The sequence below is a fragment of the Polyergus mexicanus genome, unplaced genomic scaffold, assembly GCF_030449975.1.
Source record: "Polyergus mexicanus isolate NDT 795.1 unplaced genomic scaffold, iyPolMexi1.0 SCAF_1, whole genome shotgun sequence".
NCBI lineage: Eukaryota > Metazoa > Arthropoda > Insecta > Hymenoptera > Formicidae > Polyergus > Polyergus mexicanus.
In genome coordinates, this window is record NW_027223321.1 from 9,569,218 (window position 1) to 9,639,026 (window position 69,809).

A 69,809-nucleotide genomic window follows, 5' to 3' on the forward strand; every position below is an offset into this window, starting at 1 on the left:
TAGATCAATCCATTTTACGAAACAAATTCAAAGGTGAAAGTCGATTAAATATTGGGAATGTACTCTGTGTATATGGGGTAGGACCTAACGTCGTGAATTAAATATTATATTAAAATCGACACAAGATTCTTCCGTTATGTATCTTTCGCTGCTAGAAAGATATACATATATTATTCTTCATACAGAATGATACTTTCGTAGTAATTCATCGTTTCTTACACCAAATGTATTTAAATCACTTCAACTATATTCGTGCCAGAGAATCAATAACACACAATCGATATAATAACTTAATCATCGAAAACTTGAAAGATTTTAAATGTTCGTGAATTCTTCGAATGTATTTTTCTGTTACTAGTTGACGGACGAAGAAAATTATACATATGTCGTGGCAAAGACTACAACACAGTTTTCGTCGATTTTAAAATCTTCTATACGACGTTATACCGAGAAATGGAAAAGGAAATCGGGAAGCCTGAGGTTGTGGGGTTTGCTGCGTATGTATCGACGTGTACGGCGATTGCTGGAGGAGCGGGGAGTTCTGTTGATTTTGCAATGACGACAGAGACTGCCCAGGGGAGTGAGAGTGTAAATTTTGTTGATGATGCGGATACGACAGCGTGTGATGACAGGGAGAGGATTGCGAATTGGTTGGCGGTGGGACGTTTAGATTATTTGTGACGCTGATGCTACCAGGGATGTTGAGACTGTTAGGATTGTTAGGAATTGTCAGGTTCTTCGGGATACCGAGCGCGTTAGGGAGATTTATATTTGTTTGCAAGCTAGGCGGTAGAGAGAGAGTAGCTGACGTAAGATAATGTACGTTGAAAGATGGACGGGGGGGCTAGTAAAGCCTCATACCTTCTTCAAATTTGACGATGAGAGGATCAACGGCGGGACTACCGATAAAACTACCAGCCTCGCTGTTTCCTCTACCTTGGTCCGACTCAGTAGTACTGCTACCGTCATACTTGGGGTCATCTTTATAAAATAAAAAAACGTAAAAGTATTTGTCCATATACAACGATAGTTATTATCATAAATGCATAATAATAATCTGATTATCTCATCCTATACATTTTCATATATATATTTTTATCTTATCCCATCTATATACGATAAGATAAATAGAATATAGAAATGATTCTAAAATTAACTCGAAATAAGCAATATTTTATTTTTTTCTGTTTAGTTCGCAAATAATATTGAATAAGTAAACTAAAATAATATTGATATAAATAAATTTAAAAAATTGTTTTGGTTCTCTTTGATTCTTTTCTTTTTAAATAGAAACAATCCAAGTTTTAAATAAAATTTTCCAAGTCAAAGTTGCAACTAAATGGATGAATTTTACTAATTATCATCAATTTAAAAATTTTTTTTTATGACAATATAAAAATATCTACCTTGACGATTGAGCCATTCTTGATTAGGAGATTTTGTTGCTACTTCTGTGGTCTTCACAGGATTGATAGGATCATTGGTAATATTGCGTGGAGTCGCATGCATAAATGGACAATGTGGTTTCCTACATCCTCCAGGTTGTGTCTCCCAATAACAAGGAATTGACTTGCGATTTTTCTAAAGAAAAAGATTTAATGTTCTTATCTTTAAAAATTCTAATATCTAAAATAGTTTGACTGAATGATTAAATATCATTATGATATGCAAACTATTTTATCTTAAATCAAACATTGTTTATTTATTTCGATAATTATTTAAAAGAAATAATATAATAAAACTGCGCTACATTAATTTATATATATTAAACTCCACAAATTTATATTTTAGAGAAGGAGAAAATAATATAGTATATAATAAATGCAATATATATATATATATATATATATATATATATATATATATATATATATATAAGTATTTAAAAAATCTTATCAAGACTTAATGGCACCTTTTGTGATACTTAACTCATAATGGCCACGTATGGGTCATTTTGACTCTATCGATATTTTAACAATAGAATATCCTAAAGACCTTAATCAATTAAAAAAATGTTTAAAATATATTTTTTAACTTTTGTTCATTTCTTACAGATGTTAAGATTACAAATTATCATAAATCGAATTATTTATTTAACAAATGGTCAAAAAAATGGTGAACTTATCTGGTAAAGATAATTACCTTTAATTCCATGTGTCTGAAGTTACAGTGCTCATTAAGGCAATTTCCTTGCTGCCAATATGTGCACGTAGTTTCACAACCTAGAGCAGATGGTTCATGTCTATATGGGCAAAAGTCGCCCTGTAAGAATAAAAAAAAAATGATCAAATATAAAAATTATTCAATAATAGTTCAGTTAAAATAACCTAACAAGAATAACTACGAACACTTGCAGTGCCAAATCATGTCATCAATACTGCAAGTGAAATTACCAAATATCTAAGGCATCGTAAATATATAATCATTCATTTATTATTTATTTATAATCATTTATTCATGACTTAGAAATGTATGTAGATATTATAAGATATTTTAAATTATGATTCAATCATTAACTAAATTAGATATTAAAATAAAATAAGAGAATGATAAAATAATCATGCACACACAATGCGATCAATAGTATGTTTTTCAAAAATCATGTATCTATGATCGACAAAATATTTACGCAATAAATAAAATTTTAATACGATAAAAAACGATAAAAAGTCTCTATACATCATGTGTAAATAAATAAATAAATGGAAAAATCAGCGTCCCTTTAGAATTTAAGTTTTAATAATAAGTTTTAATAATAAGTAATTAAATTTTATACGATTTATTTATTTTTTTTTTTTTTTTTTTTTTTTTTTAATTTTTACGATATCGTGTGAGAAAAAATCTTATCAACATGGCATCAAAATGGCCGACCTAACCTCGGCGAGCCCGAGAAGATCCGCAAGCAATATGGAACGATACGAAAAAATTTTTCCGAATTAACGTTAAACCGGGATGCATCGAAGGGAATGCAGTTGAAATCGAGAAAAAGATTATCTCGAGGGAGATTCGCTCACCTTTTTGCACGTAGAATAGTAGAAGAAGTAGCAGTCCAGATTCTTATGGTTGTGCTCCATTTGTAAGAACTTGTAAAAGGACGAGTGATCGTGCTCCTTGCTGAAAACAAAGATTAATCTTTCTAAGATACGTACGTCAATTGTGGAGCGAAACGCGGACGTAAATGTCAAATGCATTTTTCAACAATTGATGGATTAATAGACAATTGTGAGGCCAAATGAGGAGGAAAGAAACGTTACCATTTTGTGCGGAACATGATTGCGCGATTGTGAATTAGGATAGATCTCGTAGTCGACAACAGTTAAGCACATACGCGAACCAGTCTACGGATAAACTGACGAAGGTCCTCGTTCGCGATCGACGGGCAACAACAATATTTGAGATTCGTCTCGCATGACCCGCGCTCTCGTTTTTTTCCCCACGCGCTTTCGTGTATATCGTCGTATTGTGTGTATACGTACCCTCGACGCCGCAAGTCCCACGGTGACACCTTTTTTTCCGCACAACACAAAATCCACTCAAACACAGATCCTCGCTCAGTCGATCTCGACCGTCAGTGTATGTCAATTATCCTCAACGTGCCGTCCGTGCTGTCGCTCGCACGATTCCCGTTTCCCGTTCGTGGACGCTATTGCCAACTGTCGTTGCACGATGCGCTCCACTTAACGTTACGAATGCTCTCGATCGTTCGATCGACCAATCAAAATCAGGAAATTTTTCGTTCTGATTGGTCAATCCAATGCTTCGTACATTTGTAACGCTAGATAGATTGCATCCGTAGTCTGCTGCACTATCGTCAAATGCTATGTTGCTGGTCCTGTTATGGAGGTTTATTCAAAAGTGCGACGATCGATGACACATTGCTGCTCCAATTCATTTCTCATTTACTTTTTTTAGAAATAATTAAAAATGTCAAATAATAGTATAATTATATAAATATAATATATTTCTAGTAAAAGTAAAGAAGAAATGAATTGAAAAAGCAATATACATGTATGTACCATATATTGCTATTAAATGTAGTTAAATAAATATAATTAATTAAGCAGCGTAATCTCTATTAATATGGGAAATACAATATTAATAGAATTAGGAAGGCAGAGATTTAGAGAAATATTTTACTTTTTAGTATAACACTAAAACATCCCGATATCTCTTCTTTGTAATAACTTTATTGAGAAAGTGATATTCATTTTCTTTATACATTAAAAAGATGAAATTACACTTTGGTCATCATCTTCAATTCCATTCAAACAAAATTAAAATATGATTAAATTTTTATTCATACTTGTTTAATTCATCAATGAACTAATAATAATAGCATAGTATCTCTCTATATATATAACAATAAATTGGAAAATGGATATACACGTATATATTGCCAAGTTTTCGTATCATTAACTCATTTGTCCACATTGTGTTGTCACATTGTGATAACATCAATGCTGATTATAATAGAATTTTATTTTAATATTGCTAAAATACATTGGTTTTAAAACGTAATATATTCATAATAAAATACATTACATTCAATCCATGTTTGAAATAATAAGCTATAATAATTCACAGATAAAACATAAAATTGAACAAAATAATCTATTTCCCAAAATTACTTATGTTATTTATATATAAATTATTCATTAATCGTAATAACAAAAGTTTATAACAAAAGCTATGGAGAAATAGTGAACACGGCAAACATTATATATCGATTTCTCTCTATACTCTCCATGAAGAAGTTTGGAAATTGCACAACCCACTCTTGATATTCTTAATATTTTGATATTGAAATGACGACTTTTTTCAAATATATTTACTATACTTCTGCTAATATATAAAATAGGTTTATTTCGTAAATTATGGCTGCATCGTATTATTTCAGACAATGTATCACATGGTTGCTGACATACGATATGAATTTACGAAATGGAACCATTGCACTCATGCATAAGTGGCATGATATTGTTCTCTTTTATATATATATATATATATATATATATATATATATATATATATATATATATATATTTATATATATATGTATTTATATGCAACAATTTTTTGAAATCTTACTAACTAGAATAACTATTATAAAGTTATGTGTTATAGAAATAAGCATGTCTAAAAAAATGTTGTCAATTGACAATGTTAATCTTGAAAATATATCAATCCAAAATACTATATACTTGCGTAATTAAAATGAAGTTAACATATGTGTTAACAACAAAAAATTGTAAAACAGTTAATACAAGAATATTATTTTTATCAAGATAACAATCGCATGTAAAACTTAAATGTATATCTTATAAAGCCTAAATAATTACAAACTATAACACATTATATATTGAATTATATTATCATTTATGTTGCGTTATTAATTAATTATATTCAACTTCCTAAGGTCTGCGTTATTGATCTAGTAAAATACATAAGATATGTGTAAAAAGAAGTCAGGTTCATATTAATAAATTTTACTTGATACAGTTATACATAATGTCTGCTATTGGATAACAAGATTATATATGCAAATCTTCTCATTATTGGCTATACTACATATTTGGTATTTATTATTAAAGCTTTTATATGTGGCTAAGAAGATGGAAGAAAAAAGCAATCCCTTACTTATATTTAAAATATACATCAATATTATATAATATATATATATATATATATAAAAAATATAATATATGAAATATATATACACTCCCATTATATTAGAAATATATTTACTTAAAAAAAAAACTGAATCTAAAGATTAAAGGGAGATAATTTTACTTTCATTCTCTAATACACAAAAGCATTTGGTAGAAATATTACCTTTCCAAGAAAGGAACTATATAAACAAACCTTAGGAAGTTGATTTAAATCAGACTTCAAAAACAAAAGAGACATTGATATAATTAAATTGCAATAAAAATTATGTTCTTGCAAAATATTATCGAACTATATAAATGTGTTATATAAACAAAAACTTCATTATAAGTATGATATGTGCATTATAAAAAGCTTATCTGTATCTGAAATTAACAAAAACTGCAACTCGTTCACTTTTTATCTTCTTCTAAAACTTACTTATGTCACACTATCTTCAAACATTGCGTTTACTAGTCATATATTAGATAATCGATTGTGTTTTATCATTTCAAATAATTGTATTATCATGTAAATGCACCATACCTTGTACGATCGCAATATTTCTATTAGGTTGTATTTATTAGAAAATATTTGTCAAGAAAACGCATTGTTCGAAGCTGCATCTAAATAATGGAAATTCATATCTATATTAAATCAGATATTAGTAAGAGCACAGAAGTCTACATTATGAAACAAATTTCAATTGTATCTGATTCTCGTAATCATCAAAAAATACTTTTCATTTATGTAAGATTGACCAGCAATCCATCATAGAAACTAAATTTATCAAAATCAAACTCTGAAAAAACTATCAATTAAACCAATTGTGAACTAAAAATACGTTAAATATATTTTGTAATTTGTCATATTTCACAATTCCTTCTCATTAAAAATTCATCAAGTTAATTCATCGTTTCTAATGTTTACCATATACAAATTACCTCAAGAACCCTAATGCCACTATTACAGACTATAGACCAACATTTCCAAATTTTATACAGTCTTATTGGAACGCTTCATACATCATCTTTGTCATTATTACTTGTAATTTTCATCATTTGATGAAAATTGTTAAATTAGTCAATACAAAATTATGTATATGATATAATGTGATACCAGGTCACAATTCTCATTTAAAGTCTATTTGTAGGCTCAACTAGTATATATTACTAAATTACAATCATCTGTTTTAAATCATTATGTTTCACGATACATTCTTACACAATTCCCATTTATATTACATCATAAGAATGTCAAAATATAACAGATCGTAAAATTAACCAATGTATACATAATTGCGATATACTGACTAGCGCACTTTGCTTTCTCACTATATGTACATATACATACATATCCTTTTGAAATTCTAACACAAATATGGTGCACAAGTATACTATAAAAGGTAAATTGTACAAATCGGTTTCAATTATTATATTGGAAAACATAAAGAGATGTCTAGCAGATTTTTTTATCAATCTAGTTTTAATCTGGATTTATAAACAAACCATTTTTCTCATTTACTTAGATCTTTGTTACACTTTAAAATTATTACTTTGCTTTCAGAAGGACATGTATATCTCATATATAAGCACACATAAATACATAATAAAATTTATATGTATAATATAATGTATATATGCAGTCATATGCAATTTTCAGCTGTGCTATCCATAAATAGCAGACACGCGGGCGATTTATCAAAAATTCTTACTATACATGAATTATTAATTTAACAGTGAAACAAAAACATATTAATATTACAGTTTATTATCGCCTTGTTTCAATCATGATAAAAAAATTTATATTTTCCATTTAAGTTTGTATATGCGTCACATGCGCATTTATACGATTCTTATCACTGTGTTTTAAAGTTTAAGCAAAGGAGCTAAACGGCAGTTACTAGCGTAATTACGGTAGACAAGAATAAGTATTTCTGAAAACAGTTATAGACAGTCATAACGTTTTCAGAAAAATTAAAATCATTCTAATTCTTGTTAATCTATATGTAAAGTTAAAACCTCATAAATATAAATCTTTTTATTTATAAAGAAATGTAAAATCTTTTGTTTTACATAAGATTATCCTAAGTTCATCAACAAAAATATCTGCACAAATATATTGCAGAATATAAAAAGTGCAAATAATTAAGACTTGGTAGAGCTGCAACATTTGGAGCAATCAAAACAACTGGTATGCTATCTTTTAATAGACCACGAAGCTCTATTACTACTTCCAGAACCCTCCAGTTTTTGATTACGCAGCTCAGTAATAGTTTCGTGTAAGATTTTCTTTTCTTCCAGAAGACTTGCGATATTGTCTTCTGCAATACTCAAACGAGATCTTATTATATCCGATTCCTCTTTCGCGCGCATTAATATCGCGTTTTCTTCCGATAATCTTTCCAGAGCTCCCATACGACGTCTCAATTCCTCGTTATCCGATTTCAGTTGTCTACTAGATTGTCTCAGAACATTCAATTCCCTCTCACACTCTATATTCTTAAGAGTATGACTATTATTACTCGATAACATCATATTTGAACGGTTCTCCTCCATCATAGTTACTAAAATCATAAGAAAATTATTATTTTACCTACTGGATGAAAATTATATTATATAATTTTAAACAAGAACGATACAAATACGACAGTATTTAGCTTCTTTTAGTAGATGTAATAATCAGAAAAGGTGGCCATACTAAAATATATGTCACATCCATGTCATATATATGTGTATATATATATATATAATTTATAATAAATATGAACTAGCTAAAATTTAAATATAATTTGACGAATTATATATGATTAATTTAAACATACTATAAATAGTGTTAACTAAGATAGAATAATTTTAAAAAAGAATGTATAATATAATAATATAATTATAATAAATGTTCTTATATAAAGTTGTATAAAAAAAATTTAACTATATTGCCCTTTATTTTTTATAATTAAAGAATATAATGTCAATATTATGAGACAATCAAGATGCAGTTTGATGAATTAATAAATTTGTAATCATAAAGAAAACAGCAGTTAAAAAATTATTAAAGAAAAAAATTATTAAAGAAATAAAAATTTATTAAAGAAATATTTCCTGCTATTAATTCCCAAATTTTCAGGCATATCTTTATACAAGTCTAATAAATAATGTATAAAATATAGAATAATAAGGTAATAAAGGGTAATAAAGAGTAGAATGAATGAATAAATATAATTAATGTTACTAAACTAACAAATTTTTTCTTTATATGAATAAATAAGATTATAATTCATGCTTACTTAAATCCATATCTAGAATATTTTATCTACACACACACACACACATATATATATATATATACTGCAGGTTTTCCATAAAATAGTCTTTTTACAAAAATCTTTTTTTAAAACGCCGAATCTTTACAAGTCAGCGTTTTATAAAAAGCCTAAACTTTTTGTAAAAAAAACAATTTATAAAGATTCTGTAACATAAAGATTATGCATGTATCAAATAATATACAATAATATCATTTTAAGCTTGTGTGCAATAATAAGCAGCAAGAAACTATAACTACTTGTCTACATGTGTTATATCAATGCTCACATTAGAAAGACCGCCTGGGTGCACAGAACAATTATGCAATATGTAATGTTAATTACTTTCAAATCATAAATCTGCCACTTGCGCAATGTAAAAATCTACATATAATATCAAATTACAGGTATACGTATTTACAGGCGCACAGGAACGACAAAATCAAGATTAAGATCACATGAAGATCGAAAAGAAAAAGTCAACTCAAAAAAGTTAACTGGCAAGTGGCAGAAACAGATGGATACAATACTGGCTTAAACGATAGTGTTACTTACCGATTGGTTCGATGTGAAACACACCGCTCATGTCCCGCGCTATTCTAAGTTTGGAAATATTCAAATCTATCGGAATCGGACCTGGGGAAGTTATGTTATTCGGCGGACGATCTTCATTCAAACGTAACGATATATTTTCCAAGAATATCTGAAATATAATAAAATGCGCGCTTATGAGAATAAATCAAAATTATATATATTTCGAACAAAAGAGATTACATTCGCGACAATATATTGCAAACAATACCTGCATGGGAATCGGTTTAGGTATAATTTCGTCTTCTGCCAAATCCGCTAGACCCGTCACCGAACTCATCGATAACGCCATCGCTATGTTAGCGACTTTCATATCTAATTTGTCCTCGAATAAATTCATAATGCTCTCTTTATCATGTACATCGATGCCAGATGTACGGGATGTGTCTTGTTCGGACAATTTAACGCGATCTTGATGTGCTGGCCTATCGTTGTCGTTAGTAATCTTCTGGGTGGCATTCCAAAGTCTATGAGAATCGTCCTCATGTTTTAAATTATGATCCAAACGTAATTTAATGCGCGATCTGCAGTCTGAATCAGATGGTAATTCTACCCAGCCTCGAGATCGCGAACTGAATTTGGTCTATCAAACAGAATGGCATAAATAATATTAAATTTAGATGGATCTTGAAATTATATAATGTACAGTTAATAAAATATTTCTATGTTTCTATATATTGACTTTACGTTATTATTCTCAAGTTGTAATACTGTATTGCAAAATTAGATTAATTAAAAGTATGATTTGTATTCTAACCGAATACCTTTGTGAATATTAATTGTAAATTGTAGATCACAAAAGTTGTAATTTGACAGTAATAATTAAAAATGTAATTATTAAATTTGTTAGTTATGGAATGGACACATTATAAAAATGTGATAATAAGATATTACATATGCTAAAGCACACTTTGTGAATTAAGATTTAGCATAAAGCAAAAAATATTATTCAGATGCAAAAGCATATACATGCACAAAAGCAATACTACATAATGTTTAATATGTGAAATATTATTTTATATAATTATCTCATTTATAGCAATATATGAAGCAAATGAAATGATGCATGTTTCCAGTATGTTGCCATTTAAATATTGTAAATAATGCAATCTCATCACTAGTTTTCAAAGGTCAAAAACCAATATCACATGCCATATATTGCCACTACAATCTAATTAATTAACAATTTCAAAATCGTATTTATGTCAATCGTACTGTGTCTGGAAATCATAGAAGAATTAAGAGCAAAAATCGCACTGGTTAGTAAGTTCTCTAATATTTAACAATAACAATACATAATCTTTTGACAAAGTAATCTTAAAATTACTTTGTTAAACAAATGTAGAAAAATAAAAGCAGAAATATTTGATGCCTTTGCCCCATTTTAATAAAGCAATGTTGCAAAAAAAAAAAAAGATTACCATGTGACTATCATATACAATCATACATTTAAACATATCATCAATTACTACTTAAATATATATCTGTCTGGTCGGCTTTCTTTGTATAGAAAATTTACGTCTATTAATAATAATATATGGCAAATATGTGTAATAATAATTATTATTATTTTAATGTATTACAATATTTTTAAAGTTTTGCATTAATTCTGTGAGAAATCTATCAATAGTGTAATAATAACAATAAAATATGTATATGTGTATGCGTATATATGATGTGGCTCAATATCGACGCATGCATTTTTTAATAGTGTTTAAGATTAATAAATGTATGAATGTTTTTGCCCAATACCTTTCTTTTGACCTGCCACAAGTGCCACATAAAAACATTCACAAGAGAAGAAGAGACGCAGGAGAGGCATGCAAAAAAGTTAAGAGACAAAAATCGTATAAATATATATTTATAATAATAATATCAACTGGTTGTAATATAAAAACAATTGGCAAATTACTGCAAAACTACTCGAGTATTAGTAACTCTTATGCAAGTCGCTATTTCAAATATATACTCTAAATGGAAAGATTTATATACTATGATTTATAATCACAAAGTTACATATAGTTTCAATGCATTTTTTCATAATTGTAGTAACATAATTATGTGGAAAAGTCATTATACTAGTGTTGAAAAGATTAAGTTGTTCCAAATGTAAGATTTTATGTGAATATGTATATAATTTTTTATTTGAAATATATATTTTAAATTCACATATAGATGTCAAATAAATTTTATTTTCTAGATTTGTAAGATTTGGCATAATAATATTGTCATATTTTATAAAAATAACAAAAATTCCATAGTAAAAGAAAGAAGAGAATAAATTGTTTTTGCAGCGATATAATTGATAATAAACTTTGTTTATTTAAAAAGAACGTAATTGTATAATAACAGCATAACAAATATATATATATATATATATATATATATATATATATATATATATATATATGTATATATATTTTTATATTGTTTCGATTAAGATAAATCTGGCTTACCTGAAACTCATCCCAAGGAATAGACGAACATTCATCATTGTCGATGTTAGAAACTTGAACTTTAATGACAGATGAATAACCGCAAGATTGTTGTAAAAATTCGACTTTTGATAGTTTAAATGTTACCATGGAAACCTATGGATAACAAAGGAAAAAATTTTATATATTTTTACCATCTTTAATAATCATGAAGTGATTTGTGCATGTACGCGACGTTGTTTATGATATACTTACTATATCTTTTCTTTTGCATACACTGTCCATAGATTTTTCACTTTGCGTGTCGGGCGTTTCTTCTATCACTTCAGTTGCTTCTTCTACCGCTGTAATCCTAATCGTACTATCGATGCCGAATACTGCGTCGATCTTTCCTTGATCCTGAAGGTTCACCAAAACATAATTCTCGCTATCCGAGCTAACGTCACTTCTCATGGATATTGTATCGCTACTACCGTCTTCCGGGGAAGCCTTCAAAGCCGAATCAATTGATGTCATTAAGTTGCTGAATCCTTTTTTCATAGACGAGAGATTGACGTTGAAATTATTCGGAATGAAGGGCGTGTTTGAAATCGAATCCGACTTGCTGTGTTTATTATGCGTAACTTCAACCGCATGTTTCTTTTCGTCACTCGTACCGCCAACCGTAAATTGTGATCCGCTACTCTCAGGAATGCACCACATTGCAGGATTAGCCGGATTCTCCTGATCGTCTTTTTTCGTGCCGTTTTGCTTAAAAGTGACGACCGGTTGTGATGTTGCAACAGGATGCGAATCCATTGACAACATCGACGACGCCTCGCTCTGAGGCGTCTCCACATCGTTGCTCGTGTTCATTCTCTTGGCGCTAAAATCGACACGCGCGCTCACATTGCCCGTATGCCAGGCCGTGGACGAACCGATGAGATCGTCCGCTATGCTGGATGAGTCAGGCACAACGGATTCTAAATCACCGCCGGAGTTCTCCTTACCGGGTGTATGCGATGGCATCACAAACGTCACCTCCACTTGTGGTATCAACGCGCCTATAATCAACGATCCACCGCTCTCGATTTTCAAAATTTTATTCGAGTCTACGGCCAGATATGTAGCCATTTCGGAAAGTATCTCTGACAATCTGAGTAAGAACAAGTATTGATAATGATTTATCTGTACGCTAACCAGATTGCTTATGTACGCCAATCCATGAATATCGGCACCCAAGGATTTTTCCGCAGTTGACGATGAGCCTGCGGTAAAATGACACCACAATGTCAAAGGAAATGCGTCTAGAAACGGCACGGGTCGATTTTGGCCGACGGCCCGCGCACCAAAAAAGTCTCCCCACACAGGCTCAAAATTGCAACACCACACATCCTTTGCCTCAGTCCACAAGAGTTCTCTACTCAGCTGACGCAGCAGTTCATTTACGGAATTACTACTGAAATTGGGCGGTATTTGCCTAATATTATCAGTGCCTAAAATATAAAAAAAAGGGATTAATGAAAAAGAAAAAGAGAGAGATCTAGACATTTATTATCGATATGTACGAAATCATAAACACCGTACCTCCACAATGCGCTAAAAATTTATCTGTTACTACGTGGAAGTCTCCTGATTTACTGGGAAATTCTGCACCAAAGAACATTTGCCCCATCTGAAACGCATTTAGGCACTGCGCTAAATCTGTTCTCGAAGATCTTTCCATAGATCGAACATTCGTTATAGATGCTCTAGAAGTTTGAATATGCAAAGACTTTGGTCTGTCCTTTTGGTTTGGATACTCCTGCTGACTTTCAAAAACTATCTAAAAATATATTTTTTTTATATTAATATTACTAAAATAAGAATATGATATAATATTTATAATATATATTGAATACACTAATTATATAAATATATAATATACATATACGTATACATCCTAACTTACTCTTGGAAGTATAGCCTCTATCTTTACATCAAAATATATTAAACGTGAAGAACTCAGCTGTTTGTTTTTTCCCATAAGAGAATGATGAAGATTCAATGCAAAAGAATTAAACCAAAGGCATGAACAGACATCAAAGTTTATTTGAATAGGATTAAGCTGTACATAAAACTTTGGTGGTGGCACTAAAATAAAAAAATTATACATTATTTTATAATTAAGTTATATTAAAAAGAAGAAAAATATATTTTTATAAAAAATCATCTGCTTACATGGAAAAGTAATATCCCCTGGATAATAATAATAAGTAAACTCAGCATGAAGTATTGTTACATCTTCTGGAAGACTGAATCGATCACGATCACCTAAATAGACATTTAATTTAAATAAATGTAGTTAAATAATCAAAGTAAAATTTTTTCAATCTAAAGATTCGCCTGTCTCTCATGCATAATAATCTCTTTTATTGTAATATAATTCAGTCTCGAAGCATTAAAATAGCATTCAACAATATCATTTACAAAAAAAACATATAGCATAATTTCTCTGTAATAAAAAGAAAATCTAATTACAAATATAATATTGATATGTAATATCAATATTTTCTTCATTAATCTCTCACTAATATCATTGTACATTATGTAACAAGTTATAAATTATTTTTAAATCATTTAATATAAAATACACATGATATAAAAGGATGAAAAATTGAGTAAAAACTAAAACTATTTATCAAAATAGATCAAGTTTAGCTAGAAACTTCATACATTACATTTACACAAACTACTAATCTGTTATACCTGGTGTATGCTTCTTCCTCGCTTGAGCTGTACACAATTGTCATAAATAAAACAGTTATTGACAAGCTTGATGTTTGAGAAACGTCATTCTTTTTAATAAAAAGAAAAAAAATTCAAATGGATATTAAATATGAGTAACTATACCTGTGATAAATTCTTTGGGTATTGGATTACGCGATGTTGTTGTCACTTTATACAATGTAAAATCGTCGATCCTGATAATAATGCACGTCGTCATTAGTTTAGCAAGCTGCTCCAAGACATAATTTTTCACTGGATTACCACTAGAATGCTGAGACTTCTTCTGCTCGGATGGTGTTACATTTGGATTTTGCGATTGATTATTTTTCTCCAAATGTTCTCTAGAGCCTTTCATACCACTAGCTGTTGAAAAATGAATTAAATGATACAGTTATCAATATCAATTATATTCCATATATTAACTATTCACTATATGTATGCACAAACCTGTTACATTTCCTTGGCTTCTTGTTAGAGGAGAATGTTGTGTTCTACCAGAATCTATAAGATCCATGAACTGACTTCGAAACGAACTTAACGATTGTTGCAACCATTGACTATGAGGTGTAGCATTCTCTTTATATTTAGCCCAATGCTTTCTATCTGCCATTGCCAGATGATATGGATAATAATCAATTTGAAACTTAACTAATGAAATTTGTAATGCACCACCATCCTTCAGATCAGGATGTAGTGATCTACCTCCTATTTCAATAAAAAGTAAATATTATATAATGTAAAAATCATATTATGTATAATACTTAAAATATAAAACAAGTAATGTTTAATAGATAGCCAAGCACATAAAAACAAGTATAAATATCTTTTAAATTTACCACCAGCATCATCACATAAGTGAAGATCAATACGCTGTGAAAGAAAATGGTATGATGTTTCTACAACATCGTATCTTGTAAATATTTTTGATATCGCTGAATTGTATTGATTCTTTGTTCTGCTTTGTTGAGATATTTGAGCCTGATATTCTGGCAAAACCTTAAATTAAGGATGACACACAAATTAATAAATCATACTGGTTTATATATTAAAATTTTAATAAAGCTATGCAAACCTCTAATTTCCTTGCAGCTTTTGTTTTTCGTTCAAGAATGGTAGCTTTCTCGATAAGACCACCCAAAGAATCGAGAAAATGGAGTGCAGCTTTCAATTGAGAGTCTGTTAACACCCACAAAAGATCATCCAGAATAATTACTAGTCTGGAGCCCATAACAAAACAATCTGTAATAAGATAATTAATTTAGCAATAATGTAGATAATTTATAATATTTATCAAAATAGATATTTGCAAGACTTTAACAGACCTGATATCCTCTTCTTTATTGTTATTCGACATCTTGCTTGATTTGTCAGTAAACGAAGTGGTGTCAAATTTTTATCCTTAGTACTTTGGGCTTCTATTCTAACAGTTTGCCATTCTAACTCTTTAAAGATAAGTAATTGCCCTCGATCAGGATCTTTCACTCTAGTGGTTCTGAGATCACAACGTTGCCATGTTGCTGATTTTGATTCTACCATAATCCGATTCATCTAAATAACACAATAGTTTTAAGTAAACGTCAATTTCAATGTCAAAATCTCTATGTGTTTAACTTACTACTTCACACACATTTACTTATTCATTAAATATTATGTTATACATTGTAATATACATTATATCACACCTGGACTGAAGCAATAAATGCAGGACTTTTAAATGTAACCAGTACAGTATTAACAGCTACTGTTATTCCATCAATTACTTTATGTATAAAAGAATATTTTGTAGGACCTGCATATGATGATATACCCTGAGGGGAAAACATGCTTCTCAAATCCTCGCATGTTTCTACATCTATATGAATCTCATCCAAACTCTATAAATATAATACTTTATTTGTATTACTTGCAGTATGATAAATAGTAAAAATAATACATAAAAATTTTGCATATTTTTTTATATGTATATGAAACCATTGTTTACCAAAAAGATAGGAACGCTTTTTAGTTTGGTCCATTGAATGCGAAATGAAACTTTATTGCACCAAGCATTAGTTAATCTTAACCATGATGGCAGCTCTAGTAAATCTGTGAGGACTGTTTCATCAAGTTCTAAGTTTGTCAGTTCTCCTTCACCCTTAAATGTGCTTAAATTTATCTTATCGGCGGATAAATTCTTGGTGAACCTACAATATTTATAAAATAAATGCTCCACATGCAAAATATAAAAATTTGTTATTAATTGCAAAAATGCAATAAAGCAAACTGCATTAATCTATATATTATTTGGATGATATATATATTAACATAAGAATATATGAATTTTTATATAAAGAATATATTATATAACTGTCATATATTTTGTTTCAACAAATACAAAAAAAAAAGAGGTTTTCATTGACAAGTAAAAGCTAAGAATAAATCTGCAATGGCATATGACAAGAGTGCTTTTAGTCATAAAAAGAAAATACTTTCTTCCCGATTACTTTCAGCTGTTTTGTGAATGTACTCGATATTATAATTGTAGAACGCATAAAGAAAAAAATGTAATGCGAATAATGATAAGACGAATGTTTCAAAGATAAGAAAGTGCTTATGCTACGTGTGACTTATGGAACGACTTATGAAAGTAATTTTCAATGTCACTTAAAAATGCGAAGTCGCACTGTAGATTAATTAATTTGCAATTACACGCAAATAATACCTTGACAAGTGTTTCAGCAACTGATTTTTGATAATCGAGACCATTTTTTGATTATATATCCTAATTCTTACGGCGGTTAAAACGTCTCAGCATGGTTAGTTTGACACCACATATTTATGATGATCTACAGTTGTCGCCAGTTGTCGCCAGTTGTCACGAATAAAATAATCTTACTAAACCCATTTTACTACGGCTGCGTTCCAATATTCACTGCTAGTACTAAAAATCTATAGTGTATGTATGATGTAATCTATAGTGTATGTAACGTAAACTATAGACAGTCCAGTACTGAAAATCTATAGTGTACGTGACGTAAAGTATAGAATTTCTATACATTGGTAGCACTGACATATCAAAACGCAGCTCATTTCATTTGCACTGGTTTGCACTTTTTACACTCGATTAATGCACAAGATCTGTCAAAATCTGTTTGTGTCTGTGTATGTGTGATCGTTTAAATTAATATTTGACAACTAATTATTGGTAAACATTGTCTACTTTTGATAGCTTTTTCATCGTTATACACACTTTTTATGAAATTTTCTGCGAATGGAGGGTTCATGATGTCTCAACACGGAGCTGCTCTGCAAACATATAACCAGGAACTCGTTAAATGTAATTTTTTATCCCGTTTAAAAATTATTATTATCAGTCAAATGAAAAATCTCAAACCATTTTATTTTGCTATAATTTGCTCTAATTTGATTTCCTCAAGAATGGAGTAAATATTTCATTGTTTCAATGATTAATTCCATTAGTTCGTATATATCTATAACAAAATTTTTTGTAGGTTTAGAAGAGATGAAGCTAAGGCGAGCAGAGCTTCAATCTCAAATAGTATCTCAAGAAGAAGAGAAGAATAATTTGCAACGTGAAATCGAGAAAATGTCGTGTAAACTTACGCATTTGAATGATAGTCTGGCAAAAAGAATCGCTGTCAGAAACGAATATGACAGAACAATTGCTGACACTGAGACAGCATATATGAAGGTAAAAATTATACTTTTATTTTTTGCTAAAAATTGATATATATATATATATATATATATATATATATATATATTGCTCTTTTATAGTTATATATTTTGTACTTAAATATATTTTTGCTTTACCACAGATTTTGGAGAGTTCACAATTATTGCTTAATATGATAAAAAAAGAAGCTGTAAGCCTGGATCAGACTTTAGTTAAAGCTAAAATTGAGAAACAATATCAATAATAAAAAAATTAAAATTTGATAAAAAATTTACACGAGACCATACATATAAATCTATATAGACAATGTATTTATTAAATTATCAGTCATCACAAAAGTACAGTTATTAAAAGTACAAAATTGTGTAAATATACACAGGCTCTTAAAAAGGTATAACTTTTTTTAACTTGAGCAAAATTTATTAACCATAATATACATATATTATTTGACAATTTTATATAAGAATAACATTAATCAGTCTATGGTTGAATAAAATTTATAATCGTGCAGTAATTATAGTTGTAAAGAAAACTTGCAACAAATATAATTTATTATAATATAATTACGATTATAGATATTACTACATTTTGGCAGTATTATTTAATTTAAAAAGCATTGCATAAATATGTAATATTATAATTTTAATTTTTTATTACAGGATATATATGTATATAAAGACTGATTATATAGTATAAATTCTATTCTAAAAATAAAATAGAATATTTTGTACAATAAACTGAATATTTTCATACAACTAATATTTTATATATTCTATTTGCTATATATATATATATATATATATATATATATATATGAATAATTACATTAAGATATTTTTACATAAAAAAACTATCATTAAACATAATTTTCCATTTTCAGGTTAAAATCATAATTATATGAAAGAATACACTATATGAAATTTTTTGTTTTGATATCTATAAACTTTTTCAAGCATTTCCAAGAGCTTTCTGCTCATTCCATACTTGTAAAAGTTCATTTGGATCTCCATATCCATGAGATGTTATAACATATTTGTAACTATATTTTGTATAAGCTTTTTTATAAAAGTGAAATTCTTCACAATGAAATGGTAATATATTGGCTTTTTTAGCTATTAAACCTAGAAAGATATCATCAAACCTAAAATGTTTAGTGTAAAAACTGGTGTAATATAAATCTAAAAGAGCTTCCCTAGAGAGAATATATGCACCGGCTGTGACATACGGCGGCCATAAATGGTATGGATATTCTTTCAATGAAACATACCATTTAGAGAATTTATGTCGATGTGGTGCAGATCGCATAAATACAAATCCTGCAAATAACCTAATATCATCTGGTAGTTCGAAATCGAAAAGCTGTCGTTTTGTTCTATTTGACACAGATGTATTTAGCTTAAACGATCGTCTATTTCCTGTTCTAAACTTTTCATTAATTCGTCTATTTTGTTTCTTATATACATTATTTTTCTGACTATTATTTTTTACCGATTCATAAATAGTGAAACTTTTAAAAGGCATTTTATTTATTTTTAAATTAAATGTTGCATTTTCATTACTGAAATTACTGGGAACCTTATAATCTGTTAGATCTGATTGTTTGATTTCTCTTTTGTGTGCACTATATACTTTCCTAGATTCCATTAAGTAAAGTGGATAATTAGTTGGGTTCCTGATAAATGTTGCTACATTTTTCACTGACACATATATATCATCATCGACAAACATGTAGAATTTTGAATTGAGACAATATTTTACTAACCATTTAAAACTCATTATCGTTTTTATAGTATTATTATAGTATGAATCTATGAAATCTGCTTGTACAATATCTTTATAGATTGTCGCTTCTAACTTTAGTTTAGCTTCTATTTCTTTATCATCTGGATGCATACCTACTAGGAAAATCGTCCTCGCTGGAACATCAAAGAATCTTTTTTCTATTCCCCATGAATTACGTATAGCGATTCTTCTATCAAAGTTCTCTATAGCAGATTTTATTATATATACAAGACGGAGTGTATGATCCACATCTTCTTTACATTTTTGTGGCTGTTTTAGCACAAAAGCATATTTGTATTCATTTATAGGCTCAACTTCAGGTTTTTCATTGCGTCGCAATGCATTAACAAACTCATGTATGTTGCCTTCGTATGGATATACAAAGTTTTCATCGTATGTGACTTCAAATAGATGTACAAATGCTCCAAAAAATTCTAACAGTGCTATCATACCAAAAAAAAAGAGGACATATCCTAACTTAATTCTTGATATAACACGACAACACCTTTGTAAATAAAGGCGAAAACAGCATTGAAGCAAGTAATAACACATTTTATCATTGATACTTTTGCATATTATTTTTTATCAATTGCTTCTCTCCAGTTATCAGCTCTGCAATAGAAAATGTTATTGTATAATTCTAATTGTATTCTTTGTCCTTTTTTTAATTTTAAAAAAATTTAAATTCAACAATTCTCAGAAGGAACATTAAAATAGATATAAATACAAAAATTTTTATAATATCTAAATATAATTTAAATCTAATTGTTTTTAATGAAATTAATAAGAGAAACTTATATGCCCAAGAGCACACAACACATGGTTAAATTTATATAAATTGGCAACTCACAAATTATCAATAATCATTTCCTGTTGAAATAATACAAGAGAATGTATAAATATCCTTTATATATTATATATTCCGTTCCAAAATTATAAATATCGGAATGTAACATTTTCTTTATACTTTTTTTTTTCAGTATACATCTAACCAATTTCTGCTAAATGCAAAATGCATACAGTGTATCGTGGCGCCTCTACAGAAAACCTAATCTAACTAAAAGGCCAAACAGCTGATTCAACGCTCACGCTCATGGTGTGATCAACTTGAAAAAATTACTGCAGTTTTATATTTATTTATTAAAACTTTTAGAAGAAGTAAGATTTTCTAATATAATACTCTAATATATTCTCTTTTTTCAAATTATATATTTTTAATATTTTTTTGAAGTTTTAATATAATCTTTATATATTTAATTATTTTATATTAACTTTAATAATATAAAGTACATTTATAATAAGACACGATATCTTGCACTCTTATCGATTGTAATAATTATTGAATTTAATCAATCGATTACTTTTAATAATCAATTTTTAATAAATTATTTTATCTTTTCGTGTCTAAATTTTGCTCGCAATGTCAATCTGTCATGTCCTTGCATTCGATATTTGTCTATCTGCCGCGTTTAAACTCGATGACGCATCGGAAGGACGCGCGGTTTCGGTTTTATTTCGATTCAATTGCTGATTATCAATTGGCGATTTAGTAGTAAAATATTTCTGAGTATTATCTGAAAAAAAAAATCATTCAATATATTAGTGATTTGTTTTTCGTTAAATAATGTTATCATAATATATGTTAATACCTTTATTTATATCGGATAATTGCTTTAAATTCTCGGTGATTTTTTGCACGATCACTTCCGATGACATTTTCGAGTTATTTTCAAATGTCAAAGATGCTGTGTCATTGTTATACATTGTTTCCGTCTGCATTGATTTTTCAATTTCCTGTGAAGACATATTTAAATGAGATGCAATTTTGTTCGATGCAAAAGATGCATTCTGCAAATTTGGTGCTGAATTTTCATACAAATCATTTTTGTTGACACTTATAGAATCATTGAGTGTATTACTAACGTTAAACATTTTTGTGTCTAATGCATAATCTCTTGTCTTAGGATTTTTTAAAGCCTTTTCTTTTTTCTTCATAGACAAGTAGGCCTGAGAGGCGTTTGAGAGAAGCTCAAAACGCGTCGATTTTATCTTTCCAACTACAGTTATATTATTAATTTTCGATAAAAGACTTTTTTTCGCTTCATAAAAGCGTTGAAAATGACTTGAGGAGAATCGATTGAGATTCTGAAATTTTCCGGCTCTCGTAGAGTTACATTCTTCTTTACATGGCTTAAATCTTACGGGCAAAAATTTTGGCAGGAATTTGATTTTTTTCACCGGAAGAGTTGCAATAATCGTGTCTACAGAATTCTTCGTTGCATTTTCATTTGTAAATCCTTTTCTTTTCTCTTCGACCGTCACCTCAGATTGATTATTTTGCAACGACAGCTTTATGTTTTTCTTTTCAGTGATATTATTTTTATATTCTGCTTTCTCACTGGTTTTGTTCAGGATATCTTTTTGCGATACGATAGGCGCAGTCATTCTTTTATTACGCGTCGATGCTTGAAGAGGATCGTCCCTTCTTGGTCTCGAAGTGATCTCCGCTGTATTTTCGATGAGCGGAAATTCCCGGTGATTCCAATTCGTCTCTTCTTGCGATTCTCGAATAGGCTGAGAATTTATTTTGCGAATCACGAATTGCTTATTTTTTCGCGCCTTTTCCGAAAACGACGGGCTTTTTTTTACGATGGTAAATACGTTGATATCGCCGTCGTTCCTCGATGCTTCGGACTTGTTTGTCGGTGTGTTTTTATTGATCGGTTGAGTGGAAATGCGATCGAGCGAGAGAAATGTCTCTGACGGTGTTTTCTGCTCGAAGGAATTAACCGCAGGCGTTGTGGGGACATCCTTCGACATTGATGATGATACCATCGTTTGCTTTTCATAACGGGCGCTTGTCTCGTCGACATTTTCAAATTCTAATAATTTCTCCGTGACACCGCGATTGTTAATATCAAGATTTAACCGCGTGTTATCGATGTTCGCCATCGATGTGAATCGCTCCTTCAAAGCGTCTGATTGACGATTTTGTGGATGTATTCGAAATCTTTCAAAATTCATGGCCTCATTAATTAACTTTCGTACATATGGAGAATATTCTTTATTTTCGTCGATATATATTTCTTGTTTTGGAGCACACGGATTGCTGTCGATGTTGTCTTTTAAAGGCTGCATATATTCCACATTTTCTCCAGCAATGAATGAAAAATGCGCAGTTTTCACAAATCCTGCAGGTGGTGGAATAATCTTTTTTGGAAAATCGTCTATTAAATTTATCGTTGTAACATCTGTCTCAAAATCATTAGGATAAATAGCATCCGCAACAGGTGATCTGACCCGATTATTATTCTTGGCAGCTGTCATTACAGCGATAGAAATAACCATATTCGATATCCTAAATATAATAAGAAAAGACTATGACTAACATTTTCGAATAATGTGTGAATCGATTAAAGAAAGGAAGATAATTACCATATAAATCGAACTATCCAAAGATGCTTCATTGTGTGGCTATTCACGCGCACGATGATAATAGAAAACTTTCAAACTAAAATAGATTAGTTTATTTTTTTGAATTTATATTGTATCCCCACCTTTCAATGTTGATATGGAACATTATATACATACATATATATATATATATATATATATATATATATATATATATATATATGATGTTCCATATCAACATTGAAAGGTGGGGATACAATATAAATTCAAAAAATAAACTAATCTATTCTAGTTTGAAAGTTTTTTATTATCATCGTGCGCGTGAAGAGCCACACAATGAATATATATATATATATATATATATATGTATCTATAATCTACGCTTTTTTAGAAAATAGAGAAAGCAGATATACTCTGTTAGATATATTCAAAACTTTCTTTTTCTGTCCATTTTTATTATCGCCGCGAATTATTCTAATGTATGTGTACATATCTGCTAGATATAAATTTTATTATTAATTATTATTAATTGTAACAGGATTATCTATAACCAGAATAAATTTGTATTATTTTTTTATAAGATTTTATAAGAGCATAAAATTATTATTTATAAAAGCATAAATTATTTTTTTATAAAAGTATAAAAAATAATAATAAAATTATTGAAAGATAGTAATAACTTTTTTAAAATTACCATAAAATTAAAAAAAAAAAGAAATAGCAATAACACATATATTTTATTATTAAGTATTTATTATGTATGTGTATTCACACATTACCTTAATATACATAAACTTTTGATTAATCCCTATTCTAATTTTTCTTTATTGCTTAATACATACAGTATAAAAAATATTTATTCATGATAATAATTAATAATAGATCCTTATTATTTGTTCAAGCAGTTCGACCTGATTTAATAAAAGGTTTAAGTCTGCGTTTAAATAAACCCCATATACAGCTCGACGGAGTTTGCGCAGTGTCTATTTTTCTGAAGACCCATGAGATGAATATGTCGCAGGTAAATCTATTAGAATCTATCATGTCTTTACTGAAAGTAGATTTGCCGTTGGCTAAGGGAAGAGAAACAGGCGATAATGTGCATGTGATAAAAACGTGAAACATCGAAGAAGAAATAAAGTTTTAAATTACTTAATCGATATAATACAAGATTCTCTTTAACGATCACATTAATTCGTATAATTAATAATCATTAAAACTTTACAATGTTAACAGGAGTGATTGACGGGTTTGTATATATTTTATGATGTTAATAAAAAATTCATTCACTCATTAATTTAGCTGATTAATTATTTCGTTTTTTCATTAACATATTATGCATATGTATGCGTCCGTTTGTATGTTGTTATTGCATTTATCTGAATTAATTGGTAAAATTAATTAAATGTGTAAAGGCAATTTTATTATAAAATAAAACAATATGTTTCAAAATGACTACGCGCGACAGTTTATTCTTAATGATAATAATATTGTAGATATCGCTTTCTCTCTCTTTCGTGACTGTTATGTGCAAATCTTAACAAAGTAATTATTTGTCTTTCCAGTACGCAATTGTGTTGCGAGAACAATTCTACTATAATCGGACATGTGGCCGTCGACGACGACGTTATACGAAGCCGTGTAACGTCCTTAGTATGGACTTCTTACGGTATTATAGTTCCAATTATATTAGCCATTGGTATTTTCGGTAATACGGTAATCCTTATCGTGCTGTCCGGTCCGGTGTTTCGCGGAATCGCGTACCTGTATCTCAGCGGACTCGCTCTGGCTCACATCGGTGTTACAATATCTTGGATAACAATCAGTTTGTACAGTTTGATTTTGCAACGCATATTGAGAAAGATACTGCTCGAACGAACAACAATCGGCGATTGCGCACATCCAAATAAAATTCAAATTAATTGAATAAATTAAGCAATTACGACGATCGATATACAATAATTAAGAGATTATTACTTGATTATACTTAATTGTAATTGGCAATGTCTACAATGACGTGCACGTATTAATTCGATGTTCGTTTGGGTAAAAACAATTTTTCTCGGTATAATAATGAATACAGCATTATATATAATACACAATGTTATGATACTTTTTATATTTCAGCACTAAGATTGGGTTACGGTATGAATAATAATTATTTGTCAGCTTTTTACTATGCTCATCTTGAGCTCGTTGTTCTGAATGCTTTTTCGGCTGCCAGTGTTTTCATCATGGTCTGTTTAATCGTGGATCGATACGTTTTTGTATTCTTTCCGGCACGCATTCGCACCGGAAATACCCGCAAGAATGTCAATACCTTCATACTCTCTTCGTTTATCACCGGTTTCATGGTATAAAAAAAGCAAGATTAAGAAAAAAGTTTTATATATATAATAAAATAGATTGCAATATATATATATATATATACATATTATTTCGTTGACAGATAAGCAGTCCGTTATCGGTTATGAGAACTGTTTATGCAGAGCAGGATGGACCTGATATGTTTTTCACATTACGCGAAAACGTGTCCGTCACGCAGAGCAAGATATGGAAAATGTATATTTGGACAATGGAAATTATAGTGCGATTTTGCCCGTCGATTCTATTTATTGTACTGAATAGTTTGGTCATTAAGAGATTTCTGCAATTAAACGCACAAAATCGGCAATTCCACGCTGCCACTGACAAGTTTCGTGCTAATAATGGACCTGACACATCGTTATTATCTCGCAATCGAGGATATAAGTATGTAATAATATGTAAAAATGTTTTTTTTATATTTTAATTTTTAACGTAAAATTGAGAAGATTCATATAAGTCTCTATGTATATCATATTCCCCTAATATCATACATAAAATTATTCTTTTTGTAGAGAGGAGCAACATTTGGCGATATTGACGACAACAATGATTTTATGCTTCTTTGTCACGACAATTCCTCCAGGTCTCATGCCGATGCTATATATCAATCATCACCCGCTCGATCTGGCTTACCAAACTTTTCGAGTGTACTCAGCGATCATCGAACTCAGCAATTATGCTATTTATATCCTTATATATCTCATTTGCAGTACAGAATTTCGAAGAGAATTACTGCGAATTCTACAAGTGAGTTTATACATTTTTCGCACTCAATTTATTAACTGCGGTAATTGTCGTTCTAAGATCAACAAATTAGATTTTTAATAAGCAATAATTATGAAAATAACGTTCTTAAAAAGATTTTCAGGATTGTATTAAATAAATCAATATACATCATAATTTTTTTATAACTAAAGAAATATTGGTAATTGATGGGTTGATTTTCTAGCATTATGTTTTATCATTTTTACATTAAAATTCTCCCCCCCCCCCCCATTAATATATAAGGGTGGTTATAATTTAACTTTTTAATTTTCAAAAAAAAAAAAAAACAGGGAAGATGTAATGAAAATGCGATTCAAGATGTTGATCAACCGATAGGTGAAATCGAAGACTACAGTCGACACGGCACTACTGTTCGATTAACACCAGAACATACCAAATTAAATTCCCCCGAGTCCCCGACTAAAGAAGCTAAAATGGAAGAAGATTTACAATCGTCAGACGCTTTTATGTTAGAGAGTCGCATTATTGCATAATTATATAATTGTGTATTAAGAACAAAAAAGAAAACTATACTTATATTATATATGTTTGTACGTATCACGAATCATCGTATTATATAAATGCATCCGAATGGTAAAATTATATTTATGTATGGTCTTAAATTAAATGTATTGAATAATTAATTTTAATTGTATTACAAATGTGAGATTTATCGAAAATTTCGATTATCAATGAAATTAAATTAAAAAATCGAAATTAACTCTTATTTGTCCTTATATGTATATATTTTAATATTTAATACGATTGCATGTTTCGGCACGCTTCCTGTATCCAAACCTAACCTGACCTAACCTATCCTAAGACAGCTGCTCGCAACTTTTTGCTGATGATAATTTATAATCTACCTGTCAAAGTTCAAAGTGTGTGAATATGATATATATTGATTACGGTGTTTAATTGTAAAGCAATTTACTCTTTAGCGAGATATTCTATGTAGTTTATCTGTGTAAGATTCAGATATTATTATATTATATTATTTGCAAAAAATCATAAAAGAAGACATTAATACTAAAATAAAGATAATGTATTAAAATATCAAAAGAAACAAATCTTGATGATTGTTATTTATTTTTCTAATAAAGGCTCCATAATGTTTGAATTGCCAATGGAATTGACAGCTAAACCTTTAGCTCTGATAGGTTTGACTGGATTAGACATTACAAATCCAGTACACCGCTCTATTTGGGATGCATTTAGCAATAATCGTAGACCGGATTGTGCGGCTGTTCAGTTTAAACTATTAAGTTTATCACATGAATTTCCTACTGTTAAACCAAAGGTATATAATCTGTTTGACAGCAGATTATTGGGATAAGTTCGTGAAAGAATATCTCTTAAATATTGCAAACTATTTGCATGACATTGCTATGTATTATTTTTACTTTTACATGTACTATTTTATATATTTTAGCGTAGTTCATATGAATGGTACATACCTAAAGGAATCTTAAAAAGAAATTGGATGAATAAATATCTCAATGATATTCCTTCAGTAGTTGTTGTATTTTATGATTTGGATTGGAATGATCCTTTATGGAATGAGAAAAAGATGGAGTGTGCCTCTAGAGTACAATCTTTAAGGTAATTATTTATATAACTTACTCAAGATATAATAATGCAATCAATTTAATTATTGTATTATAAATATAGGATTAATTTTTTAATGATTATAATTTTTTTCTTAGAGCTGCCCTTGATGGAAGAAGTACAAAGATAGCTGTAGTATTGATACAGCATGCTCTTCAACCGCTTCCTGGTGCTGAGGATGTGGTTGCAACTGAACGTGCGACAACATTGTGTGGAGCTTGTGATTTAACCGCGAAATTTTTGTATATTTTACCACACGCCGATCATTTATTGGGATATATATCTAGGTTTTTAATAATTCTTTCTATTCTTTTATTGTTTGCTCCTCCATTTTTTCTTTTTAAAAAATACATTACAATATATACACATATATATATATATTTTTTTTTTATTTATGATATAGATTAGAGACAGCGTTCTATGATTTGGCACAAAATTTTTATTATCATGAATATCGGAATGTTAAAAGTCATCGTGATCAACTCACTAAAAATGTTCATCAGTATTTGTTTGTTCGTCATCAATTCAAAATGGCATTCTTGAACGAACTCAAGCAGGAACTGCATCTTGCTCAAAAGTAAGATTAAAGATATAAAGAACTTTTATATATATATTGGAAGATATGTATACACATTTATGTTTTCCAGGCATTATATGCAAGCTTATCACAATTTACTAGAAACAAGAATGACGGATGCAAATGCGCTAGAAATAAAAACCATTGCTGGATTTATAAATTATAAGTTATGCAAAATAATGTTTAGCTTGAATCTTCCGAAAGATGCCATTTCTCAGTTTAGACTTCATACAGAAAGGTATTAATATTTATTGTGTTAATTTACAAAAATTCTCGGTAATGATTAACCATTATTTATTATCAGATTTAAGCTAAAAACTGGTCCAAAAGAGCTTATGTTTGAACATCATGCTTGGATGAGTAGTCAGTTCTCTACATTTGCGGAATTATTTGACGAAGCCATTCGTCAAGGGTTACCTGCTGTTCAAACGCAACATCCAGGATATTATTTCCAATTAGCTGCCAATCATGCAAGTCTACGACAATCTGCATGTAAAGAACTCTGCCAAGTATGAATTTTTTAAATAAATACATTGTAATTTTTCTGTTTATATGTTATATTTTATTCGAATATTGTTGATATTTCAAATTGTTTCAGGATGTAAATAGCTGTCCAGATTCAGATCCATTATTAGGTGAAGAGAAACTTGAGTTTTATGGGCAGCGACCGTGGCGGCCGGGAAAACTAAGTGCAGAACCTGCAGACACAGCCAGAGAAGTTATCGGTACACAGGCTTTACAATATAGAGAGAAAACTACAGTTAATCATTCTGTAAGATAAATATATTGGCGCTTTTAGCTCATAAACATATAATAAATAAATAGCAATAATTGTCATTTTTTTCAGATGATAATTATTGGCTTATTAGGAAACGCAATATCGCAATTTAAGGTGTACCGTTGTCCGAGAATGCGCCGATTATTGGGTATAATATGTTTTTGGAAACTTAGAGGGAACAATATATATAATTACTTATAATATACTCATAAAATATTTTTTTTCTATAGTTGTGCAAATGGCAGAGGAATACTTCAATGCTCGGGATTATGGCAAAGTTCTTACGTAAGTTAAAAAATTAATTTTTTCTTCATGTGATAAAAGTTTCAAGTTGCAAGCGAAATTTTTTAATCATTAGATGACTAAGCTATCCTGGTTCTGACATTGTTTCCTCTAAACTGTTTTTTTTTTTGCATTAACATAAAAATTCTAACATTCAATTGGTCAGATTATTGATGCACATGTTATGGGAATATCACGGAGAACGATGGCCGGTCTTACTCACAGATATCTTGAAGAATGCGCTGCGCGCCGCATATTTATCAACCAATATTCAAGATTATCTCACTCTGGTTCTCGAAGCTTTAGGACCTTCAACTACATTCTCAAAGGAACAACAAGCTATTATTTATAATAATATTATGAATATATTACAGGTTAATTCAATAAGGCACTTATTGAACTTATATACTATATATATAAAATAATTATCATACTTAATAACAGAAAAAATTTCATACTTAATAACAGAAAAAACCACCGACTCCAGAATCAGACTTGCCAGAGGACATCAAGCATCTTGCAATGGAAAAATGGATGTCAGAATTAAGTTCAGAGCCAAATATTTTTACAATTGATGATAATAATATGACATCATTTGTCGATGTTAAAGCGCGATTCTTGCAACAAACATATGCAGTAAATACAATGATAACGGTCGAAGTTATAATAAGGTATTTGATTCTATTTATATTTAGAAATATATTTTTCGAAGAATTATAGGGCATCTAAAAAATTTTTACGTCTCTATAATTACAGAAATTCTTACGGTGGTATCATTGAATTTTCTAATGTGTCGATAACAGTTAATAGTTCAGGTTACAATACTGAAATTCCAGTTAGTAACGGTCAACAATCCGATCTTATTTTTCAAGCGAAAGAAACGAAAAAGTTTTACTTCAATTTTAAAGCGCCTCATCAAAATGATGGTGCAGAAATTCGTATCAGCACAGTCTCGTTGCAAATGGGTGATAGTGCACGATGTTGTATTATATTGAGATTCTCAGCTATAGGTAGAGAAACGAGTCTACTGGATCGTTTGTATCCCGAAATACGACAACTTCGGTATGTTTATAAAGAACAATTCCTAACAATCTTTTAATGCCATTTGATAATAATTGATCATAATTCTTATATTAGTGAAGGCGAATTTGAGGCAATAAGGCCGTTAATTCATGCGGAGATCAAGCAGGAAGAATCGAGTATAGATCTAAGCGCAAAATCGAATAATCCTGCGCTTTTAGGCGAGTGGCTACCCATTACAATATCTCTATCAGCTAACGAGAATGTTAACGCAATATGTTTACATGTAATACTCGTATCAGAGGGTAATAATGAACAATCGAGTATGTTTTCACGATCTTATGATATTTTATTCTTTTATAAATTAACAGTTTATGTTTTTAAAGTTTGATCATCACTTTTTTTCTATATAAACTAAGCTATTCTAAAATGTATATTTCAGCTGAATTAAGCATAAATATGCTTAGTAAGGAGTCAAAAGTATCAATTTTTGTTGGTGATATGGCAAAAGATTCATCGATCAAACAAATTGTACACATTAGGGCACATAAAGTAGGCGATAGAAATATCATAATAAAGGTGCAAATACATTAATTTTTTTTTTATAAATCGATACATTAATTAATTATATATATATGTATGTATGTTGTGTAACATAATATAATATGCTCTTATTATTTATTATAATTATGTAATAATATTTAGGCGGACTACTGTAGACCTGAACAAATAAAGGGGAGTAAAGAATTAATGTATTCGTTGGCAGTTAAGAAGCCATTTGAAGTTGCAACACAATTTTACACTACATTATTTGAACCACTAACAAAGGGATTTGTTAATGAATCCTTTATTATTATGCCTCATATTACATGCGTTTCTCCATGGCCTATAAATATTCTAAGCACATCTATAGAATTGGTAAGTCCATAGAGTATATATAATTTAATTATTTGTAAAATCAAGTTGTGTTGGGGAGATTTGAATGAAATGTTGAATTTATGTGTGCTCGAAATTAGGCGGACTCTATTCAAACAGAGAGCAATCTCGACAATCAGAAGTCCATTTTAGCGAATATCAAACTCTGCGATGGTGAAACTGGAACCGATGCCTATTGCTTGATTCCAAAGACAGGTGGCGAACAGCCTATTAGTATTGGAATATATACAATCAAATGGAAAAGGTAAAAGTGACTGCAAAAGATTTTTATGACATAGAAATATATTTATAAATTTTATTATTTTTGCAGAGCGAATGACGAAACCGCGCTAGAAACTAGTAGTAGCGTAACTCTGGCTCCTTTATGGGTCGAAGATGCGGTGATTGGATTAGAAGCCAAAATGCCAGCTCATGGATGGGTTCGCACGCCGTTTTGTATTTCTTATTTTATAAAAAACCATTCCGATTACCTCATTACTTTGCGCCTGGCTATGGAAGGCAGCGACGCCTTTATGTTTGCTGGACAAAAACAAGTATGCTATTTACGTTTATATTATAGTTGATATACACAATAATTCTATCTTATGTATTTGTTTTTAGATTAATATTTACATATCGCCTAAAAATGTTCGAAAAGTGGAGTGGGTCTTACGACCGCTAGTCGCTGGTTTTGTTGCTCTTCCAACATTATCACTGACTGCACTTGCAGGTAATGACATTTAATATGTATTAAGTGATTTAAGAGTTTTGCATCTTGAATATTGATATATTTGCATTTATTTTATATATTGCGCCTATAACATATAGACGAGGAACACAAATTGGGCAAAGGACGATTATCAGAAGTGGTTGAACGGTCGTTGCCGACTCATATATATATACTGGTAAGTGACAATAACATAAACAATTACTTTAATATAGTATTATATTATATTAATATACATATATATGGTATTTTTGCAGCCGAAATCGCAGTCTGTAGGAGAATAAGCGAATTCGGTGGAACTTTCTTTCTTTTTTTTTCTTTTTTTAAAAAAGAAATATATCTTTTCAATCAAACTAGATTATAAAATTGAGCATACATTTTGATAAGCTGATATTACATTATTAGAGTCTTGAATATATTGAATATATATACCTGAATATATAACTTATTTAAGCTATTTTATTTAATTTTAAATATTCTAAATTCTATAAGAGATTAAAATATTGTAGATTTTTAACAAATATTATTAAATGGAAGCGATTGTATCGTTTTATGCGCTGCATGCATATATATAGATATCGATTGCTTTTATGAGCATTACGTTGCCATAGTAACCATATAATCTACATCTACGTCTACGATATATCCAATATATAACCGCACGAAATAGCTTCTTTCTGTTCTTTATTTCCTTTAATTTTATAATTATAAAAATATTAGTTATTAGTGGATACGGATAATTTTATTCCCGTATATAACGATTCCACAAAATGGCAAGGAATAGCGGTATTGATATTAAAAGTGTCTTTGACGAGTATTTGCAAAGAGAACAACAATTTGAACAAGAAATAGAAGAACGGTATTTATATCTTGAAATATAATATTTGCTAATATGTTATATAAATAACACATGTGTTTGTACTTTTTTACAAGTAACATTATTTTTTACTTTACTTTGCAGTAATAAATTACGTCGCGAAATTCGTAATAAGGATGTGTCCAAAGTTTCTAACTCATCATCGTCGACTAATCTTCTTATAAATTTGGAAAAATCTCGTATTCGTAATCAGACTCTTCTAAAGGTTTGCTATATGTATTTTATATGGAAAGAAAAAATTCTTTCTATGTGAGAAAATTATTTGTAATACAATTTTAAATTTATGTATTATAGAATATTTAAAAGATGTATATGCAAAATGTATCAGATATATACAACTCAAATCATTGGCCATCTATAGTATTAATTTTACTAATAGATTACTAAACTGTTACTCAGCAGTTATCTATTATTTATCTATTATTTATATCTATTATTATTATATCTATTATTAGTTATCTATTATTTTGTTACATTAGTCAAAATTGAAAGTTTATCGTAATTTTAAAATATTTATGAGCATGCGCTATCACTGAATGTTAAAACACATTTTGTTATTTATAAAATTATATTATGAAGCACAGATACTTTTAATATGTTATATGATATGTATACATATTTTGTTTGATAGGTATACTAAAAACATATACTAATTAGTATATATATACAACTTAAACAAAGTTGAAAACACTTTTGCTATTTTATGGCAGGATTTGGAGATGTCTAGAGCACGTCTGAGAACTTACGCATCTTATACGCCTACCGATGCGGAATTGCAGCAGATTTCATCGACTTATCGGAGTCATCTTCGTAGAAATACGCAAAGTACGGAATCTTGATGAGCTCATTATTTTCATGATCGATGCTCGGCGATCTTTGATTCAATCTGATAACTCGAGCCGAACGAACAAACTTGCAAATTAAAAGTTTGTTGATCGTTGGGATCGATGAATCAGATTGATCAAGTGTCTATCCATATGTAGCGAGTGCTAACATGTGCTTCAAACAGAGCAAGAAAACTGATCCATTAGACGTGAGCATAATTATTAATCTTGTAAATTCAGATCTTCAGTTTGTACTTTTGCGCACTTCGTCTTTCGATTCGAATTACCGCAAACTGCTATTTTTACGTAAAATAAAAATATTACAAATAAAATAAATACATATTGTAACAACTTGTCCGCATCTTACGCGGATCTATAATATTATCATTACTCGCGAATAATTATTATCACACATGTGATATAAATCATGTCACTAATATTGTAATAATGTCAACGACGTAATCGACTTTACACGAACGTGATCGCACAATTGATTCTTTGTTTTCCAACAAAATGCGAACTGCAAACTGAAATCTAACGAATCTAATTTGCACTATAATCTACTCGTTCAAAGGTCTCACAAGAGACCTGTTTACATAGGCAATGCGTTACTTTTTAAAGACTACATGATGATTATCCGAAAGCTTACCATATGATACCTTGTGGATTGATAGATCTTTTTATTTAGCACCGCGCGAGAGAGCTTCTCGAGGAATTATGCATAAAGGAGATGCGTAGACAAGTGGTGAACGGTTTCCACCTGTCTTCATGCATATGCTATATTCATATTTATTTTCTATGTGTGACTGCGCGCTATCATTGCAGATAATTACCGGCGCACACAACGTGCACACACACGATAGAACGACCATGTATTCAGTAGTTGCCCGATAAGAAGCTGCTCAAGCCAATAATTTGCCGGAAAGTTGTATATATTTTACAACATCTTTCTGTCTTTTATATACGACGCAAACGCGAATCTAGTCTTGACCTTTATAGACTATTTATTTTACCGGCGTGACTTTTTGACCGTTAAATTTGTTGGCAGATTAGATTCGTAGTTTGCTATTACGTGCTTTATTATCGACTTCATATTCGTGCAACTTTTCGAACTGTAAAAAAGTGCGCAATTTATGCAAATTATCGTAGCCGCATGTCCTTGTGCTTTACTTACCTTCTTACGCTCGTAAAATATATTAGAGAGGAATATTAGAAATTTGTGCGAGCGACATGTATATGAATGTTCTATGCACAGCAGAAAATTTAGAAGGACTGAGAGGCACACGTGAAATGAGACAAGGTATAATTTTGTATTTCTACGTGGCATAGCAGCTGAATAAACGAAATAACGTTCTGACTTTTTACTCTGACCATCGTATACGCCTGCAAACATCTGTATCAACAGCCTCATTATCTTGAGGGATACTATCTCTTTTATACAGTTTAGTCAGAAACCCTGTTCGACATTCTCCACGAATATATCCACAAATTAAAATCGAAATCTTCATACAAATTTTCTGTCATTTTACATATGATACAAAATATATTTCGCAGCTCTCATATTTTATGACACATTAAATTTATCTATCTAGAACATTGTAGATCACGCCTTTAAACTACTGAAGAAGTTTGTTTTACGGGATTGATAGAGAATATCGCGTTTCACTATATTTATTGTTTGCCCGGTTGCGGAAGCTTAAATCAGTATAGCGTACAAGTTCGTTGCATTTGTCTACCTAATTATTGGGCATTGATGCGTTATCGCTATCGCTGTCGTTCACTGAATAATAATAATAGCATGTATCATTGAAATGTTTCTTGCATGTCCTTGCTACATGTAGACTAAGTGAGATATTTATATCTATATTAATTTTTTAATTTTTATTTATAGCAAAAATTTGCATTAATAATACAAATTTCCTATTACATACACAAAAAGGACAAAAAGGAAAAAAAAACATAAAAAGAAGAATACACATGTGTGTGTCCTTGATTATAAAAATGATTTAAGAGCTATAGCCAATCATATCTCGTTTTCAAATAATTAAACTTTTATTCAATTCTGTGTGCTGACACATTAAAAATTATTCTTCAATAATTAAATAAAAATATTTTTACGATATTTTTACCGAGATAATCTTTTAGCAACGTTGAATAGTTTACATATAATAATGTAAAATTATGTATCACATTAACAATTGGGTTCTTCTATATTTGTGACTTAAGCCAATTTCATGACTCTGTTCATTTTTTTTACATTTTATTATTATTTGATGAATGGCTTTATTTTTTGTTAATAATGTCATCTCATATATAAAAAATTTTTCGATTATTTTTGTTTATCTATTTTATTCTCGCCAATATTATAGTAAATAAATCTGATAAATACTTCTAAAAATAATTCTAATAAATTATAGAAGCATATTAAAACCGTGATTTAAATACATATAACAAATATAAAAGAAATTAGTCTTTTGGTGGAAATGTATTTTTTATGAATATATTAGTACAAAGTTTTTTTTCTATTTAACAATTTTTTTAAATTAATTTTTCTAATTAACTATTTATACATATGCATACATTATACACAAGCAATGAATTAAACACGATACGGAAGTGCGTGTATACACACACACATATATATAAATGATTATATAATACACAAGAATGTGCAAGGATAATTTCAATCAAATCCACTAACATAAGTGATTTTATTTATGACATATTGGTCAATTCTTAAAAGACGAAATTCATTCTTTTAATGAAATTAACTACACAAGTATTCACGTAATTATTTATTTATCACAATTTATGACAATTAGAAGCGACGCTAATTAACATAGACAACAATGGACAAAGATTCCTGTCTTAAAGAAATTTGAGACATATAATAAACATATTTCGATGTCTTTTATTCCATATCTACAATGCAAATATCTATTTCTTATCACAGCACTATTGTTTTAATTGTTCTTCCAAAGCACCTTGTTTTCACATAGCAGAACAACATAATGAGTTTATTTATTCAATTGTTTTATAAATTTGCTACATACCAATATTGTTCAATAGACATTGTAAAATCATTTCTACAATTCATGTATATATAGTTGCATTAAATGTGAATTTGTAGGTGCAGAAATGTGAACTTTTATTAGTGTTAGCATACTTTTATTTGTATTAGCATTTTAGATTTGAAAGAGTTTGATAATAACTATCTGTAGTAAAACTATTTATTTCATCTTAAGTAACCATATTCATTAATAAATAAATAATATTATTATTAATTTTGTAGAAAATTTATGATTATAGGCGCAATCTTTTCAGGTTCACTCAAATGCACATGATGCGTACCATTTACTTCGTGATACTCAAATTTTCTAGCCACCAATTTTATATTATCTAATACTTTCTGATAGTTTTCGGGTTGCTCAAACTTCATCCCAGGAATAGCACGAATGTTGAGGTAAGCACATTTTATACGGGATGCATATTCAAGTACTAAATCTAGGGAGAACATGCCTAAAATGGCAACCTAGAAAAGTAATATAAATATCTTAATTGCATGATACACACACACACACACACACACACACACACACACACACACACACACACACACACACACACACACACACATACATAGAATCATATGAACATCTTAATGTATTTGTATAACATACTGTGTGATGAATGCATGCCTCTACCTTTAATCTTGGGTCTCGGGAAAAGTAATATTTGCCCTTCGTGTATGCTTGTTGCATGCCACGTTTCATTAATGTTTCTGCTCCTTCCTTCGTTATAGAACCCTCATATGCCTTTTCCACTATGTTAATCATTTCGTTGTACTCATAACACGGTGCATTGTCCAATGTTAATAATTCATATTTTAAAAATTTGTCAATATAGTCTCCAGTCATTGCAGCTGTTTTTGTAATGTCCCTTACGCTTGGGCTAGCAATATCTAAACTTATGAGAATATCGACTTCATCTGGATATGATGCTGCATACAAAAACGATATAGCACCACCCAACGAATGGCCAAGCAATTTTACCTATTATTACAATAAAATTAAGTTACAATAAGCTTGTACACATTAATTCAGAGTAAAAACATACATATATAAAATATATATTTTCTAAAGCATATTAAAAAACACATATTAAAATTCACATTAAAAAAGCTCTCATGTTTATATAACACATTATCATATGTTTGAATGCAGCACAACACGAATGCCACACAAGTGCAAGGGTGACTGTTAGATACATAAAATACTGTGAAAAAATGTAAATGTGATATTGTTGCATAGATTTTTTAATATCAAATTATTTAATTGATCAATAATAAACTGATTAATTGTGCAAAAGTGTGAGTAAATTCATCCATTCGCTAACCTTATCCCATTTGAAATATTTAATGACTTTACGAAGGAATATGACACCATCGTAATAGACATAATAAAATTGACTCTTTGGATAATGCGAAGATAAACCATGCCCTGGCATATCCAAGCAAAGAACAGAAATATCATCAGGCATCAATGGCATTAATGTGTCAAAAGTGCCTGCATTATCCTGACGACCATGCAGTGCCACTATCGGTTGGAGCTCTTTTGGGCCCCACCATTTGCCTGCAGGTAAGAAAATTAATTTGAAATCTCAATTTATCTTTTAATTTATAACATTTTTTATCAAGATATGCATCTTTCTTTTACAAATCTGTAGCAATTAGTTAAATCAGAAAAGAAAAATTATATAGACATGTAAAATTTTGAAAATGTAACCAAATTATAGCTAAGTTTAAAGAGTTTTTTTTGTTCTTTATACTAGGAACTCAGCATAATGCAAAACATAGGTGCATGTTACACTTAATGCAGTTATACAACGATATTCTCTTCCTCATTCAGTCTTTTTATAGTATATTTAAAAAAAAAATTAACATATATATATATACACACACACACACACACACACACACACACACACACACACACACACACACACATATATATATATATATATATATATATATATATATATATAATTTAAATCATGCACAACAGTTTTAAATTTGGATACATATTGTATTTAACAGTCAACCTTTTTAAAATATATTATTAATAATTATGATGGGATTAGAGCAATGTATATGTGATAATGCAATGTCAATATTAAATAGTGAATTTAATAATGTGTTGCAGTTGAATGCTAAGGTATCACTCTAAAAATGCAAATATCCAAGGTAAAATATGTGTATTACATAATCAATAGCAAAATAAATAATATAAATATTTGACATATACTTCATAAATTAAATAGCAACTGAATTTAGATTATATAGAACCAAGCATATAAAAGCTATGCTATCATTTATCCAATATTATTTTTATATATATATTTAACTACAAAAATAAAAATTTAGAATCGTTGTGTAACACTGATTTGTTAGCTAACCTTATTCCACTTGTAATATTTAATAATTCTACGCAGTGTAATAACCCCATCCCAAAATACATAGTAGAATTGTCCAAAGGGTAGGTGAGAAGAAAAACCATGACCAGGCAGATCTATACCCAATATAGCTATGTTTGATGGCAACAATTCTGTCAAGTTGTCAAAAGTTCCTGAATTGTCTTGCCAGCCATGTATTGCCACTATAGGCTGCACATCTGTTGATCCCCACCATTTTCCTAAATTTACCAATATATTGCATTTGGTATACCGAAACTTGAAGTACAATATGATACAAGCTAGGACATCCCACAATACTATATTACAAGATATGTTTTAAAGATCCAAATAATCAAATCCAAATATATCATTTTGTTTTTACACACATTGCATAATACTCAATGGAGTGCTTTAAGTTCAATATATTAATATAGTTTGATATTGAAATAAGATTGGGAAATATAAGATATAATCCTTACTGACCACTGATGTGACCCCATGGCATTGGTATCTGAATCTCCTTGGCATCTGTAAGAGGTTATTAAATTATTGTAAAAATGTAGATACGTACATGATACTGTAAAATAGCATCTAACAACTTACCTTCCTTTTTATATCCATTTACAGCATTGTTAACAGAGTTCTTTGTGGAATCCATTCCAGTGTGTAAAAATCGTCAATTAAAATTTATGCTCTTTCAAAATGACCATAGATCACGTTTCATTGGTGAGAATATGTATCTATAAAGAGAAATTATAGTTATTATTATATTAGCCAAAAGATTAGATAATACTGCAAGAGCAATTTATTTTTAAATAGATTGCATAATAGATAGGATTCTATTATCATTTCTTTTAAAACTCACACATCTTTACTTATGTGAAGACATAGAAATACTGGATCCTGAATCTATTCATCTATTCAAAAATATTCTCTTTTATCCTGTCAACTTCTTTACATTTAAATGCAAGTTTTATTCAGATACATTAGGCTGTTGTATATGTATATGTATATGTATATGTATATATATATATATATATATATATATATATATATATATATATATATATATATATATATATATATATGTGGTGTGTGTTCAATAAAAAAAAAGTATTCTAGATCTAGATCATAAACTATGGCTGTGGTCGAAAAGACGCTAGAAATGCTTCGAAGCGTTTGATTGACCAATTAGGGCAAAGAGAGTAAAGATTTCTTTATTCTAATTGGTTAATACAATGCTTCGAAGCATCTCTAGCATCTTCTCGACCGCAGCCTATGCCATGTATATAAAGTACCATTATGCCCGTATCAGACTACGCATTGAAGATTGAGATTCAAGATTCAAGATTGAAATTTGATCAATCAGAATAAAGAAATTTTAGTTCTTTTTGTTTTGATTAGTCAAGTTCCAATCTTTAATCTTCAATTTTCAATGCGTAGTCTGATACGGGCTTTACAAATCCTTCGAGTCGTTTGATTGATCAATCGGATTTCTTTATCTTTTCCAATCAAACATTTTTTTTTGCATTTTTGTAATGCCAATAAAATGCATATCCTTTATCTTAATCGAAATAAGTTGCCAGTTTAGACTGTAGTCGTAGATAATGTCCTCTCGTTTCTCATTTCATATACACGATGGGTACGACGATAACGATATTCATCGCGTCCTTATCAAATAAAAAAAGTTTACGGTAGTAATGGTGGATTAGACACATACCACACACACACCTTTTTTTATAACTGTCCTTGAAATAAATACTTTGAATATGTTACTGGAGAACAGATCATTTCGAATAAGAAGGGGTAAGAACATAGACATAGAGTGCGTTCCGAGTCATAGGGAATTCAAATATTGGACTGATTTTTTCTCTTAAATTGGGCAGATAAATGTTTGAAAAAGTTTGAATCATCCGTTTATTGTTTACTTAAAATGTAAATATATATATATATATTCATCATATTATGAATTCATTTTCAATTATTCATATATTCATATTATCATCATCTCATAATTATAATAAATGTCATCTATGATTCTTGTCTGCGCGGTCGCATATTCTTAAACGACGCGTCAGAAAACATAACGGATTGCTTCACAAAAAATATTCCTCTCTGCGAGATTTATCGTTCCTCAGAGTTTGTCGCAGAGTTTCTGAATCACCCTATACAGAAAATTACCACAAATTTGCTATCATGCCGTACCCGCAAGGTTTGCCCTATTCTTGCCACAAATTTGCTATCATCCCGTGCACAGCAAGATTTGTCTTGTTCTTGCCACAAATTTGCTGTCATGCCGTGCACAGCAAGATTTGCTCTATTATTTGCGTAAAATGTGCATCACAACATTATTGCGACAAGCATTGCCAGCAAAAGTTAAACTTTTTGCTGACGCACCTTATCACAATTTTGCTGTAAAGGCATGCTCGAGTTTGCTGCAAACTTTGCATCATTTTGCTTGCTAGAATATTTACCTTAATTTAATGATGAAACCGAGACTTCTATTCTATATTATGGATACGTCCTTTCTTGTGTCTCTCCTTTTCCTAAAATATATAGACGTTTCACTGAATGCTTTCCGATTCACGCATGATGCACATAATATCATTTACTCTTTGATATTCGGTGAATAAGAATAAATAATGTATCATGCACATCATGCGTGAAACGGAAATGGCTACTTTCGCGTGTACTTTTTACGTTTTTTTAAAAGGTTATCTACAATGTTATCTACAATTTCTTTACTGTGGAATTCGGAACTCACAGACAAATAGTTTTTTAAAGTTTTTCTGTTTTGAAAAGAATATATCTTTACTCCTTAGCTCCTTACAATTTATGAAATTCTTTGGTGTGTTGTTCGGAATATGGAATGACTAGCAATTTTAATGACTATCGAACGTTGTCACCACACACCTAGACTGCTAACATGGTGTTTCATATGGACGTAAGAAATATCGGAGCACAAGGTACATTTTAGGGGGCGGGGTATAAAGACTGAGGAGTAAGTGGAAATCTCGATGTGGCCATCTTGTTTGTTCAATATTTTACGTGATTGTAACTGCTAAGACGTTACAATAGACCGAAATCCGTAATTATTGGCTGCCCCGCCATCTTGATTGCTCATATCCGTCACACTGAAACTTTCAATCTTCTTTCCCCTTTGTTGCTGTGTTCCGATTCCCCACCCGAGTGCACCGATATTATACGTATATTATAGTATATGTCACGTATACTATAATATCGGGTGCACCCGGGTAGGGGGGCATCGGAACACAGCCTGTTATCAATCGTCTAGATATTTTTTACGTTCATGAATTCATCTATTTGTCTCCCCTCCTCCTCTATATGTACATAAAGTTTTATGAAAATCAGAATTTTCGAATTCACGAGGTTCCCTATTGTTAGTCCCTTTGATTCTCTAATGCCAGAACGGTTCATTTACGAACATGGGTTTATTGGCAAAATTGGCTTGTTTTGATGTCCTTTATAGGCTGCGGTCGGGAAGACGTTAGAAATGCTTCGAAGCGTTTGATTGACCAATCAGCACAAAAAGAGTAAAGATTTCTTTATTCTGATTGGTTGATGCAATGCTTCGAAGCATCTCTAGCATCTTCTCGACCGCAGCCATAATCACTTAGTTTGTCGGTCTAATTTTGGGACACCCTATATATGTATTCTGCCTAATTGGCTGCCCTAGACCCTAGGTCCTAGCTTCGTCTGTAACATTGCTATGGCAGGCTAGGTATAATTTATAATATATAAAAATCTGTATGTTTTACATATATAATTGATTTTTTAAGATAATTTAAAAGCGTTATGTTTAAAATTTTAATATATATATGAGAAACGATTGCATACGTCTATTTGACGCCTTCTAATGTCACTCTGCTACTTGGATCCTTAACTATATATCTAGATATATGTACCATTATGAGTGACGAAGAGTATATAATAAAAACTGTTGTTCATGCTGGAACAAAAACTATTAATTTTATACCAGGAACAAAAGTATGTATCTCTTATTATAAACATTGTTGTACAAATATGCTAGTTATTTATAATTCCCATTGTTATATATCTCTAGGTTATATTTCATTTCAAAACTACAAAATGTGATTTTGACAAAACATTGATAGATGACAGTAGAACAATGGGAAATCCGATGGAACTCATATTAGGAAAACAATTTAAATTGGAAGTATGGGAAGCAATTGTACAAAAGATGATGTTGAAAGAAGTTGCCTGTTTTAAAATACATAAAAGTGTATGTATGCAATATATATTGTTATAAATATAGATACTTACTTTAGAACATATTTTTGGAGGATGTTTTTATGACAAATTTTGCTTTAGCTAGTGACTGCATATCCTTTTGTTTCTAAAACATTAAGAGAAGCTGATAAGCCTCGATCAGAGAAGTGTAATCATCATTGTTGTGGTGTTACTCTTCAAAATGAAGGCGTTGGTTACACCGATTTAAATGAACTTATGAAACATCCTCAAGATCTGGAATTTACAATAGGTATAAATATAAAATTTTTCAAAAAAAAATAAAGATGACACTTGTTTTAATTTAAATGTAGAATGTTATAGAACTAATAAAAATTATTATATTTTATAGAACTTATTCAAGCAATATTACCAGATGAATATGAAAAAGAATCATGGCAAATGACAGAGGATGAAAAGCTTAAAAACATTCCGCATTTAAAAGAAAAGGGAAATGCTTTGTTCAGAGAAAAAAAATACAATAGTGCATCTGAAACATACGCAAAAGCTATTGGAATGTTGGAACAACTTATGTTAGCGTAAGTTTTATTTATAATGAATTATGCTTTATGAAACTTAATTGATTAAGGCATAAAATAAAGAATATTTTGTAATATATTTATACAGGATATTTTTATATATAAATTAATATTGGATTTTCAGTGAAAAACCAAATGATGAAGAATGGTTGTCTTTGAATCAAATGAAGATACCATTACTTTTGAATTATGCACAATGTAAACTTTTAGATAAGGAATATTATTCAGTTATTGAACATTGCTCAACAGTTTTAAAAACAGAACCAGGTAATAGACTTATTTATGGAACCAGTTGTATACAAATCATACATATCTGATAGAAGAAATTTATTTTTAATTTACAGATAATGTGAAAGCACTCTATCGAAGAGGTAAAGCATATATTGCTGTATGGGACGAAAAAAATGCTATTGAAGATTTAAGGAGAGCTGCTGAAATTGATCCTTCTTTACACAATACTGTTATAAAAGAATTACAAATATTTACAGCAGCTATTAAAGAGAAAAACAGTGCACAAAAAGAAAAATTATCAAAGATGTTTAAATAAGGTTGTAAAGTTTAATTAATCTAAACTTATTACAAGAGTAATATTAACTCGTTTCATCGAGTCAGTTTAATCCATATTAGTTTTTCTTATATATATTTTTTCATAAAAAATTATTAAAGAAACTGGTGTTGCATACAATTTTCTATTGTCACAAAAATTCATTTTTTAATTTATATATAATATTAAATCTACTTGTGAGATAGAGAGAAACATGGGTAATCTGTTGCACTATGGATTGGTGTAACTTTCTATTCCCAAAGCAAATATTGACGATTTAAAAATTGTGTGTATTAATATTAATATATGACTGTTACAAGACTATATTAATCTATGTATTATTTAAATAGACTTAAAAACTGTTACATGATTTGATATAAATATATATATATATATATATAAACTAATAATATATATTTCTATTATTTATTATTATACATAAGATGTGTAAAGAAATAAAAACAATACATTATTATTTAAATACAATTTAAGATTATGTAAAAATATTTTACAAAATTTATATATACGTCTTTGTGAAATATATATTTAAATAAAGTGCCATTTGTGTGAAATACTTTCGAGATTATTTTGAGGTTAACCAATCACGGGCGCGTTCTATTTAACGCTCGCGAACATCATCTGTCTTTATTTAATTTTTGGTGAACAACAAGGATGAAATGATACCGTGAGCGTTGCGGTCGTTAAGTGGAATGCGCCCCACGTTGCGATCGTTGAAATCGCCGATCAAAAAGCGACAGGTATCATGTTTGACATATGGCATTATTTACTGTGCAACATTTCAAATAAGAAGAAAACATGAATTGGATAATGTTCCTACGAATATAATAGTGCAATAAATATAAGGTAAATCTATAAAATACTTTATTTGATCCTTATATATATTTTCAAATAAGCCATTATGTGTTTAACCTATATAAATCTTTATCTTTTTCTATAAAATAATTGTTTATTTTGCTATAATAAAAATAATATATATCAGATATTTTGCAAATATTAGTTTTTTTTTATATAGAAATAGAACATTTTATGAAGAGATAAGTGTGATCTATAAAATGTAATTTGTAAGTTCTATATGTAATGATATAATACTGATATAATGATATAATAAATATCTTATATACATTTATATTTTTAATATATTTTATTTTTTTATATATTTCAGATAAGACACAACAAATATTTTAAGATGAAGCTAGTATCAAGGAATGTAGATAAGGATGGAAAAGGGTAAATATATTTTTTATATAATATATGTAATATATTATAAATATCAATATTATAAAATCCTAATGTTAGAATTAATGGATTTTTAGGAGCGTGGCTCTTGTTCCTGAAAATACAGAGGATATGTGGCATGCCTATAATATAATTAGTGAAGGAGATTTAGTTAGTTGTTCTACTTTTAGGTATGTTAAAGTTTTTATTTTCCAGCAATTGTATGATAAATTAGAATTTGTCAATAATATCAATTCTCTGCGTTCAACATAGGAAAGTGCAAATGGAATCTGCAACTGGCAGTTCTAACAGTTATAGAGTTAGAACTACTCTTACAATAAGTGTAGAAAATATTGATTTTGATACACAAGCATGTGTTCTAAGACTTAAAGGTAGAAATGTGGAAGAAAATAAATATGTTAAGGTAGAATATTTAATGACAGTATTTAGAGTGTTTTTGTTTGTGAATATTTTATTCTTAGTTCATATATTATTAGAGTATATGAGTTTGTGAGGTTTTTTAGTGAATCTTTCTATACAGATAATTGATTGTGAAATAATATATACACAATTATTTTCATTGTTAATTTTACCATACGTGTAGTCAGGAAAACTAACTTGCTTAAATGTATTTTATATCATCCAAGCAATAGGATGATTCATGACAAAACCTTACTGATTTTAATGTATACATTAATTTTAATGTATACCTATCAATGTATATATTACATATATATATATTTGGTATAATATGAATTACTACTTTAAATAGGAATAAATTATTAAATTAGTAAAAGATTTTGATATGTAATCATCTGATTTTTATTTTGTGTAGATGGGAGCATATCACACATTGGATGTTGAGCAAAATCGAAAGTGTACTATCGTTAAAGCTAAATGGGATTCTATTTCTTTGGATAGAGTTGACACTGCGTGCGATCCTGCTCAGGTTAATAATTTGAAAAGAGGAAGGAATAATAAAATTGTATAATTTGTTGTAACTATTCTTTTTATTTTATATCAGAATGCTGACGTAGCTGCTGTAATTATGCAAGAAGGTATAGCGCATATTTGTCTAATAACATCCAACATGACAATAGTTCGTGCAAAAATTGATCAAGTTATACCAAGAAAAAGGAAAGGAAATGTTTCACAACACGAAAAGGTTTGCGAGGAGAAATATTATATCAGAATTATAAGTGTTATGTACTAGAAACATGTATAGAATTTTAACTTGATGTATATTTAGGGCTTGGCACGATTTTACGAGAGCATTATGCAAGGTATATTAAGACACATCAATTTCGATCTAGTGAAATGTGTTATCCTTGCCAGCCCTGGTTTTGTGAAAGATCAATTTATGGACTACATGATACAACAAGCTGTTAAATTTGATAATAAAGTTATCTTAGAGAATAAAAGTAAATTCCTGCTAGTTCACGCTAGTTCAGGTTTTAAACATTCATTAAGAGGTAGTATATATGTATCCATGCGAAATATGAGCAAGTATAACACTTGCACGATACAATTGTTTTTATGTTATTACTATATCTTTGTTATTGTAACAGAGGTTCTAGCTGATCCTGCTGTAGTTTCTCGAATCTCTGATACCAAAGCAGCGGGAGAAGTAAGAGCTCTAGAAACATTTTATACCACTCTACAAATGGATCCTGCCAGAGCATTTTATGGCAAGAAACATGTTGAGAAAGCTAATGCTGCTCAAGCAGTGGAGACTCTTCTTATATCAGACAAATTATTCAGGTTAGTGTTTTATTTCTTTATTATTTATGTTAGTGTTTAAATTTAATTAATTTTGCTCTATAATATATTTTGCTATATGTCTCTACTTGTTTTATCCAGGTGTCAGGATATTGCATTGAGAAAGGAATATGTGGAGCTAGTTGAAAATGTGAAAGATTCTGGTGGCGATGTCAAAATATTTTCAAGTCTGCATGTCTCGGGTGAACGTAAGTTTGATATACAAACGATGTTAAAAAAAATGCACACACATACATAAAATTTCCAACAAGATTTTGTTTGCAGAATTAGATCAATTAACTGGGATAGCAGCTTTATTACGTTTTCCTATGCCGGAATTGGAAGATGAAAGTGATGAGGGTAATAATTCAGAGGATGATTAGAAATATGATTGATGTGCTAACAATTTTTTGTATATATATGTGCTGTGAGCAATCAAAAATATCATAATAATAAAGATAAAAAGTAGTCTGTATTTATTTCACAAATATAATAGTCTTATATTTTATATATATATATGGTTTATATATATACCATATTGCAGAAAAAGATCATTTTGTACACATTTTGCACATAAATTTGTCGCATTTAAATGAACATAGATGACGTCTTGCATCTATAAAAATTCGAAAATGCTACTTTTTTAACAGAGAGAAGCCTAAGAGGGACATATTTTTTCATAATATACTTTTTTTAACTAGTACAGTAGACGGAAAAAAGGGGAATTTCCGGTCGATCTTTTGACATTTTATGATATTTTGCGAAAATCGACAGCTGATAGATCACCGGCAATCATATAAAAGTGAAAAAATTAATTAATGTTGCCAACAATTAAAACTACTTAAAAAACAATAGAACACAGTTAAAAAATTAATAATATAAAGTTATATCAATTAAAAGCATGATTTGATAATGTTTAAAATGCTTACTATTTTCCAAAAATAAAAAAAAGTGAAAGAAATTTATTATAAATATCTTCTACACGTTATATTTAAAAATTAGGAAAACAATTATTAAGAAAATTTATTTTATTTTACATTCGCATATACATAAAAATATTTCAATTATAATTTATTATCGCTGTTGTATATACTAGAATGACAAAACATCACGCGCAGCTAATAAAACAATAAATTCATAATATTTCTCCGCATTTTTGATTCACAATGTGTTTAGCACGGACATGCATTAACCGATCGTTTTACCATGACATGAAAAAGTGAATCTGGCCATGTAGTTCCGCCGGCTTTAATGGGTCCAGTTAGCGCCACTGTAGCTAGGAAAACGATCTCACGAAAAACGACGGCATGACCCCTTTCTTCAATCTCTACTTTTAATTTTTTTGGTCCTGGCTCGTCACTTGCGCACGTGTTCATATATTTATTTTGCGTGCATTTTATATATAATGTATTCTAGTATATAAATTTTAATATTCAAATATAAACTGATATATATCACAATGGTTGTGATAGGTAAAAAGAAGGTAAGTCGATCTTAATATAATATATTTAGTTATATAGATAAACGAAAGGTTATTAACATAAGATTGACTCCTTCATGAGAAATTAATCAATTTAGCATTATTCTATGGATTAAAATTGATATTTTTTAAAATGTATAGTATCAAAGTGGGGAAGGGGCGCAATTTATGACAAGAAGAACTGCTCTCAGGAAATTACAATTAACGCTAAATGATTTCCGTAAGTTATGCATATTGAAGGGCATATATCCAAGAGAACCACGCAATCGTAAAAGAGCACAAAAGGGTGAACCTGGGATTAAAACTTTATATCATAAGAAAGATATTCAATTTTTGATGCACGAACCGATCATATGGAAGCTAAGAGATTACAAAGTATAATACTTTATTGGGATTAAATGTTTATATCAAGTGTTTTAATATTATACTTTATAAGTATATATTTTCAGATATTTAACAGAAAAATTGGACGAGCAAAAGCAATGAAAGATTTTGCCAAAGTAAAGAGATATTTGAGTAATCATCCTACGTTAAAATTGGATCATATAGTTAAAGAACGTTATCCAACATTCAAAGATGCTTTGCGTGATTTAGATGACTGTTTAACTCTCTGTTTTTTATTCAGCACATTTCCATCATTGTCTCATATACCGAGAGATCAATCATTATTATGCAGAAGATTAACAATTGAATTCCTCCATGCTGTTATTTATGCTAAAGCATTGCGTAAAGTGTTCATATCAATCAAAGGATATTATTATCAAGCAGAAATAAAAGGTCAAACGATAACATGGATAGTACCACATCACTTTTGTTTCGAACCTCAAGCAAAGAATGAAGTTGATTTTAAAATCATGTCTACATTTGTAGAATTTTATATTGTAATGCTTGGTTTCGTGAATTACAGACTGTATCATACTTTGAATTTACATTATCCCCCAAAATTAACAAATATTGGTAAGCAAGATGCTTATTAATTTTTTTTAAATAAAACAAGAATCTTTTGATCTTAATTTAGTTTTAAAAATTAAAAAATTAACATTTATTATACAGGAAATATCGAGAGAACACTCATCGATGAAGAAGCGTATGTGTCAGAAAGAATAAGTGCATTGAATGTATCATTGGTCAGCTTGGATCCTTCAATACCAGCCATTGAAGATGATGAAATTGAAATAGATCAATTCTCAAATGTAAATTTAATTTAATGCTAATTTTTTTACATTTTACATATCAGACATATACACATAAAACAAAGAAGTATTGATCATGCTTTTTAGGAGACAGATGCTGTCAAGATAGAAGCTGCTAGGGTAGAAGCTGAAAAAATAAGGAAACTGAAAAATTTATTCAAGGGTATAAAAATCTTTATTAATAGAGAAGTACCCAGAGAACCATTAGTATTTATCTTGCGTTGCTTTGGTGGAGAAGTTTCTTGGGATAAATTACTTTTTGTTGGTGCAACTTTTGATGAGAATGATGAAACAATAACTCATCAGATCGTAGATAGACCGAGTATGAAAAAACAATATGTATCGAGGTACTATATTATATTACTATATTATATTGTATTTTATATAAAATTTTATTTATCATATCTGCTTTTTAATACACATAACTTATCTCTTTTTTTCTTGAGTTATTAACATAATTTTTTTCTTTTAGATATTACATACAACCACAATGGATTTTTGATAGTGTAAACGCGAGAGAGCTATTATCTGTGGAAAAATATTTAATGGGTACTGTACTTCCTCCTCATCTCTCACCATTTACAGAAAATCGACAAGATCAAACTTATATTCCTCCAGAAGAACGCGCTCTTATGGATTCTGATTATAAACTAGACAATTGTAAGATTTCAATTTTAAATATATATATGCAAATGCAAAAATTATTATTAAATCTAATTTGTATTTCTTCTAGTGGAAGCAGATTCAGACGAAGAAGCAGAAAATGATGACAAGAATGAGAATGAGGAAATTGAAGTTCAGGATGATCTAAGTTCAGGAAATGATGTAGCGATTGAAGAAGAGGAAGATGACGATGATAATGTACAGATTGCTGAGGATGAAGAAAAAAATAAAAAGAAGAAACAAACCGAATTGGAAAAGGTTTTGTTATAATTTTTTTCACAATTATATCTACCTAATATGAGGTAATATAGAGAAAATAAATCCTTGTTATCAATAATTTATCAAATTTGCAGAAGAAGAAAATGAAGGTGCAAGTTGGTAATATCACAAAAGAAGATCCATGGGAAAAGGCTAAACGAGAAAAGCAGGAATATCGTCTTAGGGAAAAGATGATTAAGAAGAAGCACCGCAAATTGTATAAGAGCATGATGAAAGGTCGAGAGGAAAGAGCTAAAGAAATATGGCTCTTGCGAAAAAAGAGACGTATCCATGATACTACCGAAAAAGAGAAACGAAAAGAGCAGAGGAAACAACTAAATAAGAATAAACCTGTTAAAGCATAGCAATAGATTATTTAAACATAAAATGTAATGTTAAACACATATGTTTTGTATTTCATTTCCTATGCATAAACAAGAAATTACAATCTTGTATACTATGTTAGTTCAATAAATATTCCATCTCCTTAAAGTCGACAAATCTATAGCTATTGGTTACTGTGTATAGCGCCCATAATATAAAAGCTGATTTCACGATTTCTATATCATGTAAACTTTAATTAATAAACAGAAAACTCAATGTCTAATTTGTATTATAAGAGGAAAAGATATATATATATATATATATTTTTTTTTTTTAATCACTATAGATACATGTGTAATGGTAGATGTTTTTTATCTAGTCTTCCCACCGGAAGCCCACGCGCCTGACGATCCTGGTCTTTTCCAGCGAAGGATTCTGAAGGCTAGTCTACCCACGCATGTTGGCCCACACAAAACTTTCTATATGCATAATTTTGATCGTGACTACACACGAGTTTAAAAGTTCAAAATCATTGCGGTATTATAAAATTCTATAATATTAAAATAATATCTATAAATAAATAATATAAAATATCTAATATATATATATACAATATACTTAATATATATATATACAATATATACAATATACTTAATATATATATACAATATACTATATATTATATACAATATATATATTATATATAATAAATATATTATATATATTATATATATATTATATATAATAAATATATTATATACAATATACTTAATATATATATATACAATATATACAAAGTATATACTTGTACAAAAAAAGTTTTATACATTTATTTTTTTTTAACTTATATGAGATTTTTGTCTAGTTTTCAAAATTGAGTTCAACAAATGTGTGTCAGAGTAATTCTCTCTTTTATAATACCGATTTTCGATATATTGTGTAATAGCTTTTCATTATATATAACGCTATATACCTCTGCAAAAATTCCTTTGCGTTTCGTTGATTTTTTGCGAGCGACCGTAGAGGACGTACATTGATCTTGAGGAACTCCAAAGTGGAGGATTTTGCTTGTAATGGCTCATATTTATCTTATTAGGTCGTCGATATCAGTGCGCCTACGATCGTCCCCGTGACTTTCGCTAGGCGAATTAGTATCGAAGGACAGAGTCATTTGTGATTGCGGATACATTACGCCGATGCATCCGGTCGTTTCGCGTACCAGTCGCAACATCACCTTGAATCGAGCCTCCAATGTAACGCGAGTGGGATGCAACTGAAACATGTTTCTGGAGCTGCATATTTTTACATAATAAACTTTTATTTTTATATTTATGTTTGATAGCCAAGAGAAAATAATTGTTTTGACATATTTGAAAGATCGATAGAAATTGAAAAAATTGGTGATCATTTATGAGAGAACTAAACATTAATCAATAATTTAAATACAATATATAGTCTCTAATTTAGAAAATGAAAAACTCATGGTGATCGGCTGATATCTTTTATTCAATTTCTTTATCATTATTTTATTTTGTATTCATGTTTTATATTATTTTTTATATACGATATCAATGCAGGTACATATGTATATATATATATATATATATATATATATATATATATATATATATATAAGAGAATATTTTTGACGAGTTATATTTAGCTTGCGTAAAAATAAATATCGAATTCACCGTTGCTATGTGCCATTGCAATTTTCGCCATGCGCGCTTAACAATGTAACTTTGACTTTATGTTCCAGGCACGTTCTTCTTCATGCAACTTGTCGCCTGTAAGGCGTTTAATCTTGCTTCCAAAGCATGCCAGAATTCCCTTGAGCTCGTTTCTAACATTCTTTGTTAATCTTTATTCCGTATTAATCTCACATATTCTGATATATCAGTCCTCGAGAAAACATAAAAGTCTATAGTATATATGTATAATATAATCAAATATAAATATATATAGACTTTTGCCGGGTCTTAGTACAGCAATAGCTAATTTTTTATATTTATTCATGATCTTTTTAAATCGCATAAGAAGTATTAAAAAATTCCGTCTAATCTAATTTCCATCATCCTTGAATCCGCGATCTGTTTTTATTATAATGTAAGAAAAAAAAAAGTGAGCAATAGAGAAAATAATAAACTTTAATTCTAATCAGGATAAATTTCACAATTGTCTACATTCTCGCAAGATAATAAATGTTGGCAAAAACTCTAAATTGAAATATCTTGGGGGAAAAAAACATCGCGAGCCAGTCGTATCGATTTCTTCGGTTATTTGCAGTGGTGACTGAACCGATGTTCGTCGTCGCGAACACGATGAGAACTAAGACGAGAGAACGGGTCCGGAATCGTATTTGTGTATGTGTATAATACGTGCGAGTATATGTGTGTGATGTGTGCGCTGTGTGGCACATTGGGCGCTTACGTCATTCTCGCTATTCCTGTTCCAGACCATCTCCATCCTGTGAAAATCATTGTCCTTAGAAACCCGTGAACGAGAATCTAAGAATCTAATCGTCCCTCCTGCTCGATTTCGAATGACCTCGACGATGCTCTGATGTCTATTTGGGATCCATAGATTCTGTCGGTGCTATAATATCGCGAGAATATACATTGATATCGTTTTATATTAAATCAATAATTTTTTATATAGAAATAGATTTTTTACGGGGAGATAAGTGTTACAGATAACTTATAATATGTAATTTGTAAGCATATGTAATAGTGCTATGATAATAAATGTTATATATGTATACATACATTTATATTTTAAATGTATCTTAATTTTTATATTCTAGAATATAAAATATTTAAAATATTTAATTATTAATGATGGCATGAGTTATGGCTATTTAAGTTTATTGTAATGTAATTTGTATTTTATTTTATTTTAAAATTGAAAAGAAAAATTTTATCCGTTTATTCTAACAATTATTTCATATATATGTCTTTCTTAAATATCAAATGTTTCGGAAATCACTTTATTATATATATTATAAAACTGTTCTTATTTATTTCTAATTTACTTTATAAATCGTTTTCGTCTTTATTATTGCAGACGTTGTTATACCAGACTTATAGAATAATAAATTGTTTATTCTCTTTCTCTCCTTTTCTTTTCATAAAAAGTCTTAAATATATTTGATGATACTTTATTCGCAGAATTTATGCATTTTATACATAAATATGTTTCTTTTAAAATGCATTTATTAAAATCATCAATGAGATGACATCTGTATGGGATTTCAAATTTTTTCTCTTTGAAAAAAGAAAATATACCGGCACTCGATTTGGTGTGAAAAGCGATGGCATGCGCGTAGGACGCACACGGACATTCGACTGCCCACGTAGCCGACTATAATATTATACATTGCGAGAGATCGGGACCTCGAAAATCCTGCTCTGCGAAGATGCTGATTTCGGAGAAAGTGCCGTCCGTGCAGTTTTTAGGTATGTTGTTATAAAACATTGCATTAATCCATTTGTTAAACCTTAAGTAAATCAAATTAAAAACTAAATTTTAAATTTTTCAAGGAAATCAATAGCGTGCTTATATAAGCATTATCGAAAAAATTTATTTCTTTGATCTTTTTCTTTGTAAGAAAAGACTTATGTTAATTAAAGAAAATTAAATTTCTCAATAAAAGTTAAATACTTAAAAAAATTGTTGATTCTTTTCTAATCTATATTTTGTAATCAGGTGCATTTGTTCTTATTTTAAAGAAATTAAAAAGAAAATTGTTTAATTTTTTTTATAAAAAATAAAAAAAACTTAATAAATTTCAAGATATCGAGTTATAATTTTAAAGATAAAAAATCTATCGTACGAAATTAAATCTTTTGATTTTGTTTTTTGTAGGATTCTTATTTTTCTTTTTTCACGAGAAGATTCACGTCAGCTACGAAGCCAGAAGCAATCATATAGCAAAGGAACGAAAATTAAGAAGGCAGTAAACGGAGGATGCTAGCTATGAGGATAAGCGAATAATTACACAAGCGAGGTAATCATGAGATAGAGTCTTTAATGTACATCGCGGCGGATAATGAGTATTGAAAACCGAAAGTGACTTCCGTTCCTGCGCTTCCGTCACGCGGTATAACTTGCGAACTAAAAGATCCGTTGCTGTACATATATCCATCGCACGCCCATGAATCTTCGGTCGTTGATTCTAGTTGGAAATAACTCGACGCAGTGATGAACGTATACGTTTTAGTGCCCCAAGCCTATATACGCGCCCGAAACAATCTTCATTGAAGTTCCGTTTTCTTTATTTGCTTTGATAATATGCTACTCTTTATGCGATAATATAATACGATTAATTATAAAAAAATATTAATCGACATTTGATGAATAAATGTCATTTTTCGGTGATTTTAATGCTCGAAATCAATAAACGAAAGCAGAGTTATACTCGGTGATTTCAATGCTCGAAATCAATAAGCGGACACGGAATCACACACAGTCGGTGATTTCAACGCCCGATATAAGAATGTTACCTTGGATGCATGTATGTTTTCTTAGCCTTAGCATATAATATATGATGTCATCATCGCCTTCAACTACCGTTCTTTGACAAAAAAGGATGTAATCCTCTAGCGCCAGCTAATATTAACTCATATACACGATAATATATATATGATAATTATATACATGAAAAGAAATCCATTTTTTTAAATTTTAATAATAGTATTTTTATTTCGCTTTTTTTTTTAAATTTAATTTCTTTTTCTCATTAAAATCAAATAAATAATTTCATTATATAAATCGATTAAGCAATAAAATAATAAAGACTAAATAATATTTGAGATGAGAGATTTTAATAATTTCTTTTTGCTTTGTTAATTATTAATCTTCCCGATACTTTCGCATAATTTGTCCATGACAATGATTTATTATAAGTGGAAATCTTTTGATGTTATCCTTAGAGCGGTTAGCCGGTTACGGCATCGACCAATCTAGGAATTCCTGTTTGCACTCTTGGCTCGCGGAAAGAAGCGCATTATCGGATATCGCGCGCGCGCATGTTGAGATGCGTATGCGGCTGGCATTGTTGCGTAACGCAATGATGAATCAACGGATCGGCCGCGATCATTCACGGAAATCGGGCGACAGTCACGTGCCTAGCGCTACGTTCGCAAATTGGCCAATTATCACGGTAAAACCTCTTCGTGTATCCCTTCGATTTGTTCGTATGCCGTTATCAGAATGATATAAGCGACACGGTAAAGATACTGCTTAATCGCGATTGTTAGCTCATTCGTGGACATTAAAATATATCTGCAAGTAATTTTGCGTATTTCTCCTCCTTTTCACATTTATGATCGTATGTGACGATTCGCGAGGAGCCGTTTACGCACGAGTGGTTGAAGATAATTATTTACGTAATAGACTATCCCATGGAATGCGTATGCTTAAACCCCTCGGGCAGAAACTCGGCGTAATATCATATAAGCAAAGGGGAGTTGGAAATTTATGTTTTATCGGGGATGCTTATCCACGCTCATTCGCATAATCATCTATGCTCTATGATAAATGCAAACACATAAATTAGAAATTTTGTTTGCTTATATTTTACTACGGTCTCGTCATCGATATGACGTGCTATTACATGCTTAAATAATTGCAACGAAATGAGCCTTCCTTACCTCTCAGTTTGTATCTAGCCTGTGATTTATGAGAAAGATCTTTCCAAGTAAATACAAATTCGAGTCAAATTCGTATTCTCAGCGTAAAAATATTAACAAAATTATATTATATAATAATTAACGAAATGCAGATATTAGTTATCCTTTTCGTTATTTCTTAATCGAACACAAAAAGATACGGTTATAAATCCTATCTCTACGAGATGCGGTTACAGGGATACACGCGACTAATGTAGTGTAAATCTCGTCTCACGTGGACGCGTGCCCTAAACGCGGTCGACGGGGCGTACAAAACATAGGTGGTCATCGTTTACAAGGTAGTTTCACACCGGGCGCCTAGCCACCGCTTTAGCTTTTGAAATCCGATCGAGCCGCATTCGATCGGTCGAACCCGCTTGCTTGGACTATCGACGTCGTTCCCCAGTCTCGGCGCGGCGGATGATATGCGTCGTTGAAGGGAATACGAAATGAAGGCGCGAACCGTCGCGAACCCGTTACCCTACATCAGCGTCTTACAAGAATCGGTTTGCAAGAAATCTATGGGGCGCATTTGCAAAAGTATCTCTCTGCGGAACCGTAGACGTTTCGACTTACGTATTTTCGTTGTGCATTTATATTGTCGAATTTTATATGGTATTTTATATGGTTTCTAATTTTCTCTTCAGTTTTACGACAAAAATGTCATTGAAATTGTAAAATATAAAACATAAAATATAAAATAGTCATTTGAATACAAATGAAGATGTCGGATTTTAATGGGAAGATTATGAAGCTATGTTGAACATTACGATGTTTATCCTACGATGCATTAATGAAACATAAAAGTTCCAACTCATTTGCGCGAATGCGACGACAATTTTATTTTATCGTGATTATTGTATTAAAGCTTTAGTTACGCATGTGAATATTATGTTGCGTTACAACATTATTAACTTTCACAGAATCAATTTTTGAGCTGAATATAGTACTTGACTGCTCCAAAGATGGAATGATGAAAAGATGATTGAAGACTATTACGTAAAAATTTATTTTATCAAATTATTTAAATATCTGATAATAAAAATTTATTTATAAAATGTGATAATTATGAAAATATTTGATTTTTTTATTGAAAGCATGTGTAAAAGTAATATTACGATGGAATGTCCATTACGAGTGCTGTAAAAGATGCTGTAATAAAAGATTAAAAATTGAAACATATGATACTCTTTCGGTGGTTCTCTCTCTCTCTCTCTCTCTCTCTGTATTTTTTGCTCGTTACTACTATAAGCTTTAATAATGGATGGGATCATTACTGTGTACGCGCAGCACAAAAAAGTTGGCCCTCTCATATAACGCAGACAACTTTTTAAGCCTCAGAAATGATGAGTGAGCATAAGAGTAACTACTTCGTGACAATTAGAAATATAAAAAAGCAAAAGTTGAGAAGTAAATGGGAATGAGTCAGCGAGGAAATTTTTATGAACCTGATTTTCTGCGTATACATATGTTAAGTAATACTTAATCATTATAAAAATATTTTTTATATAATACAAAACTAATTTAAATAACATAAAATTTTTGGCAAAATTTAATGCCAAGAAAAAGAGAAAAAAAGGATATTAATAACTTTTTTTTCTTATACAATATATTTGTATTCTTGCCTTTGTTTTGTTCTTGGTGTAAAACAAAGTGCAAGAAGCGCTTGCCCTCATTTAAAACTTAACCCGCTCTTCGAAGTGTTTATTTCAATCACGGAACCTATATTATATATAGTACAGTGTGAAATTTAGAATGTATTTGTTCATCCTCGCACGATGGATAATTCAGTGCAGTGATTAGAGCTTCAAGGCGGCGCGAATGTTTATTCATAACGTTGATTGTCAGCGAGACTTCTCGGGATTGTGTGTACGTAGCTTATCCTCGCACGAATCAGTCAAATCGCATAGAAAAGCGCGCGCGCGACCGATAAATTAAACATAATGGTGCAAACTGTGTATACCTGCACATCCGCAGATCCTTCTCGCGACCCGCGCCTGCGAAATGCCCCGAGGCATCCCGAGTTCACCGACACCATCGTGTTCGCAGGTTCTACGGGCTATAGTGTCACTAGAACCACGTAAAATCCGCGTATCTTTGTTAATTCGTGTATTTTAAATTCACGTAAATATATATCGAAGAAAAATTCTGAAAATGTTTTTTAAAATTATATTCTTCAAAAAAGGGCAAAATTTTCTCGAAATCTTTTAAGTCATTTTAATTACATTCACCATACCGATTTCTTTTGTTTGTTTCGTGAGATATAGAATATTGATAAATTCTTACACGTAATATAATTTGAAATTAAAAACTGGTACAGATATTATCTATTTCGAAGAAGCATGAATCAAATTCTTTCAATACGTTCATTTCGTTGAGAATTTCAGCGAATTGAAAACTTTAAAGCGATAACTTTAGGTTTAGCTAGGCGTTTCGTTTTCTCGATTAGAACAGAAATACGCAGTAAAAACGATGATAATTGTCTGGATGTTCAATGTATAAGGATTTATGATGATATAATAAATATTTTCATATTTTTCTTTATACCCTATGAATTTTTCTCTTTCGCAGATCGACGCAACGATCCGTGGTACAAGGCACAATCTTTTGAGGCATCGAGTAGCGATCCATGAGACCTTGGCAGTTCTATCTTCTGTGAATCTAAGCAAAGATTTGCTTATTATACTATGATTCCACCTGCAATGCAATCTTTTCGATTAATTGGTCATAAACGCATAAAATATGACATCTAACAATAAGTTTTGTAAATGAATTCTGAAAAGTCTTATTTTTTTCGTATAAAACGGTATATGTAAAATAGAAAAAAGCTTATTGTTAATTTTTTATAGCTTTTAAATTAGCATCCAGCTAAGTTTCTTTTCTTACTTTTTTTGAAAAGAACGCTCATTTAGCAAAACATTATCATTAATAATGTATTATGTCATTATATCATATTGGTGTCATCTGATTTAATATTATTTACTTTCATTACTTCAGATGCAATAGAAAATTGGACAGAGAAAGTAACTATATAAATACTATATAATATAGTTTGTATATTTCATAAAGAGAGGAAATTACAATTTCTAATGTAAAGGTGAGTACAAATTTATATGATTACATAATAATGTTTATGAATGAACATACACACACTTCAGCTTTTATTCATTCATTATCTAGTATAATTATTAATATCGTTGAACCTTTCAGGAAAAATATCTGTTATCTTGAAGATAATATTTATTATTTTTTTTTAGCACGGTGGCTAATATTAGAATTTATAAAGAATTTATTACCATCGTTTTACCCAGCTGTTAATTTGTATCATATAACTCTTTTGTAATTTACTCGACACCTCTTACAATTATCTTATTATATCCTTTATTTTACGCAATTCTATCTTCGTTAAATTGTGCATAACATATGTAAATTAATGTAGAAAACTAAAATTGTATTGCATGACTTAATATTTAAGTAACTAGTTAAGTTTTCCCAAAAATCTTGGAGTTATATTATTTTAATAATATTCTTTATGAAAATAATCCTGATAATGATTCTATTGCATAGGTTTCTGCAGTATTTTTTTTACAAAATACCAACGATTAATCGTTATCATTTTTAATATTATAAAGTTGTCATGTAGGATTTTTCAGTCGGTTATCAAAAGAATCCGATAACTTGTTAACCTTCTAAATATACACGAAATGCTAGATCTAACTTAGATAACGCTAACTGACCTTTACCTACAGTTTCATCTAACCAGCGAGACACTTAAGCGAGCGACTATCCGTGGCTCGCTTATACCTTATACAGGCCTTCATGTAAGTCGAGTCGGGAAGATTGGTTCCAGGCGTTGAGCTCACTGACTTGGCGCACATAGTGACTCTACCGTGAGTCTAGCCCTGCCGTGGGAGTGCGACAGAGCGAGACGGAAATATCTCGGGCAACCATACGAGTTGAAGAGAGCAGGTGAGATAATGAGCACAAGCAGGAGAAGGAGGAGGAGAACCTGAGAGAGGGAGAGGACGTGTGTACGTGAGCCGTGCTCGAGAGGAGTTCGCGTAGAAGGAAAAGGAGAGGAAGGGAACACTCACAGAAAGAGAGTGGCGAGCAACCAAGAGGACTGTTGGCCAATGAGACACCAGGCTAGCGATGACGTCGTCGTTGTCTCACGTCGGAGTCTCACCAAAAGTCTTCTCCGGGTACCAGTTCGTCCGCGGTCTCCCGGCTGGACGACGAAGAGGTCGTCCTTTCGACCATATCGCATTCACCCATCGTGGTCGGCTTTTTTACAATTTCCTTTTTCGCGCAGTGAAACACAAACTTAGTCAAGATTGCATCCCGGATACACGGAAAGATTGAGGCGGAAGGAGGCTGCTGCTGTCAGCCATGGGGACGGGTAAGTTTTGATCTCTGCGGGAGAACGATCTCTTTCTCGCGCCCAACTTCTTCCGAACGTCCGGTATCGTTCCGGTGTATTGCATGGATGTATAATCATCCTACTTTCTAATGGATATAGTTTTTACATCGTATCACATCTTAGTCAACGACTCCGTCTTGAGAAACGTCGGATGGGAATCAATCTGAGAAAATCGGGAAATTTGTTAGATACGCGCTGTGGCGCAGACATGAGGTTCAATGATCTCTTTTGCGAGAAGTTTGATTGCTTGGTGAATGATCCAATTGGACGAATCGCTCGGTCTATGCTGTTGTAGATCTTTTGGAAGGATCTCGTAGATCGACGCGTTAACGCGACTTTGATCCCCTCGGAAGCCAGGTCGAAATTTTTCTCTAATGTTAATTGGAATAATTCCGAGACTAGATAGCCCAAGGACGAGATCTAGAGCAATATTCGTCCTCGTTTAAATCCGCTTATCCTTAAACTTGTTCTTCATCTTCTCGCGCGCACTTAATGTCAATTCACCATATCGAAACCTTTGAAACGTTCATAATTTCGGAGGGATTTATGGATATGGATTCTGGCGCGATGTAACGATTGCATATTTCTTTTCAAAGGGGATGCTCATTTATCTCTAATGTAATCTATACTTGATCATTGATATTATTTTGTCGATCGATCCAATCGATATTAAAATCGGTAAAAATGTTTTACTTTCCTTCTCGAGTTGATCATTTTCTCCTCGATTTTTTGCGACCGTCCACTGATTTCTTTTACGTACTTTCATCTGGTCATTTTTGGTAACAGAATATTCAAATTAGCTTTTACGGAGTAATTAACTGAAGAAATAGTATCGACTGAAGAGTATATTACATTTCGATCAAAATCTTTTTTTAAAATCATGAATTTGTCCGATTACTGGCTTCTATTCCAAACACCGCGAAGTAAAAATCTATGTGCATATCATTGTATGCTTTTGTCGGGTAATTAAACGTCTACTGGTATTACATCAGGATGTACATCGGTGCCGACCTTTAGCACATCCTTTAGGCAGATGGTGTCAAGGATGTGCATGAGATGTGTTGGCAGCTCGATCAGAAATTATGCGGTCGTCTGGGCGTAACGCAAATCAGATACCTATTTTTTTTTACGCGACAGGATAAATATATACTTCTTTTCAACGCGCAGTTCGTTCACGGACAAATGATTTCGATCCTTTTTTACCTTTCGCCCTGTACATATTTATCTTAGTAATATCAATGCTGTATTAAAAGCTTAAAAGTATCGAGCAATCGAGTGTGTAAGTAATATCTGTAGTCTTTGACTCGCTCTAGAAAATTATTGAAAGTAATCGCATCATCGGATATTTTGTATCACGTTGGTGTGCGCAAACATTTTAATCACTTTAGAAAGTGGTTGCGGCGATACATACTGGCCGCAGACATTCGGTTGGTGGCCCACTTAAAAAAAGAAAGAAGAATAAAATAAATCCAACGCGGATTCAGTTGATTAAGAATCGACAATGATTTATCCGACTATATTTTATCGAAACTGATTAGTTTCCGGTAATTAAATTGTTACGGACATCACTCATTAATACGATTACTACACACCTAGTTCAGATTAAACGTAAACAGAAAAGCTAATGTATAGATAATAAGTTAGCATGACGTAGATAGCCTTTCGATATTTTGTTACAAGATTGTTACGTTCTGCTACTATTATTAAAACTTTAATCTTTAGATATTTATGTTTATTTTTATCTCTCTAGGTATTATTATATTTACAAGGATATTAGAGATCGATAAAATAGAAGAAAAAATAGCTTATTACAATTTATTCTTTGCATTTCAAGATGAGACGAGACTTCTCATACTGTATCCTTCGTTAACGCTTTATATTAAAAAACCGGAACTCGTTAAGCGGAACTCGTTGTCAGTAAACACGTATAGACAGATCCGCGCGATTTAAAAGCCAGCTCTATTGCTTTATCCTCGCCGGTTCTATCGAGCATGCTTCAAAGTGCAATGTGATAATTTCGAGCGGACATTTTCCATGACAAGACGCATATCCATTGCGGACCACGGATCCGGTTTTCACCGCGAGTGCGTGCGCGCGGGATGTTAAAGTCACTCGTGCAAAAAAGGCCTCTATGATGCGACCGGAGACGACAACAGTTAAAAAATAAAAGAAGAAAAAATGGAGCGAGTCGTGAGTGCAGGATTCAGTGAGTGAGCAATGCGACTTATCAAGAATGTCCGCGGAGTGACTAAGTGATCGCTGAGTGATTCTTTATGGAGCGTTCAGCACCGTTGCATCTGAAGAGATAAACGCAAGTATCTATTTTTAATTCTTTCATCTCCGAATTATAAAGAGTGTAAAAAAATTAATGTATATTTAAATAAATATTTTAATAAACATTAAAATATTCCTTTTTAAAGTTTTATGTCTAAAAAATACATATCCATACAAAAATACAAATATAATTCGCCGATATTTACCTAGATTGAGAGTGAGAAAGTTAACGATTATTCTATTCAATTTGCCGAATAAGTGCTTGCATTTATCTCACTAATGCATTTGCAAATGCGTCTCGTTCCACGGGCGATTTGCTGCTCGATAAAATCGATTACCCCGGAATTCGTTTTCCGGAATTACTTGATATTACGTGTGATTGTCATTATCATTGTCGAACGTAATACATTCTCTATTACTTTGTCGATTTATTTAGCACGATTCGAGCGAGCGTGACTTTCGTTGTCGTCGGTTTAGATCGATAGCGAAAGGTTCGACATTACCGAGGTCGCGGCTATGCGTAGAACCCGCAGTTTTGCCGATTACAATAGAAATGTTGGAAATTAGTGTGGTCGAGTAAATAGCCGTGATGGTCGATTAGCTATGTTGCGGTTCGATATCTTGTACTCTGTTTGACGTGAGAGAAATGATGATAACAGATAGTAATAATACAAAAATCATAAATAAAAAGTAATCATTTTTTATAAATAAAGATTATTTTTCTCGTGTCTGTGAAAAAAATTTTTGTAAATATTTCTATACTCATATTGTTGTAACTAATATAAATATTTTATGCAAATTTCTAGTATGTAGAGTGAAAGTTTGTCAATTTTAACGAAATAATACAATAAATTCAAATATTTCTTTTTATAGATGGATATGATCAAATGCTGTCAATTTTATTGAAGATCGAATAACTTTACTGAAGGAATCTCTGTTCCAATTTAAAAGAGAAATATGTCAATAATTTAATATTTTTAAAGGAAATTATATATATTTCTGAAAGAATAAAAGATTTACGCTACTCGATGAATAATTTTTTTATTTAAAATAATTTGCGATTAAAGTTTTACAATATTAATAACGTGTTTCTTTTTGGTTTTTTTACCATCTTTTTTCATATATTAGTACATTTTGTTTTATATTATTTATATGTCAGTGTAATAAAGATATTATTAAATGCAAAATTTTTATCTATAGCATGTATCAGTATTAATTAAAATAATATTTTATAGCTACACATTTATATAGCATATTATAGAATATAATATTAATTAATATTGATATATAGATAAAAATGTTCTAGATAAAAATTTTTGCATTTAAGAATGTCTTTTTTATACTGATGTATTGATTCGTTTATTATTTTATAGATATTTTTTAAATATATCTTTTGAATAGAGTATTAACTGGATCGATATATATTTGTTTAATTTCTATAATTTCGTGTAATAAGACAAAACTGTGTCGTGGACATTATTTGAAGCATTAGCTCCTCCAAATTACGTAGCATTACATATACTCACTAACTTTCTAACTATTATCGTAAATAAAAGCATCGTTGTAAGTTTCGCATAGCATGTCCAACATTATTTCTTTCATAATATACTCATTTTTAATGTCTTCTTTTAATGTCTTATTTAATGTCTTCGAAGGAAGTAGTTTACATTGCAAACATTATTTTTAACTTTTCTAAATGCACGTGCTATGATTAAAATATATTCGATATTAATACTAACGTGTTCAAAAAGATAAATTTAAAATAAGAAGGAGAATTAAAGAGCATCGAGGAAATAGAATAAAAATTATTGAAATTGTGGTGCAAATATGTGTAATTATTCTTTTAATTAATAATTATGATAGTATTATATAAAATTTAAAATGTGAAAAGCTAATTCCGTTGAAAATAAATTGAGAAAAAATGCGAGTCAGCGAATTCATTGATAATTCATTAATAAATAATGAATTTGCTAGTATATTCTCTGTTTTCTTTTTGCACGAATAGTAAAATCGAAATTTTTCAGTGACTCACAAATGACCCGATTTAAATTTGGTGCTGACAACCTGTTTGCGTGCGTATTGTATACGCGACGCCGAGTTTAAGCGTGTTCTATTGATCGCAACCGTCGATATGCATTCGCATGCTGGAAATAATTAATAACCATAGCAGAGTCATCCTTGGTAGCACTTGATTATTCGTCTGCGGCAACTCGTAATTGTTCTTTCGTGGTATTGCGATACGACACTTTCGTCGCCGGCGTCTTCAGGAACATACGATCTATCATTACGATATCCTTATATGATCCCTCCGAGACTTATCGCGTTAACATCTTTATAAAAATTCCATCAAATCTCGTTCAAGTTTTTTTTTTTTTTTTATTGAAATGTAAACAATATTATACTACGCGAAAGTATATATTATTATTTTATATTGCAAGATTAATCTCAAATAGTTCACCTACGCGCTTTAGAATTTTAAATATCTAACAAATATTTCTTCCTGTAATATTTTTTTATCTATATTATTATACTTTTATATATGCATTATTACCTTTTAAAATACTTTATACTAACTAAAAACTAATAAATAAAACTGAATTTTTCTTTATTAAGAATCAATTTAAATATTATTAATAAACTACAGAAATTTTTCATTAAACGATTTCTCTTACATAACTTATAAAAATTTTATAGAGAACTATATTTTTATTCAAAAAAATCGGAAATGTTACGTCTCGCCAAGTCATTGTATCGTACATTTTTATTGTATGGAAATCAGAAAATTTTCATGGAACGTGATGTACAATATTTTTGTACCTGTTTTCTTTCGCGACCCTTTAATTAATCCGAAAGCTGAAATCAACTCACGGATTGTGGATTGAACTGATCAAAACATTGCTTTACGTGTAATCTCCCGTCTAGAGCTGGTAATCTTCGCCTGTACGACTCGTTATTATCTCGGTTCTTTTTCGAACCGAGAGACGACGCAGTGGAAACAATATTTTTTATTTATTTTTTGTTACGGTTGAGCACAATTGTCGATCTAAGCCGATAAAATATTGCAAATAAAATTTTTCTACGCATCTTATAAAACGCGATAAATATTAGAATGTTATTTTGCGAAGAAAATTAACAAGGCGTGAAATTCCAAGCATTTTCTCGCGATATGTAATTTTAATTTTGTTTTTCCCTTCGCTCAAAACTTAGATTATGATTTCGTCGCATTATTGCGTCTTTCAAAGACTCGAGATCTACGTGGAAGGGTAATTTAGCTCCGGTGATCGTCGGCAGACTATATTCTCGTCGCGAGATCCGAGGATTCCCGCGATTGTTTCCGTCGTGGTTGCATTCCCGGCGATCCGGAGCGGCCCTCTGAGGTCAGCGATGGCTGCAGTTGCAACGGCCACATCGCGCGCATCGCTCGTCCTTCCTGCGAGATGAAGAAGAGCAGAATATACTCGTGTATAAATCTGGAGAGGGAGGCAGCTGGCATTTCACTATTCTAAATCACGCGCGAGTACGCGCGTGCAGGTGCAAACGCACGGCTACGCGTATGGAAATGCATCAGTTTCGAGGAGGAGGGAGAGGACGGAGGGGTTGCGGCGGTCGTTATGGTTGATGGACGATCGGGACGGTTGTATAACTGTCTGACAGTATATTCTCGGTTATCGCGTCAGTGAGTGGAGTGAGCGCAATTTAAATAATTAAACAAAAAAATAATAACAATTTGAAGAAACACTCTGTATATCCCTTCTTCATCTCTCCTTCCACGACGTGTATTTGATACATCTCAACAGGATTTATCTACGAGTTAAAGATTATACGCGGAGGGCGGAAGATTGCAATTAGCGAGTCGCTCTTGCAAATTACATCGAGTTACCTGTTGCGTTGGAATTTAATTCGCCGGCGTTACGTATCTACTTTTCACATTTTAATTTGCGACTATGTATGTAGGCACCGTATGAAGCACCATCTCTCGTACATGCTTTTCGTAAAATCTCGAAGCCGGTGTTCATCGATGTCGATTATCTTGAAATCTTCGTTTTCGCCGATTCTCTTTCTAGAAGTATAACTAGGAACAGATAATTCTCCGAGTTTTTTTTCTTCCTATTCAGGTGTGTCGTTCGACTCTCACCTCGTATTGACATTGAACGCGTATTACATTTAGCAAACAGAACGTAAAATTAAATATTTAGCAGCAAATATACGGCGAAAAGATGATAAAAAAATATCATCAAAAAGTATCACTTGATCATACGAGCATTGAAGTTAAACGAAAGCAGTAAAACCGGCTATTAATATATAAAAATAACATCGCATTTTATCAGACTCTGTTGGTGGAACGTGATAAAAGTATAAAGGAAAATAAAAATAAAAGCTTAACAAGTAAATTTGCATGAAAATCTTGAAATTGCACGAAAGATAAGAAAATTATATGCGGCATGCGGTAATTTAGACCACCAAAGTACATCGGACAGCCAAACGCTATTATATGATACGAAGCAACGATTTAAAAATTTATATTCTGCGAAAAATTCGTATAACGTCGTTACATCGTCGGCAACGACGATGTAACACGATAAGCTACGAATCTTGATGGGATGATCTCACTCGCGAAAAAGAGCAAAGATCACAAACTATTTACCGCATTCCATCAAAGGTGGGACGTGGTAATTAGAGAAGTATATCCTAAAGAAAAATCTCCGAGGAATAAGTTGGCGTTTATCTCACATGTACACACGCGTACTTTTCTGCTTCTCTCTTTCTCGCCGATCCCGACACGAGAATCTTTAACGAGTGCTATAAATAACATGTAACCGTGTATAGACACCGAAATGTGCATTACGCCCCTCTCGGCTGATCATTTTTTCTCGATGTGCCGTTTACCCCCGGCAGTATATTTAAATTATGTCTTAGTGTTACGCTACTGTTTAATATATATGTACGCACGCGCGTAAAAGCGAGGAGGAGTTCTGAGATAGAATCCTATGCGAGACGATGATGATTAACCGGTAAGGTCGATCGGTTACGCCGATGTCCATGTCAAGCCGCGCGAAAGTTGCCGAGGCGCGGTTGTCCATTGCCGATTATAGGCATCCTCCGTTCCTGAAAGGAACTATCGCCTCTTCCTTCGCGGTCATCTCTCGCTCGCGTGCGAGATGGAGAAGGGAAGAGAGTGCACACGCGCGTATCGTGACTGCGTGCAAGTACCGGTAATGCGTCCATCTTTCCTCTCCTCTCGTCTTTTCCCCTAGAAGCATTTTTTTTATTTTTTTATCACAAATATGAATACACCTTGTGACCTTCCATCTCGCATTCCATCGAGCAGCCGCGCGCCGCTTCGGCGTGCCTGAAAGAGCCGGAGGATAAAAAGGGCCGCTCTCGTATCGTGATCGCT

The 69,809-nt window shown here is 30.7% G+C and overlaps 12 protein-coding genes across 34 annotated transcripts in view; 7 read left to right on the top strand and 5 right to left on the bottom strand.

Annotated features, from left to right (window-relative positions):
• The window catches only part of LOC138934073 (zinc finger CCCH domain-containing protein 11A), an 11,334-nt gene extending 7,697 nt beyond the window's left edge, over positions 1–3,637 (bottom strand). Inside the window, exons 1-5 of one of the 2 annotated variants that reach the window (XM_070297500.1) lie at positions 3,255–3,422; positions 3,015–3,114; positions 2,143–2,262; positions 1,407–1,581; positions 862–981 (exon numbers count right to left, since the gene is read on the bottom strand). In XM_070297500.1, the coding sequence (XP_070153601.1) occupies positions 862–981; positions 1,407–1,581; positions 2,143–2,262; positions 3,015–3,114; positions 3,255–3,271 (532 nt within the window). In that variant the 5' untranslated portion in view covers positions 3,272–3,422. Of the gene's footprint in view, positions 1–861; positions 982–1,406; positions 1,582–2,142; positions 2,263–3,014; positions 3,115–3,254; positions 3,423–3,476 lie in introns of those variants that run through there. The other variant, XM_070297509.1, reaches the window with a different exon arrangement.
• A 3,275-nt stretch (positions 3,638–6,912) lies between these two features.
• LOC138934037 (bridge-like lipid transfer protein family member 3B) lies at positions 6,913–17,566 on the bottom strand. Of its 5 annotated transcripts, none has more exons than XM_070297415.1 (18): positions 17,423–17,566; positions 16,703–16,904; positions 16,404–16,595; positions 16,044–16,269; positions 15,794–15,960; positions 15,558–15,717; positions 15,169–15,426; positions 14,845–15,084; positions 14,701–14,727; positions 14,173–14,265; positions 13,904–14,085; positions 13,540–13,777; positions 12,229–13,448; positions 11,995–12,129; positions 11,291–11,302; positions 9,750–10,121; positions 9,503–9,650; positions 6,913–8,212 (listed from the first exon to the last, which is right to left on the bottom strand). In XM_070297415.1, the coding sequence occupies exons 1-18, from the start codon at positions 17,464–17,466 to the stop codon at positions 7,845–7,847; spliced, it is 4,284 nt and encodes a 1,427-aa protein (XP_070153516.1). In that variant the 5' UTR covers positions 17,467–17,566; the 3' UTR covers positions 6,913–7,844. The 5 variants fall into 5 exon arrangements, with proteins under 5 accessions (XP_070153516.1, XP_070153525.1, XP_070153533.1 ...); XM_070297450.1 differs by lacking the exon at positions 6,913–8,212 and adding an exon at positions 8,971–9,114; XM_070297442.1 differs by lacking the exon at positions 6,913–8,212 and adding an exon at positions 9,189–9,250.
• A 259-nt stretch (positions 17,567–17,825) lies between these two features.
• LOC138934094 (microtubule nucleation factor SSNA1) lies at positions 17,826–18,809 on the top strand. Its single transcript, XM_070297532.1, has 3 exons — positions 17,826–18,037; positions 18,213–18,412; positions 18,540–18,809. Exons 1-3 carry the CDS (start codon positions 17,956–17,958, stop codon positions 18,639–18,641), a joined length of 384 nt encoding a protein of 127 aa, XP_070153633.1. The 5' UTR covers positions 17,826–17,955; the 3' UTR covers positions 18,642–18,809.
• A 455-nt stretch (positions 18,810–19,264) lies between these two features.
• Positions 19,265–21,191, bottom strand: Brn (beta-1,3-galactosyltransferase brn). Its single transcript, XM_070305303.1, has 2 exons — positions 21,030–21,191; positions 19,265–20,791 (listed from the first exon to the last, which is right to left on the bottom strand). The coding sequence occupies exon 2, from the start codon at positions 20,729–20,731 to the stop codon at positions 19,346–19,348; it is 1,386 nt and encodes a 461-aa protein (XP_070161404.1). The 5' UTR covers positions 20,732–20,791; positions 21,030–21,191; the 3' UTR covers positions 19,265–19,345.
• A 419-nt stretch (positions 21,192–21,610) lies between these two features.
• LOC138937608 (uncharacterized) lies at positions 21,611–23,646 on the bottom strand. Its single transcript, XM_070304024.1, has 3 exons — positions 23,615–23,646; positions 21,829–23,537; positions 21,611–21,753 (listed from the first exon to the last, which is right to left on the bottom strand). Exons 1-3 carry the CDS (start codon positions 23,644–23,646, stop codon positions 21,611–21,613), a joined length of 1,884 nt encoding a protein of 627 aa, XP_070160125.1.
• Positions 23,647–24,599: 953 nt separating this feature from the next.
• Positions 24,600–27,404, top strand: LOC138938396 (probable G-protein coupled receptor B0563.6). 2 transcript variants are annotated; one of them, XM_070305324.1, is made up of 6 exons: positions 24,600–24,842; positions 25,159–25,418; positions 25,721–25,947; positions 26,043–26,344; positions 26,473–26,707; positions 27,062–27,201. In XM_070305324.1, exons 1-6 carry the CDS (start codon positions 24,820–24,822, stop codon positions 27,104–27,106), a joined length of 1,092 nt encoding a protein of 363 aa, XP_070161425.1. In that variant the 5' UTR covers positions 24,600–24,819; the 3' UTR covers positions 27,107–27,201. The 2 variants fall into 2 exon arrangements, with proteins under 2 accessions (XP_070161425.1, XP_070161415.1); XM_070305314.1 differs by having other exon boundaries at positions 24,601–24,842; positions 27,016–27,404.
• Positions 27,405–27,537: 133 nt separating this feature from the next.
• Positions 27,538–36,523, top strand: LOC138934103 (trafficking protein particle complex subunit 11-like). 5 transcript variants are annotated; one of them, XR_011447093.1, is made up of 22 exons: positions 27,558–27,606; positions 27,829–28,025; positions 28,158–28,327; positions 28,432–28,620; positions 28,737–28,910; positions 28,981–29,148; positions 29,215–29,419; positions 29,509–29,682; positions 29,758–29,836; positions 29,919–29,973; positions 30,137–30,344; positions 30,439–30,641; positions 30,727–31,032; positions 31,108–31,313; positions 31,433–31,569; positions 31,696–31,908; positions 32,007–32,170; positions 32,237–32,459; positions 32,527–32,635; positions 32,734–32,810; positions 34,220–34,542; positions 35,592–36,523. XR_011447093.1 is itself a non-coding variant. In XM_070297552.1 (21 exons), exons 2-21 carry the CDS (start codon positions 27,837–27,839, stop codon positions 34,346–34,348), a joined length of 3,378 nt encoding a protein of 1,125 aa, XP_070153653.1. In that variant the 5' UTR covers positions 27,538–27,692; positions 27,829–27,836; the 3' UTR covers positions 34,349–36,522. The 5 variants fall into 5 exon arrangements, 4 of the variants coding, with proteins under 4 accessions (XP_070153653.1, XP_070153643.1, XP_070153660.1 ...); XM_070297552.1 differs by having other exon boundaries at positions 27,538–27,692; positions 34,220–36,522; XM_070297542.1 differs by having other exon boundaries at positions 34,220–36,522.
• Positions 36,524–37,104: 581 nt separating this feature from the next.
• On the bottom strand, positions 37,105–42,958 carry LOC138934131 (probable serine hydrolase). 7 transcript variants are annotated; one of them, XM_070297614.1, is made up of 7 exons: positions 42,615–42,958; positions 42,259–42,330; positions 40,388–40,524; positions 40,264–40,312; positions 38,729–38,964; positions 38,038–38,385; positions 37,105–37,865 (listed from the first exon to the last, which is right to left on the bottom strand). In XM_070297614.1, exons 3-7 carry the CDS (start codon positions 40,403–40,405, stop codon positions 37,614–37,616), a joined length of 903 nt encoding a protein of 300 aa, XP_070153715.1. In that variant the 5' UTR covers positions 40,406–40,524; positions 42,259–42,330; positions 42,615–42,958; the 3' UTR covers positions 37,105–37,613. The 7 variants fall into 7 exon arrangements, with proteins under 7 accessions (XP_070153715.1, XP_070153700.1, XP_070153706.1 ...); XM_070297599.1 differs by having other exon boundaries at positions 37,106–37,865; positions 40,268–40,312; XM_070297605.1 differs by lacking the exon at positions 38,729–38,964 and adding an exon at positions 39,788–40,023 and having other exon boundaries at positions 37,107–37,865; positions 42,615–42,953.
• Positions 42,959–43,550: 592 nt separating this feature from the next.
• On the top strand, positions 43,551–45,500 carry LOC138938405 (AH receptor-interacting protein-like). Of its 2 annotated transcripts, none has more exons than XM_070305337.1 (6): positions 43,551–43,792; positions 43,869–44,048; positions 44,138–44,306; positions 44,406–44,592; positions 44,717–44,859; positions 44,937–45,500. In XM_070305337.1, exons 1-6 carry the CDS (start codon positions 43,715–43,717, stop codon positions 45,137–45,139), a joined length of 960 nt encoding a protein of 319 aa, XP_070161438.1. In that variant the 5' UTR covers positions 43,551–43,714; the 3' UTR covers positions 45,140–45,500. The 2 variants fall into 2 exon arrangements, with proteins under 2 accessions (XP_070161438.1, XP_070161445.1); XM_070305344.1 differs by having other exon boundaries at positions 43,726–43,792; positions 43,921–44,048.
• A 242-nt stretch (positions 45,501–45,742) lies between these two features.
• On the top strand, positions 45,743–48,590 carry Pelo (protein pelota). Its single transcript, XM_070297625.1, has 10 exons — positions 45,743–46,000; positions 46,320–46,384; positions 46,471–46,563; positions 46,646–46,796; positions 47,208–47,321; positions 47,397–47,537; positions 47,622–47,844; positions 47,941–48,133; positions 48,233–48,339; positions 48,416–48,590. The coding sequence occupies exons 2-10, from the start codon at positions 46,344–46,346 to the stop codon at positions 48,511–48,513; spliced, it is 1,161 nt and encodes a 386-aa protein (XP_070153726.1). The 5' UTR covers positions 45,743–46,000; positions 46,320–46,343; the 3' UTR covers positions 48,514–48,590.
• An 872-nt stretch (positions 48,591–49,462) lies between these two features.
• On the top strand, positions 49,463–52,270 carry LOC138934165 (pescadillo homolog). Its single transcript, XM_070297617.1, has 8 exons — positions 49,463–49,613; positions 49,752–49,985; positions 50,060–50,567; positions 50,664–50,803; positions 50,891–51,150; positions 51,276–51,463; positions 51,537–51,724; positions 51,820–52,270. The coding sequence occupies exons 1-8, from the start codon at positions 49,590–49,592 to the stop codon at positions 52,087–52,089; spliced, it is 1,812 nt and encodes a 603-aa protein (XP_070153718.1). The 5' UTR covers positions 49,463–49,589; the 3' UTR covers positions 52,090–52,270.
• Positions 52,271–61,944: 9,674 nt separating this feature from the next.
• Dpy (fibrillin-like protein dumpy) overlaps positions 61,945–69,809 on the top strand; it is a 99,898-nt gene continuing 92,033 nt past the window's right edge. For all 6 annotated transcript variants that reach the window (XM_070297632.1, XM_070297674.1, XM_070297638.1 and 3 more), the window contains exon 1: positions 61,945–62,116. In XM_070297632.1, coding sequence (XP_070153733.1) covers positions 62,107–62,116 — 10 coding nt within the window. In that variant the 5' untranslated portion in view covers positions 61,945–62,106. The remainder of the gene's footprint in view (positions 62,117–69,809) is intronic.

Bases quoted from the DNA above. Each gene is read 5' to 3' on its own strand.
- LOC138934037 (XM_070297415.1), bottom strand. From the start codon at position 17,466: ATGGTCTCGATTATCAAAAATCAGTTGCTGAAACACTTGTCAAG. The intron at 14,728-14,844 runs GTATAGTTACTC...AATTGTGTACAG, and splicing joins ACCCAAAGAATTTATCACAG to CTCAAGCGAGGAAGAAGCAT. The intron at 12,130-12,228 runs GTAAGTATATCA...TGTTATCCATAG, and splicing joins TATGCAAAAGAAAAGATATA to GTTTCCATGGTAACATTTAA.
- LOC138934094 (XM_070297532.1), top strand. From the start codon at position 17,956: ATGAAATTTTCTGCGAATGGAGGGTTCATGATGTCTCAACACGGAGCT. The intron at 18,038-18,212 runs GTAATTTTTTAT...AATTTTTTGTAG, and splicing joins TAACCAGGAACTCGTTAAAT to GTTTAGAAGAGATGAAGCTA. The intron at 18,413-18,539 runs GTAAAAATTATA...GCTTTACCACAG, and splicing joins CTGAGACAGCATATATGAAG to ATTTTGGAGAGTTCACAATT.
- Brn (XM_070305303.1), bottom strand. From the start codon at position 20,731: ATGTGTTATTACTTGCTTCAATGCTGTTTTCGCCTTTATTTACAAAGG.
- LOC138937608 (XM_070304024.1), bottom strand. From the start codon at position 23,646: ATGAAGCATCTTTGGATAGTTCGATTTATATG. The intron at 23,538-23,614 runs GTAATTATCTTC...TATTATATTTAG, and splicing joins TGGATAGTTCGATTTATATG to GATATCGAATATGGTTATTT. The intron at 21,754-21,828 runs GTATTAACATAT...TTTTTTTTTCAG, and splicing joins ATTATCCGATATAAATAAAG to ATAATACTCAGAAATATTTT.
- LOC138938396 (XM_070305314.1), top strand. From the start codon at position 24,820: ATGTTAACAGGAGTGATTGACGG. The intron at 24,843-25,158 runs GTTTGTATATAT...TTGTCTTTCCAG, and splicing joins TTAACAGGAGTGATTGACGG to TACGCAATTGTGTTGCGAGA. The intron at 25,419-25,720 runs GTTTGTACAGTT...TTTATATTTCAG, and splicing joins AATATCTTGGATAACAATCA to CACTAAGATTGGGTTACGGT.
- LOC138934103 (XM_070297542.1), top strand. From the start codon at position 27,573: ATGATAATTTATAATCTACCTGTCAAAGTTCAAA. The intron at 28,328-28,431 runs GTAATTATTTAT...TTTTTTTCTTAG, and splicing joins TCTAGAGTACAATCTTTAAG to AGCTGCCCTTGATGGAAGAA. The intron at 30,345-30,438 runs GTTAATTCAATA...ACTTAATAACAG, and splicing joins ATATTATGAATATATTACAG to AAAAAACCACCGACTCCAGA.
- LOC138934131 (XM_070297599.1), bottom strand. From the start codon at position 40,442: ATGGATTCCACAAAGAACTCTGTTAACAATGCTGTAAATGGATATAAA. The intron at 38,965-40,267 runs GTCAGTAAGGAT...TCTTACCTGCAG, and splicing joins GCCATGGGGTCACATCAGTG to GCAAATGGTGGGGCCCAAAA. The intron at 37,866-38,037 runs GTAGAGGCATGC...TTACTTTTCTAG, and splicing joins CCCGAGACCCAAGATTAAAG to GTTGCCATTTTAGGCATGTT.
- LOC138938405 (XM_070305337.1), top strand. From the start codon at position 43,715: ATGAGTGACGAAGAGTATATAATAAAAACTGTTGTTCATGCTGGAACA. The intron at 43,793-43,868 runs GTATGTATCTCT...ATATATCTCTAG, and splicing joins ATTTTATACCAGGAACAAAA to GTTATATTTCATTTCAAAAC. The intron at 44,860-44,936 runs GTAATAGACTTA...TTTAATTTACAG, and splicing joins AGTTTTAAAAACAGAACCAG to ATAATGTGAAAGCACTCTAT.
- Pelo (XM_070297625.1), top strand. From the start codon at position 46,344: ATGAAGCTAGTATCAAGGAATGTAGATAAGGATGGAAAAGG. The intron at 46,797-47,207 runs GTAGAATATTTA...TATTTTGTGTAG, and splicing joins AAGAAAATAAATATGTTAAG to ATGGGAGCATATCACACATT. The intron at 47,322-47,396 runs GTTAATAATTTG...ATTTTATATCAG, and splicing joins CTGCGTGCGATCCTGCTCAG to AATGCTGACGTAGCTGCTGT.
- LOC138934165 (XM_070297617.1), top strand. From the start codon at position 49,590: ATGGTTGTGATAGGTAAAAAGAAG. The intron at 50,568-50,663 runs GTAAGCAAGATG...TTTATTATACAG, and splicing joins CCCAAAATTAACAAATATTG to GAAATATCGAGAGAACACTC. The intron at 51,464-51,536 runs GTAAGATTTCAA...TATTTCTTCTAG, and splicing joins TGATTATAAACTAGACAATT to TGGAAGCAGATTCAGACGAA.